The following is a 72089-nucleotide window of genomic DNA, read 5'->3' as shown; positions in this document are numbered from 1 at the left end:
AGTGAAGGTCCTGGCCTAGGCTTTCCCCTCACTGTGACTTCTGTTCCTGACCACACCTGGAGCTGCCCCTGCAGCCCTGTGTGATGCGGCATGTTCTTTCCTCTTAGGAAATGTAAGTGCAAATACTTCTCTCAATGGCATTGACCTCTCTGGGTCGTCGCTCAGTCACCTCCATACATTAAAATCCTATGGGTACAAATGAGACAAGTGATATGGAAGTAACGCATAGACAAACATGTTCTTCTTCTGGGCTCTTTGGTTTTTGCATGTTGTTGGGAGACAAGCCACACAGACATAATTAGAAAAGGACAACTATATGCACAGATTTCTAAAGAAAAAGTTAGAGCCAGTCCGCTTTGCTTAGCTTTGACTTTCAGAAAACATTTTATCAGCCATCAACTTTATTCCAAGGGCCCTCACTAACACTTGAATTGGCAAACTAGCTTTCAAAGTGAAAATCTACAGCTTCCCGGTGAAATTACGGTAACAGCCAGCTGTTCGGGATTATGCTCTGCTGAGTGGCTTTTGCACACTTTCTGACTAAAGTGTGGTACAGGTCTTGCTGCTGTCCTCAACCCATGATGTCCGAACAAGGCTTCAATGGAGACCTGAGCTTTAGATCATTCACATCCTTTGAGCTTTTGTGTAAGACATAGCAGGCCCTCTGCTGGTAGCAATCATTGATTGTACTTCACCAAACAGATACTGTCTACGGCAGTGGCTCTTAACCTTCACTGTACCCCAGAATCTTCTAGGGAGCTTTCTCGAAATACTGATGTGCATGCTCCCCTGCAAGATGTTTGCTTTCAGTTCATTGAGATTTGAACATTGAGATATTTAAAAACTCCCCGTGGATGATTTTAATGATCACATAGAGTTGAAAATAATCATCTGTATGGTATCATTTTCTGCTCCCATGGCCTGCATGGAAACTGTAAAATCTGGTGCCCTATCCCCATTTAGCTAGATGGATTTCACAAGAGCATGGACATCTAATAACAGAGATGTTTCCAAAAGAAAAATGGCCCAAGAAAAAGCAGTGTGGTTTAGCGAACACATTAGGAACGTTGATTCACAATTAGCATCTACCTGTCCAGAGGTCCTGGATAATTCACTGCAATTGTTTATCTGCATAAGACTCACGTGTTAGGGTCTATTTTGTGGAGCTTCCAAATGATCAAGCTGCAAAGAAAATGAGATTAAGAAATTTTCAAAAAAGTATAGATGGGATCGTATTAATTAAGGGAGAGTGAACAATCGTTAAGTTTACTGCTCTGTTAGAATAGCTTGCTCAAACTTAGAAAAAACAACCTGGACAAATCCATTAGGGTTTGTGGACAAGAGAAACAGACTTGTGATTGCATCCTCATTTATTTATAATTCTTCAAATCTTGTAGAGATAGACTCCTTGATCCCATGCATGGTAGTTAAATGAAGTGTTTTTGAGTGAACCATGGCAAGATATTCACAAAGAAAAATGTCCTCATCAATCTATCCTTTGTTTTAAATAAAATAGACTTGAAATGCTTTGGAATTCTTTTTGTTTTTCTTAAAAAGAAAAAAAAGGTGGGCCAGAAAGAATCAAGACAGTGAAGTAAGTGGAAGCTACACTTACCTCCTCCCATGACCACATCAAAATTACAACTAAATTAGAGAACAAGCAACCTGGATGGCCATCTGAAGCACACAAATCCTACAACTAAGGATCTACAGAAGAAGCTGCCATGTCAAGACCGGCAGGAGAGGCATAGATGCAAAACGGGCTGGCCCCACACCCACGTGTGGTGATTGAGAATCTGGAGGAATATCTAAGCTTCAGAGGTCCCCCCTGAGGAGTGAGTGGGTCTCAACTGCATGCTGGGCTCCCCAGCCCAGAGCGGCAGTGCTGGGAACAGCAGCCTATATAACATCTGGCAATCTGACAAGGAGGGGTGGGGGCGGGGGCAGGAGAGGGCGAGTTGCTAGGGGCACACAAGGAAAAGCTGAACTGTGTGGCTTTCGGGTGAGAGCCATCTTCCCCTCTGCCCAATGGTACCACTGTTCCTGGCAGAGCCCTCCCTCCACACAGCCAAATCTTAATCTGCTCTAACCTGATAAACTCTACCGGCTTCCCCTTCACAACTCCCTGAAACCTTCCCCCACTGCAAAAGTCCACAGGCCCCAGATGGGTTGCAACTGGCCTCGGTGAACCCTGAGACTTTTGCTGAGTGGCCTCAGACCCAGCACTGGCACTGCGTTTGAATCTGGACTAACCTGGTAAACACCACGCACCCTTACCTGGTGACTGCCTGAGACCCCTACCCTCTTGCAACTGCGAACTGCCTGAGGCCCTTCTGGTGGCTGAGCCTAACAAGCTGCTGGCAGGCTGTGGCAGGTCTCCAGGTGCCTTAGGCCTTTTGCTGACCTGCCTCAGGCCCGTTCCCGGTGGCAGCTGGCTCAGTGTGCAGCTTGGCCTCTCCCACGTGCCCCCATGTTCAGCACAGGCAGCTACCAACCGTGCATTGCTCTGAGGCTCCTAATAAGTACCCCAGAGCCAATCACAGGCAGCATCTGACATTGACTTGCACCAGTCACTCCCAAGAGGCCCCAGAGCCAACATACCAGATGGCTGGCTTCAGAACTCATCAGAGCAATTAGCGCCACAAGCAACACACCCAAAGGGAGGTCTTGGCAGGCGCCAGATCCTGCTGAGGCAAATCTGCTCTGTGAGGTCAGCACCCACATAGCAGCTTGTATATTCCTGTGGTGGCATTTGCTACTAGGCTATCAGGTGATTAATGGTATATTTTCTCTTCTTTTTTTTTTAAGCCAGATAAAAAGGTTTAAGTATAGAAATCTAAGAATCATGGGAATTATATAGTCTGATTCCACTGGTGACTCTTAAATACTTATAATTTTAAGATTAATTTCTAAATAGATATATATTTATTATAAATCATCAAATACAACAAACGAGGAAACAAGGAAGACAGTCATTTAACTAATTATTAAAATATAGCTAATCTCAATTGAGTACTATTCTTTATACTTAGACCTAAGTTAGAAACTAAAGAAAAATTATCTAATTTAATAAAAGATACATAGAGTAGCTTTTTTTATTTAATATCTCTTTTGGAGCATTTCATCTTGCTTTTTTTCTGCATTGACCTATTACCATATACAGCAGTTAGACTGAGTTGAAATTCAATTTTTTGTTTTAAATGTGTACTCATCCATGAGCTAGTGTATGGCCTAGAGCTACTATGTTTCTCTCAGATCTCTTGTATTAATTTGCATCAATCCAAACTCTTCCCTAGGGGAGCTGTTCCCTGCTCAGTTCCATTTCTACTTGATAGAGCAACTTCTTATCTTCATTACGTTCCCCTTTCTTTGGCCCTCCTTTGCCTTTTATCCCCAGGTAGATGTTGCAGTGATAAAGAATAGTCAACCTCTAGAAATGTAGGCAGAAACAGATTTAGGACTCTTTTGTTGAAGACCTATTCATTTTTGGGGAAATTTACTACTACCCACTCTGATTAGTTACTTCTTAGCTTACTTGTGAGAGCATATCTCTCTATATAAACGGCTAATATGCAAAGTGTCCCCTCAGGAGTTCGACCGGGAGACTGGGAGTTCGATTGCTCGCTATGATGTGCGCTGACCACCATGGGGAAGCACGGAACAAAGGAAGGCCTCGTCCAGCATCTGGCAGCCAGGGAAGGGAGGCCCTGGCCTGCAGCTGGAAGGCCTTGATTGGCCCTGATCTCTGGCCAGTCCTAGGGACCCTACCCATGCACGAATTTCATGCACCAGGCCTCTGGTAAATCTATATTTAACTTTCCATATAATGAAATACACAGACTAAATGTTAAGTAAAAAGTTTGAGCCATACACACAATTTTATTCTAAATATCACTGCTAAACAGTTGGTTTGAACTGGAAGAAAGTAATAATAAAGGAATGTGTCAGAAAGAGATAATTCTAGAATATTCTAAACATAGAAGCAATGAAAACTTAAATGTTCTGGTTTGGTGCAGTAATATGGTCTTAAGTAAGTAAACAACTCAAACCGGAATTTTGAGTTGCATTTCCTTCCCAGAATGTTTGAGAGGGAGAAAGATGAACGAGAATCTAGAAAAAGCTGATGAGCAAAGACACAACAGTTGAAATAAACATGGATGGAGTAATTTTTACAAAATTATTATTTTTTCTTTTCAGTGTTTTGGCATATGCCTGACATTCTTCTGATTTAATTTTACTGTTGAAATGGCACCTGCTCTAGCATGGACTTGCATGCTAATTAGGAAAACACAATGTACTCTGAGGCAAGTACTATCATTTGCTCTTTTTACCCAGCAATATAATTTTCAGAAAATGTCAACTTAGTTAAATAACATGGACTGTGTTCATTCAACTGAACAGAGTAAGGTTAATAGACATCATTTCATAAAACAAACAGAACAGAACTGTCAGTGAAGCACTTTATACTGCCTGAATCAGAATACCACAATAACAAAGCAATACGTGATGGCTGGAAAAAGGGCAAGTACCTCCTACCTTTTCATTCAAAGCGGGGGCCAAACACCCAGAGCATCAGCTCAGCATCACCTGAGGTCTTGCTGGGAATGGATTTGCATTTTAACAAGATGCCCAGGTGTGCCTTGGTGTGCTAGAGGTTGAGGAGCGCTGATTTAGAATACCTAGTCTACCTCAAGGCATGGAGGGGAAATAAAACACAAACCCTGTTTAACAACCTTCTTCTCCTTTTAAATTGGTAATCTCTTCAGAAAAGAAATACGTCTTATTTATCTTTGTACCACGTATGCCTAAGAGTATCAGTTTGTAATAAGCAAATATTTGCTGAATGAATAAATCCATTAATGTTCCTCTTAAACACCTCTCAGGTAAAGACAAGCGTAGAGAGATGCTGACAGGGACGTTATGTAAGCCACCTAGTCTGGTGTTACGTTACAGCAACCCTAACAAACTAATGCAGGTAGAGAATTCCACCTTCATTTTCCCTTAGCACTTCGCAGATCCCTCCCAAAGCCGTGCAGAAGTCGGCTCTGGCTTCTTTAATATTTTTCACTATTTGTACTATAGTTTAAACTATTTGTACTATAGTTTCACCATTTGGATATTTAAAATCTTGTTTAAGACTGCTTGTGCTTCTTGAATCTAAAAGTTACCTTCCAGTGATACTTGAAAATTATTTATTTGTCCTATCTTCAAATATATCTTTTCCCTCCATCATTTCCAGTCTCTTCTCCTGGACTCTGGTTATACCCAGATTAGACCTTCTTATTCTCTCCTCCGTGTCACCAACGTTCTGTCACATTTTCATCCGAATAAATACTGGGGCTATATCTTGGATAATTTCACCAACTGTATAGGCTAACCTATTAATCAGCCCTTTTAATTTTTAATTTTGTTAGCTACATGTTTTATTCCTAGTATGCAATTCTTTCAAGTTTTCTTTTTTAAAAACTTTTATTTTGTTCCAACCCTTCTGTTACTGTAAATTATTTATTGTTTTTAAAATCAACCTTTGAGTTTGTTTCAATAATAATCTGTTGAAGGGCTAACTTTGCTGACATTTTCATGGTGTTTCCTCAAGTGTTTTATCCTATTTTGTCTTACACTTTTCTTCAGAAGAGGTCTATCTATTACACTCTCATTTAGTCTGGACGACAGGAGCAGTTTTGCACTTTCTTCTGCCAGGTTCTCCAGGAGTGTCCGCAGTAAAAGGACATTTTTATGTTCATTTCTCAGCTTGATGTTTTCACTCCAACAATGAGTATACATGCCCATTGTTGGACCTTTTCCAGGCTAAGTTTGTCATCCTAACTCAGAAAAAAAACAAAACATTTTCAGTGTTGTGTCAGTGAACAAATTTTGTTTCCAACAACTGAAGCACAGCCCTCGGCAAAACCAGCTGAGGTCTCCTGTGTGCGCAGCAGTATTGGTGCCCAGCCATTGTCTAGTCCAGTGGTCGGCAAACCGCGGCTCACGAGCCACATGCGGCTCTTTGGCCCCTTGAGTGTGGCTCTTCCACAAAATACCACGTGCGGGCATGCATGTACAGTGTGAAGTTGACTTAAAACTTTAAGTAAAGTTAATTAAGTTAATTGTAGGGAACATTGTGGAGTGAAAGAAGATGTAGTGTCGAGGATTGAGAAAGGTATGTTGACATGGTTTGGACATACAGAGAGGATGAACGAAAGGAGATAGACGAAACAAGTATACAAGACGAGTGTGGATGGGAGAGTTGAAAGGGGTCGACCTCAGCGAACGTACCTCAATCAGATTGAGGATGTTTTTAGCAAAGGCCAGCTTAGGAGTACCCTAGTTAAGTTAATAACCTATACCTACCTATATAGTTTAAGTTTAAAAATTTGGCTCTCAAAAGAAATTTCAATCGTTGTACTGTTGACATTTGGCTCTGTTGACTAATGAGTTTGCCAACCACTGGTCTAGTCCAGTGATGGCAAACCTTTTGAGCTCGGCGTGTCAGCGTTTTGAAAAACCCTAACTTAACTCTGGTGCCGTGTCACATATAGAAATTTTTTGATATTTGCAGCCATCGTAAAACAAAGACTTATATTTTTGATATTTATTTTATATATTTAAATGCCATTTAACAAAGAACAATCAACCAAAAAAATGAGTTCGCATGTCACCTCTGACATGCATGTCATAGGTTCGCCATCACTGCTCTAAGTCTAAGAATCCTCCATGGTCTGCACGGCTGTAGGTTGTGTGCTAAGTGCGCAAGGTCTTGCTTCATCTTGCCAATTTCCTTAAGTATATTGATAATGATTTATCACAATCTATCAAATTTCTGCTTTGTGTAGTAGATGGATTTCAGTTTATTGTCTCTCTTTCATAGTGTTTATAATCATCCGGTGTTTACAGACTTAAGTTCTGAGGCATCCATCTGACAGGTCGTTTCTGGGGGAAGGGCAGGAGGCCAGACCTGGTGAGCCTAAGAGGAGAAGGGATGAATCCTCCCGGAGACCCATGCACCAGAGAAGCACTACTGGCATTTCCTATCTGTGACCGCTCCACAGACAATGCATCAGGAGGGGTTGTGAGGCGGTAGTGTCCTAGGTTTTAATCCATCCTCCCTGAGAGAGGGAGAGAGAGGTTGGAGGAGTAAATGCCTGATGTGCTGGCCACCCATTCCGGGGCTTTGCATTGCCCTGCTATTCCTCCCTGCACAACAGTAGTCTGCCCTTTTGTGCATAATCTCTGTCCTGAAGCAGGGAAGCAATAATTGCTCCAAGACAACCCAGGAAGAGACCAGCGTATTGCATAAAGCTTTCTTCCAAACTTGCTCTCATGGCTGCCTCGGGCAGTCTGCTCAGGGTGCAGCTGCCTGTCCACACACAAGTCCAGACTGACCTCACCTTTCCTTTCCTTTTTTCTTTTAAATTCCTCAGATCCTCTTTTCTTTCCTTTCTATTGTTTCTTCAGAGTTGACTTTGGAAATGAGAATCAACAGTCAATGTTTAGTTGATATCTTGATAGAAATCTATAATCTAGTTTTTTGTTCTTTATTTCTGGTACCTGGGTTACTCCTACTCTCTCCACTGTATATTAAAAATCATTATTACATTTTAGGGGCATGAAGGCACAAGGACTTGGGGATTGGCATAGTTGTGGAAATTACTGGAACCAAAAGTCACTTTAACCTTTCAAATCTGGGGTGAACATTTTGTATGTATTTGATCTGGCCACTCCTCTCCCACTCTTTGCCAAGTTGTACATGAGATGGTTCTAAAGTCAACTTAATATGGCTTGGGTAATAAAAGTTTCATGATTAAGCCTATGGTAATTGAAATAAGCAGGAATATGGCCAAAAAAAAATAAGAATCTGTGTCTCAACACGATGAGAGCATAAACAGGGTGTCTTTTATGAGGCCGCGATATAATTATGGTTAAGTGTGTGGGCTTTAAAGTCGAAATTGCAAGTTAGAACTTGTGTGCCGTCAGTCACACGTTAACTACATAAATTTGAGCCAGGTTCTTAATCTCTCTAGATTTTAGTTTCTGCATTAAAAGTGGTTAATAATTGTACCTACCACGTGCATTGATGTTAGAATTAAATTCTATATTAGGCACTTAGCACAGGGCTGATCATACAGGAAGTCTTTAATTAAAAGCTATCATTACTGTAAGGTTGCCCATGTCTCTCTGACTTGAAATTATTAGAAAAGATGAATCAAGGGGGGTGGGCAACTACTCCTTTTGGTTTTCCCTGTAAAGCTTCATTGACTTCCATGCCTGCATTTGTATTGATATTTGAAAAGTGACAAACCCCATGGACTAGTAGATACCCAAGTATTAAGTGCAAACTTTCAGTTTCCTCTTTCATTTTAACGGGTCTTCACTATTATTTGCAACTTCTACAATGTGTAGCAACTTCCATGAGCCAGTAGGACTGTAGAGCTATCTAAATATATTGCATTTGTTTAGTCTGATAATAAGTTGGAACTAAGACACCTATCTTTCAGGTTTAGTGATACCTTCTATATCTCACAGTCCAGCCTGGAAAGATATTATCTCTACTTTTCATAGAGGAATTTGATCTAGACTCAAACTGACCAATGAATAACTGAAAAAAATAGCCTATATTTTTCTAACCCTCACATGTGCCATACCCTTCAGCAGATCCCTACACTTTCCCCATTTGCCTCGAGACCAAATGGCAATGGAGAGTCACTCACAAGCAAGACAGGCTGACTCTCACCTCCAAAGCTGCATATTGAGTTATGTTAGAAAAAAATCTGTAAAATTAGTTTTGATTTGTATTAGAGAATGTTTCCCTTTCAGTATAAAGTCTCATGCCTGTATAGCTAGGTCATGAATAAGCTTTTCCTTCCTTGATACTTTAAATTTAACTCATTCACACACAGCATGGTATCAGTGAGAAAATGTAAGTCACACTGAATTATTTGTTTGACTATTTTAGCAAGCGTTTCTCTTGTGGTTACTGAGTTTTTGAAATGTAGTTAATGCAACTGTGGAAATGGATTTTGCATTTTATTTCATTTTAGTTCATTTAAATTTTTATTTAAAAACAAAAGCTGTGTAAAATAGTCTCCTCATACACACAATTTTACTGTTTTGGTAAAACTATCTTTTACAACCATTGTAACTTGTGAAACATCATCATCTTAGTGTAGAGTGCATATTGGGCATATTTGTCATTTCTAGTCATTGTCAAAGGATTATTTCACTTTGAATGATTTTTTTCAAACTGAAATCATTTCATAACATTGATGTAACATTGTAATGTGTGTATTTGAACCTTGTATATGTGGAGCATAAGTTACAATATATCTATGTAAATGAAAATTTGTAATTAAATAGACATATTTACTATTTTAATTATAACATAATTAAATTATTTTTCTAGTTTATCACTTAACCCACCTGAGTTCTTTGGGATGCAAAGGACTGTGCCTTTTTCTGTTCTGTATTTCTAGTGCCTAGTAGTACACACAGCACAGAATAGGTGATCATTTAGCGTATGTTGATTGAATAACTGAGGGCCCATCATGCACATTTTCCCTCTTATGCCTTTCTCTGGCTTGACATGCCATATTGCAGTACCACACGAATGTCTGGATGTGTTTTTATGCAATATATGGCATATCCAGTGTTGTTGTTTTTTAACGGCTTTAATAAGACAATGCTTGAAAGGAATTCTTCCTACTTTCTCAGTATGGGTCTCATAACAGAAAATTCAAATATTCAGAATACTACCTATAAAAAGATTAGAAAAGGGTTGGGTTAAATTTCAGGATTTATGCATTCTACACCTTTTCTCAAATCAGAGGCTCAAAACAATATACACGTTATTTGTCATGATTAGAGGCAGTTTGAGAGGTCAGACAGATGCAGGGTTCAAATCCTGTCTCCTCTTCCCGATAGTGTAATCTCAGGTGAACTACTTAGTCTCTCCGAGCCTCAGTTTACTCAACGGTAAAATGGCAAGGGTGTTATCCTGAGGTCATTGTGGGGATAAGGAAGCATTCAAAACAGCGTAATGCGGGTAAAGCCTCAATGTACCTTAGCAATTTTTATGATGAATATTATGGATAATGAGCAAACTGTATCAACTAGAATATTTGATTGTGAGCATTAAAAATAGATTCTGATTAAGACCGAAAGATGGGGGGAGGAGTGGAATAACTAAACAAAAGTGAAAAACGAAACTATAAAAAAAAATTAGAAAGCAGGGCAGTTCTGGAAACCTACATTTCATGAATTAAAAGCAATCTCTTCAAGGAGCCATTCTTAGAATAATTCAGCTCTTAATAATGGTTTTCCCACCCTGTGCTTTAGATTAGATATAGAAATTTTAAATTCCTAAAAGAGAGAGTCTGACTGACCTGGCATGGGTTTTGGGCCAGCCTGTTGGCATGAGGGATGGAGGTGTCTGGACTGCAGCACCTTGATTGACAGTTCCTCCAAGGACATTTTCAAAGGGGTGTGGCTTATTCTTCAAAATAAAATTGGAGTGCTGTTATCAAAAGAAGTAATGCTTTGCAAATAAAAACAGCAGATGTCCTCTAGTTTTATTATGTCATAAATTACACAGGCAACCAAAGGACCTGGATGCATGCCTATTAGCATAACCAATGGACACAGACACTGGGGCGGTGGGGGCTTGCCCGGGGTGGGAATGGCTGAGGTGGGGGGGGGGGGGGGGGAAGGGGGGAGAATCAATTGGGGAAAAAGGAGACTTATGTAAAACTTTAGACAAAAAAAAAATTGCACAGACTGCAGTATTGCATAAGGTATAGATAAGTTTCTGTTATCTAATTCTGGAACGGAAGTAAGATGGGTAGGAAAGCTGCCTGCCCAGGATGTGGCTCTGAGATAAGGATTCCTGGAGTGGTTGAGCTGGGAGGGATGGTTTAACTTGAATTACGGTGGAAGGGGAGCCAAGATCCTAGATGGGAAGATCTGGGCATTGAATTCTAAAGAATGTGAATGAAAAATAAAGAGGTTGTGTGGACAGTAACCTCACAAGGGTGATCTGATCATAAATTCCTAACTGGACAGGTCATGACCGGTAGTCACGCCCCAGGCATATAACTTCTTTAGGAGAAGGCGTATCTTTGCTTTAAATAAAGCCCTGTCCATTGTTTCCATGCATCTAGGTTAACACACCTTTGAAATGCCTCTTTTCAGACCTCTTCTTTAACTCTTCCGTAATTCAGCAATTTTCAACTGGTGTGCTACGGGCAGGCACACTGGTGTTTCCCAAGAATGTCTAAAACATGCAATACCGGACTATTTAGTCAGGGGCACTGACCTCTTTTCCCTTTGATTGTCAAATAAAAAAAAAAAAAATGACAACAGCCAACACAGCAATAGCTATCTGATGTGGATGAATCAAAATTATACCTATTTTTTTTCAGAACATCAAAAAATACATTTTTTGTGTGCCACAGAATTTTAATAGTTTATGAGTGCCATGAGATGAAAGAGGTTGAAAATCGCTGCTGTAATCTAATCTTCACCTTGCTTTCCTCCCTCCTTCATGTAATCTTCCTTATGTTCCCTCCTTTATTCCAAATGCATAAAAGAAACTCCAAACTTATTCTTCTAAGCATTTTTTTTTTCAGTCTTTTGAGATCTGGCTTCCAGGCATATTCTCTATTTCACTCAAATAAATCTTTATAAAAATTCTCTACAGGTTTGGACATTCTTATATTGACAAGAACAACATCAAATACTAGTAAGACAATGAGGGAAAATTAGAGACTTTGAAAATAGAGAACAAGATAAATTGCTTTTGAAAGAGAGCATCCAGTTCAGAATGAAATCCACTACTAGGAATAAGGGGATATATTTCTTGTTTTTCTGGTTCCCAGAGCATTTCTAATGGCCAGAGATAGATGCTTTAAGGCATCACAAAAGGAGTTCCTACAGGGCTAGACAGATATTAACTTCTCTGACTCCAAACAGAACTGTGCAAACACTTCACCAGGTGAAGCTGCTGTCCTTGTCTTTTCCAGATTCTTCACATCTTTCATAGTAAATTTCTCCATTAGCCTTGAACTAGTGTTTTCCAAATGCCACTCTGTAGACCAGTGCTGATCTGTGATAACATTTCACTGATTGACAGTTAAAAAAAGAGAGAGAGAGAGAGAGAAAGAAAAATTAAGATTACTGCTGTAAGGTTTTTATAAAACTTGATTTATCCAATTTAAAGGGCTTTCTTTTATTCTAAAATTATATTCTTATGTATTCTGGTGTTAAAATATTTTTTATTTTATAAAATAATGATGAAAATAGACGGCACAATAAATACTAGCAGCTCTATATTGTATTGCTTCTCTCTTCCTTTTTTTTTCCCCCCTTCAATAATGCTGATCTACAAAATACAAAATCCGGCAACTATATTTCTAAATGCTTCTGGGTCTCTGACCATTGGCTTCCCCCATGGTCATGCATGGGGAAATGTTGCTTCCAACAGTACCACCAGTGGTGAAGGGCGTGAGCAGACCTAAGTTCAAATCCTGGTTCTATATCTAGACAGGATTAGATCCATGGTATCTGGGCAAATAAGTATCAGTTTTTCACCATTAAGTATGACGTTAGCATCAGAATGAGCATCAAGGGACCTGCAACCTAGAAAAACAGAAAAGGCAGAAATAACCGGAGTGAAACAAGGGACTATGAGCCCAGAGAGATGGCTGAGGAAGCATACACAAGGCTCTAACAAGAAGGAGACCTTGACCACAAACCATGTGTAGCTCAAAAGTCTGCACAGGTTTCTCGTAAAGACAATAACCAAATCCCAAACACAATAAGCCTGGGGCTGGCCAGAAGAGATAATATAAACACTTGGCTGGGACAAAAGACAAGTTATAGTGGGCCGGACACTTGTTCATTCATTTTTTTCATTTAACAAGTAAAATAGAGCTGTAATGTGCCAGAAAATAGATTTTATGTGCTGAGGATACAATAGCAAACAAAATAGATAGTTGCCCTGCCCATGAGGAATTTGTTTTATTGAGAGTCAGATAATAAACAAATGACAAATAACGCAACACATAATTTTAAGTAGAGATAAGTGCTAAAAAGAAAACTGAATAAGAACCAGGGAATGAAGATAATGGAGAGGAAACAAGTCATTTCTAATACGCTTATCATATCTGAGGGATAGCCACTCTGGAGTAATTTGAGGTGCAGCCTGATTAAAGGGAAGATGCTGTGTGGCGGTCCCACGGAAGAGTGCTGCAGAGAGAACAGCCCGTGCAGAGGTCCTGTGGTGGAACTGAGTGTGACACACTCTAGAAATAGTAAGAAAGCGTGTGCTGAAAACAGACGGAGCAAGTGCTGAGTTTGGAGAGAGGCAGTGGGCAGGCCCTGGTTAGGAGTGGGGATTTCATCACTGAGCTGTTTTCCTCCTTCATTCTTTCTTAAAATTAAAGCCCACCATTTCTTTTTCTTTAACAGTTTTTTTTTTAATTTATTGGGGTGATATTTACTGTGACATTCACAAAACCATACAGGTTTCAAGTGTACAGCTCAACAAAACATCGTCTGCACACTGCATCATGCACTCATTGCCCAAAGCAAGTCTATTTCTGTTCCCGTTTTGTCCACTTCCACCTCCACCCCCCCCACCACCTCTTTCCCTCTGGCTATCATCACCCTGTTGTCTGTGTCTACACTAGAGGCCCGGTGCATGAAATTCAAGCAAGGGGCTCGGCCCTCACAGCTTCGGCATCTGTGTCAGCCCTTACAGCCCTGGCTTTGTCTGGAAGGTTGTCCAGAAGGACATCCAGTCTAATTAGCATATTACGCTTTTATTATTGTAGATATATGGTTTTTCACTTAATCCCTTCACCTTCTTTCATCCAGCTGTCAGTCTGTTCCATGTGTCCATTGCTCTGTTTCTATTTTGTCTGCCAGTTTATTTTGTTCATTAGATTCCACATATAAGTGAAATCATGTGGTATTTGTCTTCCTCTGACTGGCACCATTTCTTCGTCACCACAGAATTTCACTCTCAGCCTAACGACTCTTCATTGTTGTCACATGCAGCATAGCTACACCAGCAAATGATCAAAATCAGCATCAGTCACCCAGTGGGGCTCTGAGCAACAAGTCCATTTAGCTCCCTCTGCACCCCACAGGGGTCCCCAAATGGCAGTGCTGATGCCCAGCATGACATAGCTAATGCTATGTTCAGGATGCAATTACAAAACCCCAAACCAGTTTGGCTAAACCAGTGGGCCAGAGGGGAGCATTTCAGAAACACACAATTCCCGCGGCCCATTTTATATTCTCAAGCGCATTCCCGTGAATTTAAAAAGGAAAATAAAAAAAGAAGCGGGATTAGAAGTCCCAGAATCTTTCTGTTTAAACTTATGGGGAAAAAATTGATTTATATGCTCTCCTGGATATAAGATATATCTAGAAAAGTAAAGCAAAAACAAAATAACTTCTAGGCCAGGATAGGGACTCAGAATTTACATATCAAATGAAGAAAGTTGGGCCACAGTTAATTAACAAATGGCGTTAGATTTGAGTAAGTGATTATGTTCTGCCTTCGTTTTGGAATGTTTAGCTGTGGAGACCTCTGGATCTGACAAAATTTAGCCACCCGTTTTTATATGTGTAGGTGTCAGAGCTCCTACTGGGCATACAAGTATTTCAAGTTCTGGTACTTTTCTTCTTTTGCTTTCTTATCCGAATAATAACAATTTACCAAGTGGTAGTAGGTGCTAAAGTGATAGGCTGTTGTTTAGAAAATATAGGGTAGACATATAGACAAGTGAGAAGACAAGACGTGTGGAATCAGATTAACTTGAATCCATCACTTTCTAGTTTTGTGGTCTTCATTGTATTATTGTGTCTTTCAAATCCTTACTTTCCTCATCTGTAAAACTCAGACAAAAATACCCACCTTATCATGTTGTGAAGATTAGGGAGGCAACAGGAAAAGCACTTGGAGACTAACATGCAGCAAGGATTTCATCAATGGAGGTTGTTTTGTAACAATTATAGATTCACAGGAAGTCACCCAGTTTTCCTTAATGGCTTTATCTTGGGTAGTTTGATAGAAAATTAACATCACTACAATGTATGGATATAGTCCTGTGTCATTTTATCATATCATATTATCATATCATATCATCACCACCACAATCAAAATACAGAAAAGTACATCACTACAGAGATCTCCCTTATGCAATCCAGAAGTCGAACCCACCCTCTTTGCCCCCACATGTTTACTCTTTGACAACTACTACTAATCTGTTTTTTATCTCTATAATTTTGTCATGTTTTATATAAATGGAATAATACAGTATTTCACCTTCTGTGATTGGCTTTTTTCACTCAACACAATGCCTTTAAAATCTATCCGAGTCATCGTATGTATCAATAGTTTGTTTCTTTTCATTCCCAAGCAGTGTTCTATGGTATGGATGGAACAGTTTGTTTAACCACTCATCACTTGAGGGCCATTTTGGTTGTTTCCACTTTGTGGCTGTGACAAATAAAGCTGTACGTATAAACAATCCTGTGCAGGTTTTTGTCTGGATATAAATTTTTATTCCTCTGAAACAAATATTCAGAAGTGTGATTTCTGGTTTTGTGAACTATTTTATCAATTTCTCCTTATTGTTATAACTAGGAGCCACAGATTTGTAACTGTTACAATATACAAGCGGTTGTCAAAAAACTCCATTAAAAAAACAAGTAGTGGAAGTTGAGTAAAATCCTTGAGTAGAACTTCAAAGTTATTTTAGTCAGGATAAGGAAGGCTGCTCTAACAGACAGCCTCAAAATTTCTTGTTTAATAAAATAAAATATCAGTTTATTTCTTGTTCATTCGATATCCAGTATGGGTCAGGCAGTGCTTCTAAGGGGTTCTTTTTCTATTCTGGGACTCCCTCTATGGTAGAGTTCCAGCATCTCTGCTTTCTTTGCTTGTAGTTGGACGTATAGGAGAGGGGAGGAGTGGATATAAAAGATAACTCTAAATGTTTGAGGATTCAGACCTACATATGGCTTATCTTGGTTTTGGCTGCATTCCATTGGCCAAAACCAGTCACATAGTCTCTACCTAACTGTGGAGGAGGTTAAGACATGTGACCTTCCAAGAAGAAGTGATGCAGCATCTATCTGGCTGGGCTTTGCATCTGTAGTGAACCTGTCTGAACAGATGGAAAGATAGAACATTCCGGGTTTGCTATCAACACATTGAAGGTTGAAGCACAAAACCTTGCTTGAGGACAACTCAGAAGTAATCCCCAAATCACTTCCTATGAAGATAATGCAGAGTTAAAGAAGAGGTAACAACTCTGTAATGTGCATCCTTATTTGGTAATTAGAGGCCCGGTGCACAGATTTGTGCACTGGTGGGGTCCCTCAACCTGACCTGCGCCCTCTCGCAATCTGGGACCCTTCCGGGGATGTAAGACTGCTGGTTTCGACCAATCCCTGCAGGCCGACATCCCTCAGGGACGTAGTAGTGTGCAAAACTGCAGGCTGCTCCCGCTCATCCCAGCCCCACTGAACCTCCCTCTGCTGCTGGGTAGCACGCTGCCATGGAGGTGGGAAAGGCTCGGGCCGCCACTGCACTCACCAGCCATGAGCCTGGTGTCTGGTGCCCACTGTGGAAGCACACTGACCACCGGGGGGCAGCTCCTGCATTAAGCATCTTCCCCCTGGTGGTCAGTGCACATCATAGCAACTGGTCAAATGGTGCTTTGGTCATTTGGTTGTTCGGTTGCTTAGGCTTTTATATATATAGATTATATTGTTAAAAGAGTTCATCATGCTGCATATATTAAACTCTCTTGACCGGAAGCTAATAATCTGTGGGAAGTACAGAAGTCGTGAGGGGATACAGAAAGAAGAGGTGAGAATGTGTCAAGATCAGTCTCACAGACCTCACCTGCTGGCTCTCAATGGCTACGTTCATTGTACATGCTAAGGCCAGGCTTCTGTTAGGTTAAGCCAGGATCAACAAACCACAGTCTGCAGGTCACAGCCAGCCCTCTGCCTATTTTTGTATGGCCTGTGTGTACGTTTTATATATTTAAATGTTAGAAAAATCCAAGGAAAGAATTATATTTTGTGACACTGGAAATTATGTGAAAATCAATTTCATCATCCATAGATAAAGTTGTGTCTGAACACAATCACACTCTTTTGCTTAAACACTGTCTATGATTGCTTTCACACCACAATAACAGAGCTGAATAGTCACAACAAAGACTGTATGTAGGCCTACAAAGCCTAACATGTTTATTATCTGGTCCTAGTTTGCTAGTCTCAAGCATAAAACCATCTGGGCCTCACAGTTTTTCAATGGTTTTGAAAATATTAAGTTTATAGAAAGCTGTGCCCCTTTTAAAGCTAACATTGTTTAATGACTTTTTCACATTGGAAAAGTAGCCTTGTTATTTTTTTTAAATCCACTTTAAACAGAACTTCATCATTTATTTGTCACAAGAGCGGTTTTCTGAGAACTAACAGTCTTATTGCTGAGCCTGAAGGGATAATGGTCTTATCCCTGAAATCCATCAGCATTGAGTCTTCAGTCTAGAAAAAGAACTGCCACACGTCCAACTTTGAAGAATCCTAAAGTATTACATAACCGTAGCGTAGTTATATCATGTGACTAAACCCTTAACATGAAACGATTTTCCCCAGGCATAAAATGTTCAGGTTTTGACCTGCAGTTAGAAATCTCTAGCTTTTTAAACTTGCTTGTTTTCCCATTGAGCTCAAAAGAGTGTCAGCAAAAAACCAAAGTTTTCCCCCAAAAGGAAAAAAGAGTTCCCATTCCATTAGTACTGTGAAATTCTTCATTTTAAAAACTAACCTACAGAGTCTCAGCTTTAACATCACAATTTGCAGAAATGAACAAAAAGCAGCTGGGTTATTTTTATATCCTAGGAAAAGCACGTGAATCTTTTCCTCTAGCACCTTAGAAAAATCACCACATTTCCTGCCTCCCTAGCAACTTGCTGGATTTAGTTTTCTCTCCACATCTGATTTTGCATTTACATGTGTAGTTAATAAGAGCACTGGCTTGGAACTCAGACTGCCGACATCCAAATGCCCCTCTGGTACTTACACTGTGTGGCTTTGGGTAACAACATGATGTTCTATAATATAGTTTCCTTATCTGAAAAAATGGGGTCATATAATGCCAACTTCATAGGCTTGTTCTAAGAATTAAACGGGGTATGACATGGAAAGTGCTTAACAGACTGGTTGGCATGCAGAAAATGGTTAATAATATTGTCTAGAATTAAGAATTGCTATTGTCTCACTGGAGAATGGATAGACCAAAAAGAGTATTTTGTTTTGATGCTGTAGCAAACGCCATGCCTCATGGCTGTAAATGTAGAAGTAGTGTCAGAGACAAACAGCAGTCTTTGTCAACAAATCCATCTGTCAGTGGATTAAGCAAATTCAAACAGAAAGAGCCTCTCTGTTTATCAAGGCACCAGGCAAAATATATTAATTACATGGACAGCAACATTACAGGTATTAAGTCAACATAAATAGTCGTTTTGCATTAAGCTCTCTTAAACTGCCAGGAAATCTTAGAATTTACCCAGTTCAACCACCTGCCTGATGAAGCCATTCTGCCCCACACTCCTTCCCATGGTGAGGGAAACACTGTTCCTTGAAGCAATTCATTTCCTTTTGAGGCTCTTCCTTAGATTCTTCTTTCAATATTTACTACCCAGTTTTGGGGACCTTTATCACCCTGGCCACATATCCTATTGTGTTTTAAGTACAACAAAACTCCTTTAAAAAACAAAACAAAAAAAACAGCTCACCTTCCCTGGAATCTTCTCTCTGGTAAATACACAACCACATACATTCTCGAGGCTGTGTAGCTAGAGAAAGTATTCTAAATATGTCCGCAGACCCCTCCTTATGTTTAAGAGCAAAATTCAAAGAAAAATGATTGGATCTCTTCACTGGGTTCTGTTTTGCAGGTCCTAATAATAATAACATAATAACAATATTGAAAGGCAGCATGAGAAAGTGGAACTCTAGTCTGCAGAGCCTAGAGGATTTAAAATTGAATGTCTTGTTTATTTAGCTTTTCACACCTCTAAATGGAGTTGGAACAATATAGAACTGAGCGATTAAATAAATGTGCTCGCCTTTCCAACATCAGGTCAAGAATGGTGAAGGGTCTCGGGTTTTATTCTACTTGCATGCTAAAAAGTGAGCCTGCCACAGTGTCACGGCTGCTACCAGGAGACACTAGACTCCTGGGTCAGAGACAAAGAAGCTTATTACCCAACAATAAGAATGACAAGTAGCCTGAGCTACACGTTCCTGTTGTGTCCATCTGCCCCCATGTCCACAGGGACAAGGTGGGATGACACACGTGGATGCTGAGGACTCAGTGGTTTGCATCACAGTTGAGAAACCCTGAGCTTAAATATCCCGCAATCTTTTATAAAGGGCTGCATACAAACTTACCCATTTTTCACCCTGTAGGGTGACATCTTCACTATACTGAGCAGCAAACAAACCTGCCCTCTGCTCCAGTGGAGTCACTATCTCTATTTTCCAGGCTGTTCTATATCAACCTCCTTGAAAAGGGGAATCTAAGACAAAAGCTGTTAGTGCCTCTGCTCTTCAGATGTATAAAGTACAAGAGACCCATGGAGAGCGGTCTCCTAGTAGACTGCAGGGTTTCATTAGGGGGAATACGTATTTCTCTAAAACATTAAACTAATCAGTAAGTATTTATTGAATGAACAGTGTGTGTTCAGCATTTCTGTAGGTATATTGTGGAGGATGAAAAGTGCATGGTCTCCAGGTTCAAGAAATTTAGAAGTTATCAGGGACTACTTTACCCAAAGCAATAAGGAGCAATACAAGATAAGCGAAAGTTAAATTAGAAATAATTTATTCATTTACATACATAAATATTAAATTCTTAGTATAAACACTAAAATTTACTTAGCATGGACTGTATGACAGGCACTAATCAAGCCCTTTACACCTATATATTTTTTTAAATATATTTTATTGAATTTTTACAGAGAGGAAGGGAGAGGGACAGAGAGTTAGAAACATCGATGAGAGAGAAACATCGATCAACTGCCTCCTGCACACTCCCTACTGGGGATGTGCCCGCAACCAAGGTACATGCCCTTGACCGGAATCGAACCTGGGACCCTTGAGTGTGCAGGCCAACGCTCTATCCACTGAGCCAAACCGGTATCCACTGAGCCAAACCGGTTAGGGCTACACCTATATTTTTACTAACCACAAAACTTTATTGACGTGATATATATATATATATATATATATATATATATATATTCTTCTGAGAAATGTTTTGAGCCATCCACTTGATAGTTACAAACACTTAAGGATCTGTTTCATTGGTATATATTGGTTTGTTTCGCAAGGGAAAATCATGAATCAAATCTAAAGTGATTCAATTAAGTTGAGAGAGAAAGAGAGAGAGAGAGAGAGAGAGAATGTGTCACACCACAGAACAGACACTTGGCAGGTGCTGAAAGCCCAGGCCAGTGCTCTTGCTGCCTTCCTAAGGAGGGTTATGTTGCCCGTATCTAAGCATGAGGTGAGAATTATACAGAACAGGAAGTGAGAGTCCAGGGTTCCTGGGGAACTCAGTGGACTCACCCATAAATCAAGAGATGGAGCTGAATTATCTCTCTAGTGCTTTAACCTCTAGAAATTTCTGATTTGATGGTCACCTAGCAGATGTTTGTAGCTTTGTCATTCAGTATAAGGATGTTAAGATGTTACTTGAAGAACTCTAATAGATGGGGCAATGGAAAACAACATCAGACTATTCTTCAAGCAGCTATGGCTTTTACCATGTGTATGGAATTCAAATGAAAGTAACCCTGCTACCCTGGCTGAAATGACTAGACCAGAGCCAAAGACACCCACATAATGTATGTGAGAATGACAGCATGACACAACTAACTTGGGGTGAAGCACTGCCAATACAAGTGACCCAACCAGAGCTCCTCGTGGCGGTGTGAACATGAGGCATGGAAGAAAAAGTGGGTCACGGGAGCTGCTTTGTACTCTCCGTGACCATGAGTCATTCTCAAAGTGCATTATGATCTGCTGGACATTACAATTTCAGAAGCACTGAGGCACAGAATGACTCTAAGATATGGAGTATGTTTCTGGGGTTTCTCATTCCTGCAGCTATTCTTAGATAAACCCTTTTCACCTAGAGAAATCTGTATGTCTTTTGTCTTTTCTAACTATGAAAACCTCAAGGACAGGCAGGAGGCTCTTGGACTGAATGATGCTCACGGGTAGACAGATGAGTAAGAGACTTCGCTCTGCTAAGAGAATCGTGCTTCTGAAAGGCCTTGTTGCATAATACAGAATTAGTAAGTTGATACTGCAAAACATATATTTTCTATTTGCTTTGCAACTAAGATGAAGAAATAAATTGGAAAAGTTGACTTTATGACTTAACTGATGATATGGGAATTGATGATATGGGGTCTGAGATTTCACCCTACTTGCAGCTAACACGGATGCTGGCAAAAGACACCAGGCTCTCTGGCTCAGAGACAAAGCAGTGTGGCATTCAGAAGTCAGCTTTTGCACTTGATTCTCAAGCCCCACTTCCCACAGGCTGACACTAAAAATGTGGAGATTCCTGCACACACAATGGGTTGCATTACAGAAGAGAACCTTGAGCAAAGGGACCTGGAAGCTTTTATAACTGGCAGTAAGCCTGATGGACATAAAGGAAACAAATGTGTCCCTTGCTCTGGAGAGAGATACCATCTTTGTTGCTCAAGGATGTTTGTATAGCAAACATCCTTGAAAAGGGAGTCAGTGCCTCTATTGGAAAGACAAGCAGAAACGACTCACAGAGAACTCTCTCTCAAATGACCCATTAATAGAATAATGAAATCAATTTAGTGGGTTTAAAACATAAAAGAATATTTCGTGTAATAAGGGTAAGCATTGTGTAGTGAAACTTTTCTTATAGTTACATATAAAATCTTTAAAAAATTTTTTATTGGCAAACATTTGAGACACATTGGCTAAGATATTACTAAATATATTGAGTTCTTACATTCTGGGTGACATGACTTGCCTTACATAATACCCAAATCTGTGCAATAGCAATGTGTGTTATGTTGGGGTTCTTTCATAACATATAGTTAACCCTTGAACAATGTGGGAGTTATGGGCGCTGACCCCCCAAGCAGTCAAAAATCCACTTTGACTCTCCAAAAACTTTACTAATAGCCTACTGTTGACTGGAACACTCACTGATAACATAAAACAATCTATTAACCCTTATTTTGTATGTTATATGTATATAATAGAGTATTCTTATAAAAGAGTAAGCTAGAGAAAAGAAAATGTTATTAAGAATATCATAAGGTCTGGCTGCCAGTTTTTTAAAAAAATTGTCACAACCCCCCACCCCCCCCTCAATTTCCAATATATGTGCTGAAAAAAATATATGTATAAATGGACCTGCACAGTTCAAACCTGTGTTGTTCAAGGGTCAACTATAAATTATGAACATAATTCCATAGACTATAATCTACTCATGATGGATAAACCCATTCAAATGCTATTCTTTGCAGATGAGAAAATTTTAGATACTGCACTGTATTTTTTAACTAAATGGAGTTTTAAGAATATGATTTTTACCTTAGGTTTCAGGTAGACAGTGTGCAAAATATGTAATATGAATTCACATGACTGAGAGAATAAAATGTGGAAAATTTTACATTACTAAGTGAATTGATGTTTTGTCAAGTATTGAATTTAATGAAAAGCACACACAGAAATGAACAAATATTTGACATCTTCACAGCTCCAAAGCAAATATTTATTTCTGATGACTTACATGTTTGTGAAACAAATGTTCTGAAGAGACAAAATGAATGTTTGGTCTTTAATGTACCTTTAAATTTAATATTTTAAAAAATCCTTTACACAATAGACAAAATTTTATTAGAACTAGTTTTAAAAGTCCAGTTTAATAAATATTTACTGAGTTTGTACATAAAAAGGATCTGAGTTATGTCAGAGGATCGAAAGACATGTAAAATACCTACCTGACTTCATATAGTTTGTGTAGTTTAGAGTGATTATAATTTCAAAGGGTAAATTATTGCATGTGCCTACAACATTGCCTCTATTTAATAAGAATCGCTATTATTGTTGCAAAGATCAGGGCCATAGAAGAAGGTTCTAATGCTAACATAATTATTTTATATTAATTGAAAAAGTTATCCACTTAGTTGAGTATTTCTAAATCCTGGTGGAAAACAATTTTAGGAATGGATGTTTATGCCTGGTTTCCTCTAAAGCTGAGATCCCAGGTCTAGAAGCTCCTCTCTGAAGAGTGTGGGGCTGCTATTATTCAGGTGACATCTTATGAGCTGCACATCAGTGATGCTTATTTTTCTATGCCTGTTAATTACAATGAAGACATGGGAGCACCTCTTCCTGCTGCATTCTTCTAAGACCAAGCTCAGGTGAAGCGGCAACAAACAAAGCAATTCCCAAGATATCTAAGAAAACCTGGGGTAAAATCTGCCTTCCAGTGATTAAGAGGCCTGAGATAGATAACTGGGGAGCTGGCCTTCTGCTCTGGAGTCTGCTCTGGAGTTGGAGAACAAGTTAACTGAGCTCCTGTTAGACCTGACCACCGTGGCTTCTGCCAATGATGAAACTGGTCTCTTTCGCTTCATGGGAAAGTACCTGGACAAACACCTGGGGAACACAGGCTATCTGGAACACCAGCTTAGATATCATAAAGGATTAGAAAAGCTGGCCCAGCAAGAAGACCCATTTAAAAGGCCTGCTGAAGGCAACAAAGCAAGTCTTTCCATTGTAGTAGATCCCAAAATCAGCTCCTCAATCTTCTCCATTTGACAGAAAACTGCTTTTCTTCATTATTGTGTGTATAAATAAATCTGGTTGTGCATTATAAAAAATAAGAACGGATGTAGATCATGCATTAGAAATAGACCATCCACAATCTTAATATATGAAAGCCACTGTCCCAAGAACTGCTTGTGCTGTCAAAAGATACAACTTTAATGACAGAACCAAACACAGTATCACTGGTTTATAAAAAAAAAAAAAAAAAAAAAAAAAAGAATTATCATTTTTATAGTATTGAACATTTAAGGGAAGACTACAAATAATACTCTTCTTGGAAGCTTAGTATTTAAACATGAAAAAATGTCATCAGTTTATTGTTTTGTTTTGCTTTCTCAGAATGGTAGCAAACACATTTTTACCTAGGGTCCAACTATCCTGAACCTTTAATTAATTATATTGTCCCCCTAAAAAGCACTTAAAAAAAAAAAAGAAAAATACAAGGAAACTAACTGGCAGATTTCTCTTTCTCTCACCACACACACATACACACACACTGTTTCTCCAAGGTAAATTTTGAGGTCAGGAGTCATTTAGACAAACCAAAATATCCTCATCATTTACGATGTTAATAATGTTTCACTAATAAGTATTATTTACTTCACATATAATGGAGGGCTTGAGGACAGATGGCATTTATAGAAAGCTTGCAAAATCCAGGCATCTAGGAGAGGTCCTTTGTTGGATGTAATCAGGACTGGAGTGGGTCAGTTAATTGAGAAAGCACAACTAATGTGGGAAATTATAAAAAAAAAAAAACCTAGACATCTTAAATACTTAAAAGATGTCCATATATTATCACTTGCTTATCTTTTAATATAAGACAGACTTTTCTTTGTATATATTCACTACTTGCAGTTCTTTTTCTCCCCTCATAAACACTATTGTCTATTTCCAGAACATTTCATCAGCTGGCAAAGAAGCTCTGGGCCCATTAGCAATCACCCCCCATTCCCTCCGTCCACCAGCCTCTTGTAGGCACTAATCTACTTTCTGTATCTGTGGATTTACCTATTCTGGATGTTTAATATAAATGGAACTAGAGGCCCGGTGCATGAAATTTGTGCACTGGTGGGGGCTGGGGGTCCCTCAGCCTGGCCTGGGCCCTCTTGCAGTCTTGGAGCCCTCGGGGGATGTCTGACTGACAGCTTAGGCAGTGGGCCTAAGCTGTCAGCCAAACATCCTTAGCTCACTGGGGAGGTGGGCGAGGCTCCCGCCACATCCTCTGCCCTCACCAGCTGTGAGCCCAGCTCAGGGCTTCTGGCTGAGCGGCACTGCCCCTGTGGGAGCATACTGACCACCAGGGGGCAGATCCTGCATTGCGCGTCTGCCCCCTGGTGGTCAGTGCGCATCATAGGGAACCGTTGTTCCGCTGTTTGGTCGATTTGCATATTAGCCTTTTATTATATAGGATTATATAACCTGTGACTTAAAAAATGTTTATTCCCATTCACCACCACCCTTGACAAACATCAGCTTGTTCTCTATATCAGCGGATCTGTATCTGTTTTGTTTTACTCATTTATTTTGTTTTTCTAGTTTCCACTTATACTAGTAAGTGAGATCATATGGTATTTGTCCTTCTCTGTCTCACTTATTTAACTTAGCATAATGACCTCAAGGTCCATACATGTTGTCACAAATAGCAAGATTTCAATCTTTTTATGGCTGAGTAATATCCTGTTGTGTGTATACCACATCTTATCTTTTATCCATTCACTTATTTCAACCTGATGAGTAATGCATCATCTAGGATGATCACCTTAGGTTCTTATAAATTAAGCAATCTACTTTCAGCATCTGTTTAAACTTTTGATTCTTTTCTTCACAATCAACTACAGTTTTTGCTCCAAATCTAATTTAATGGCAATTTTTGTTTTTAAGCAACTCACCTATATCAAGTCATCCAAAGCTTTCAGCTTCATATTTACATTAACATTTGCTTGTTTTACATAATATTTAATTTATATGTATTTATAATAATAGCCACAATGTCAAAATGGGATTGAAAAACTAACTCAAGAGTATATAAAGTTCTACTAGTGGGAGTGAAAGGGGGCAGGTGCCCCAAGAGCACTTAACCTTACTAGGTGTGACCACACAGGTGGTGGGGAGCAGTATTTAGCAAGCCGGTAAATTGGAAGGCGATTAAAGAAGTTCCTACTATAGCCCTGGCCAGTGTTTCTCAGTTGTTGGAGCATCAACCCTTGCACCAAAGGGTAGCAGGTGCAGGAGGCAACTCATAGTCTCTCTCTCTCTCTCTCTCTCTCTCTCTCTCTCTCCTTACCTTCCTCACTTCACTCTCTCTAAAAAAAAATCAATGGGAAAAAACATCATCAGGTGAGATAAACAACAACAAGTTTCTACTGTATGTCAATTTTTGTTGCTATTAGTATTTACACAGAAGAAATATTAGGTAGTCCACATCTTCCTCAACAACTAGAGAAAAGGTTGTTTTTGGAAGACCAGTTTAACTCAATGCACAATCCACAAATTAGCAAATTATTCTACATTAACTTTCATATAATTTTCATTCGTATAAACACATTTTTAAAGGTTCTAACAACTTGTTACTGGAAATGCAAGTTTCCTTTAAATGCCTATGAAGGTTTTAAGACAGCATTACTGTCCCCCATGTAATTAATTAATATTTTCCTTGTTGGCATGAAGTTGCTAATGATTACATGTTATCTTTCATCAGTTGTCACCTCTTGAAACTCTGACCTTTAAACTCGCTCTCATTCTTTTCACATGCCTTGGCATCTTCTCTCTCAATTATTAAATCCCTTTCTCATAGCGAAAATGCTTCAGAGCTTTAGTATCTCTCTAGTTGTCTCACTGATGCTTCGCATAGTGTCACGGTGACCACGGTTTGATTCTCCTTTCCAATATCCTTGGAAAACAATGTTCAGTTTATTTTTACAAACCTCAACCAGGTTTCCAACAATGCTTTAAATATTTTCATAACTACTTACCCAACTCATACGTTTTGTCGAGCTCATAGTGCAGTTTCAGGGGGTTCTGTTGAGTTGACACCTTACATATTTTATGTCTTAATCTTTATATTTATCCTTGGATTTGGTGACCTTCACTTTCAGATTTCTACTGAGAGGAGCTTTGTCTAATTTTGGAGATGCTCCCAAAAGCTAACAAGGACAGTGCCAGTTCCTTTGTCTGGTGCTGCCAACACTCCAGGAACTGTTCTTTCATCGATTTGTATTTGTACTTGATTTTGTGCTGTGATTATTTTTAAGCTTGTTACAGATTGCTGGCAGGGAAACCAAGCGATCAATAATCTTTGTTTATTGTATCTGTATATCCGTATGCAAATTATACAGATGCCCTTAACTCCAAGTGGTAAAGGTCAGGCTGTCTCTAATGACTTGCCTAGCAATGGATGTTTGGAATCCCAACTTGCAGTTTCTAATTTCCTTAATATTAAAGCCCACTTAAAACCAATGACTTTTGGCTTTCAACAGTAAAATAGGCTGCATTTTCAGTTCATTTTATGTAAATATTCTAACATTTAAGAATGATACTGCACATCTTAATATTCACTTTTGAGATGGATGGTAAGCTTATCCACACTAATTATAACACCAATTAAAATTTAAATATCAGCAACATAGTAGAAGGCAGTTATTTCTATTAAATGCTCCTGTAAGTACATTTGGAGGGCTTATGTTGACTCAAAGATTGTATGTTCTATCTTGACTGACCATCCTGGGACGAACTTTATATCAAGTGGACTTGCTCAGGCAATTTCTCTGCCTCCTCAACCTCTGGGAGGAAAGTATAAATACATGTCCTTGAAAGTGAGAGAAGGATGAAGTATTTTTTCATTATGAAAGCCCGGGAACAAGGTATGCTTTCTAGCTACATATAGCAGCCATTTTCAACCAGTGTGCTGCAGGAGGCACACTGGGGTGCCACAAAAATTTCTAAAACATTTCTAAACTATTTAGCCAGGGGCACTAACCTCTTTTCCTTTAGATTGTCAAATAAAAAAAATAATGACAACAGCTAACACAACGCTGTCCAGTGTGAATGAATCTAAATTATATCTTTTTTTTTTCAGATCTGCAAAAAAAATATATCTTTTGGTGTGCCGCAGAATTTTAGTGATTCGTTTATGTGTGCCATGAGATGAAAAAGGTTGAAAATCACTGATACAGAGGATGGTTTATACTATCAGGTAGAGGTAAGGCATGATGTCTATATATACCGATAAAAACGCACAAGCATTTAGATTACAAGAGATGCTAACAGAATAAAGAGGCAAGTAAAATTCCTCCTGGCACAGCTCACCTATTGCTATGCCTGCAAGAGTGCAGGGAGCAGATTAAAAAACACAAGCGCTGATGAAAAAACCCTGCAGATCTCTCTTAAAATGACTTTTATTTTCCTGTGTTCCTTTAGTTCAGCCATACATTGGCGTTCAAGGGGAGATTAAATGTTCACAGGGCAGTCAGTAGCCTTCCTTGCGTGGAAGTGGAAGGCAGCTTCCCATACCCAGCAGCGATTTGCAAGCCCACACCCTGCGCCCTCCCAAAGAAAGGAGGCAGCCGGTCCAACACCTCTCGGAGCAGAAGCACGCAGCCAGCCGGCCCGCCCCGCCCCCAGATCGCCCCGCCCCTTACTCTCGCCCCGCCCCTTGGCGTAACCCGGATACACACCCACGCTACCCTTTCACCTCCCGGCAGTTGGCGAACGTGGATGTGAGACCCGGCTGCACAGTCCTGGCGAGTGGGGCACGCGGGACGGCCAAGGTGCGCCCCGCGGCGCGGCTCAGCCTTTCCCGGGAAGGAGCGATGGGGCGCGCGGGCGCCGGGGAGCGGGCGCCGGTGTAGAGCGCGCGGTGCCCGGCCCGGGAGGGAGCGCGGCGGCTGCGCGGGGAGGCCCGTGAAGGCCGCCGCCCGGAGCGCCCGGCCTCCGGCGCCATGGCCCCCATGGGCATCCGCCTGTCCCCCCTGGGGGTGGCCGTGTTCTGCTTGCTGGGGCTCGGCGTGCTCTACCACCTCTACTCGGGCTTCCTGGCCGGCCGCTTCAGCCTCTTCGGCCTGGGCGGCGAGCCCGCGGGCGGCCCGGCGGGGCCCGTGGCCGCGGCCGACGGCGGCACCGTGGACCTGCGCGAGATGCTGGCCGTGTCGGTGCTGGCCGCCGTCCGCGGGGGCGACGAGGTGCGGCGCGTTCGCGAAAGCAACGCCCTGCACGAGAAGTCCAAGGGGAAGACGCGCGAGGGGGCCGACGACAAGATGACCAGCGGGGACGTGCTGTCCAACCGCAAGATGTTCTACCTGCTCAAGACCGCCTTCCCCAACGTGCAGGTGGGTGGGTGCCGCGAGCGCCGGGCGCGGGGGGCGCGGGGGGTGCGGCGGGCCGGGAGCGTGGGAGCCCGGGAGACCGGGAACGGGCCCCAGCACGTAGGCTCCTGCCCAACAGCCCCAGGTCGGGGGGCTCTCGCTCCCATTGCACAGATGGGGATGGAGATTGAGACCCTGGACTGGAGGTGCTCAAGGTCACAGTTCCTGGAAGAGCCGGGGGGATGGCAGGCCGTCGAAGGGCCCAGGCCCCCTGGCCCCTTCCCGAGTGCGTGTGCGTGTGCGCGGCCGGCATCGTGCCTGGGATCCGGAGCTTTCACATCAAAGGGCTGAGCTCCCTTCACGGCCTGCCTCGGGCTCCTCTGTGAAATGAGGGCTTGCACTAGAAGCCCCAAGGTCCTCCAGCCACCCCTGATTTCATTGCTGGAAAGATGGTGACTGGATTAAGACACGTTTTCTGGCCGACCTACCAGGAACCAACGGAAGGTCAGCAACCGTGGAGGAGGTGCCATGGCGCGCGGCCCCGGTGGGAGGTGGGATGGCTACTTGGTTGTAGTGTCATCAGGACCCTCTGAATGGCACATATTCTGAGGGCCCTTCAGGGAACTTTTGGGCAGTATACTTCTCAGCAACTTCATTTCAACTGCCTATTCCCTTATTTACTTACGCCAGAAAATAAGAATTGAAGAGCATTTGCTTTTTTTTTGGGGGGGGTGGGGGGCGTAGATTCCTAGTACGGAATCTTTCTGGGAAGGCATTGCTGTATTAGGGAAATTCAGACGTTTTTGGCTACTGGGAAGAAAAATTGTTTCCGGTGGAATGTAGTTAATTAGATCAACAATGAAATCTAACCCGGCGCTTCTTTGGGAGAGTTAGGAGAGTGTTGTCATTGTAGAATTACATAGCATGTGTGACCCTCGTTCTAGTCTGTCTTATTATTTCTGTGGTTTTCTTTTTTCCTCTTTCTGTCTTTTTTTCTTTTCTTAATTTTTTTTGCAGCAAGTAACATTGGCTTTCATCATGAGCTGCTGAATACCAGATGTAATTAACACAGGAATTCTCAAACACAACGCACAACATTTTCAATTTTTCTTTGGCCCTACCCTGCTTTATCACAGTTTATACTTGCCTGTGTTTGCATCACTCTGGTTCCCTAGAGTTGGTAGAAGAAACAGGAGTTTCAGAGAAGTTGACATAGTTGTAACTGTAGCAATAGTAACAATTTATTGAGTATATTCTAGGTGCCCAGATACTGGCCACACAGGACTTCATTTGATCCTCACAGCGACTTCAGAAGTAAATTTTATTTATGCCCACTTTACAGATGGGAAATCTGAAGCTCATGGCACTTTACTGCACAGTTTATATCATCAATCTAACTTCATTTTAGCTAGATCTTTAGGAGGTTACTTAAAACAACTTATAGTGTGGTTTCCTCGGGAAACAAAATTGTACAAGCTTAAAAGCAGTAATAGTGGAATATGGTAAGCAGAGTTGATTTTTTTTAAGGTAAAGATAAAAATATTCTTAAATATTGAAAACATAAATCAGTTTGTGCATGTGTGTTCACATGCCAACTCCACCCCACTCCACTTCTGCCAAAGCTTTTGTCTTGGGTAACTTCCACAGGATTCTGAGTTTGCTTTCTCACTTATTAGCAAACACTAACAGCTGCCAAGGGTAGAGAGCTGCCTTTTATTAAACACTGAAGCTAAACTTTCGGAATTGTAGATGTTGAAGTCTCCTTGTCTTCTTGGGATTGTTTGAATGTTTGCATATAGTCTTTACTGTTCATTTTGGGTGGTGATTGGTGGAATAGAGGAGGTTATGTTCATTTCCAGTGGTTCTCAACCTTCTGGCCCTTTAAATACAGTTCCTCATGTTGTGACCCAATTATAAAATTATTTTCATTGCTACTTCATAACTGTAATGTTGCTTCTGTTATGAATCGTAATGTAAACATCTGATATGACCCCTGTGAACGGGTTGTTCGACCGCCAAAGGGGTCGTGACCCACAGGTTGAGAACCGCTGATTATACAATGCCAAAATAGGATAGTGTCATGTTGAGCTATCTCCTTTTGTCACAATGTTGTTAGACTAGAGACCAAATGTAGCCATCTAAGTAGGGACTCAGCCATAGCTTCTTTTCTTTCTTCACTCCCTTCCCCCAACACACAGAAGTACAGTCTTAAATGTCTGGTTGTTTTTAAAGCCTCACCTGCAATATTTTGGTAAGGAACTTAAATCAAATCCCACTCAGTTTATTTTCTTATGGAAAATCAGCATCAAGAAGCCACAGATACTCTTTTCTTTTATACTGGTGCCCGTGCAAATGGAAAGAGGTCTCCTCTTTTCTCCCACGACTTTCCTAGAGTAAGATGCTTGAGCTTTCCAATACATTTTAAACATCTATGCTTTGTTCTCATACCTTTTCTAAAATTATTTTTATTGATTTCGGAAAGGGAGAGAGAGATAGAAACATCAATGATGAGAGAGAATCACTGATTGGCCGCCTTCTGCACACCCCCCCACTGGGGATTGAGCCCACAACCTTGGCATGTGCCCTGGACCAAAATCAAATCTAGGACCCTTCAGTCCACCGGCCAGTGGCTCTAGTCACTGAGCCAAACTGGCTCGGGTGAGCTTTCCTAATAAAGTTCACCCTTCAGAAAAACCAATATAGCATGTCACCCTGGAGCAAGCATGTCAAACTCACAGCTCGTGGGCCGCATGCCTTGTTTATTTGTCCCATGTTAGCCTTTTGAGTTAGACATGCTTGCTCTAGAGCAGGGGTCCTCAAACTTTTTAAACAGGTGGCCGGTTCACTGTCCCTCAGACCGTTGGAGGGCTGGACTATAGTTTAAAAAAAAACTATGAACAAATTCCTATGCACACTGCACATATCTTATTTTGAAGTAAAAAAACAAAACGGGAACAAATACAATACTTGTATTTGTATGTGGCCTGTGGGCCGTAGTTTGAGGACCCCTACTCTAGAGCAACGATTTTCAACCTTTTTCATCTCATGACGCACGTAAACTAATTACTAAAATTATGCAGCACACCAAAATGTGTATTTTTTTGCAGATCTAACAAAAAAATAGGTAAAATTTTGATTCATTCACACTGGACAACTATCGTTGTGCTGGCTGTTGTCTTTTTTTATTTGACAGCCTAAGGTAGTGGTCGGCAAACTGTGGCTCGCGAGTCACATGCGGCTCTTTGGCCCCTTGAGTGTGGCCACGAAGTTTCAATCATATTGTACGTGTGCGCCCGCACGTGGTATTTTGTGGAAGAGCCACACTCAAGGGGCTGCAGTTTGCCAATCACTGGCCTAAGAGAAAGGGAAAAGAAGTCAGTGCCCCTGACTAAAGAGGTATTTCATGTTTTAAAAATTCTTGTGGCACACCAGCTGAAAATCGTTGCTCTGGAGCACTAACTAAACGGGACAATTTTGCCTCTGGGGGACATTTGGCAGTGCCTGGAGATTTTTGGTTCTCACAACTGGGGGTAGAATGCTATTGACATCCTGTAGGTAAAGGGTAAACAACCCACACTGCATAGAAAAGACCCCCATAACAAGGAATTACCTGGCCTAATTTTTCAGCTTGTGCCCACATTGAGAAGCCCTACTCAAGTTTGTCCTAAGAAAACTAAAGTTTGGCCTAGGATACCTGGATTTCCTTTTATACTTAAATTTTTCATGTTAGTGATCTTTGTTGAGCTCTCAGGGCAGCAGTTCTTTTCTTTTTTTTTTACTTTTCTTTTTTATTTATTTATTGCTTAAAGTATTACAAAGGGTATTACATATGTGTCCATTTTATCCCCCCGCCCTAGACAGTCCCCCAGCCTCCCCTATCCCCCAGTGTCTTATGTCCATTGGTTATGCTTATATGCATGCATACAAGTCCTTTAGTTGATCTCTTACCCCCCTACCTCCTGCCCCCCAACCCTCCCCGGCCTTCCCGCTGCAGTTTGACAATCTGTTTGAGGCAGCTCTGCCTCTGTATCTATTATTGTTCAAAAGTTTATAATGGTCTCTATTATCCATGAATGAGTGAGATCATGTGGTATTTTTCCTTCATTGACTGGCTTATTTCACTTAGCATAATGCTCTCCAGTTCCATCCATGATGTTGCAAATGGTAAGAGTTCCTTCCTTTTTAGAGCAGCATAGTATTCCATCGTGTAGATGTACCACAGTTTTCTAATCCATTCATCTACTGATGGGCACTTAGGCTGTTTCCAGATCTTAGCTATGGTGAATTGTGCTGCTATGAACATAGGGGTGCATATATCCTTTCTGATTGGTGTTTCTGGTTTCTTGGGATATATTCCTAGAAGTGGGATCACAGGGTCAAATGGGAGTTCCATTTTCAGTTTTTTAAGGAAACTCGATACTGTCTTCCATAGTGGCTGCACCAGTCTGCATTCCCACCAGCAGTGCACAAGTGTTCCTTTTTCTCCACATCCTCTCCAGCACTTGTCATTTGTTGATTTGTTGATGATAGCCAGTCTGACAGGTGTGAGATGGTACCTCATTGTTGTTTTGATTTGCATCTCTCGGATGATTAGTGACTTTGAGCATGTTTTCATATGTCTCTTGGCTTTCTGAATGTCCTCTTTTGAAAGGTGTCTATTTAGGTCCTTTGCCCATTTTTTGATTGGATTGTTTATCTTCCTTTTGTTAAGTTGTATGAGTTCCCTATAAATTTTGGAGATTAGGCCTCAGGGCAGCAGTTCTTAAACACATTGGCAGTGCTTGGTTTCACTGTGTGAAAATAATAAATGCAGCATTGGTATGACACAGCGTCTTGTATATAATGATGAAAATGAAGGCTGAAGATTGCTGGAGTGGATTTGCAGAGAAACAGAACAGACAAATTTAGATTTATCTTTATGATTTAAAGTAAAGGGAATTCTTTTAAAAAATATATATTTTGTATTGATTTCATAAAGGAAGGGAGATGGAGAGAGAGAGATAAATAGAAACATCAGTGATGGGAGAGAATCATTGATTGGCTGCCTTTCTCATGCCCCACACTGGGGATCGAGCTCTCAACCTGGGTATGTGCCCTGTCTGGGAATTGTACCGTGACCTTCTGGTTCCTTGGTCGACACTCAACCACTGAGCCACTCTGGCTGAGCTAAAGGAAATTCTTTATTTGAGGGGCTACTGTCCTCATCTCGACTTGTTCAGAGTTTTGACAATGATTTAAGATAAAGCAGGATATTCCAAGCTGGTAGGAGCAGCTTGTGTCCATGTCTTCCTGACCTCTAGAATAGTAGTTTAATTCTTTCAACAGGAGTACCCACTAGAAAAGTTGAGAAGTTCTAGTATAGTGCAAAGAACACTTGTCTTTGACATCTTGTCCAGTCTCCAGCCTAGGCTAATTATTAAACTTGTGTTACAGTTTCTTCGCTTTTTTGAGGTAACTAGTAATCTATACTAATAAAAGGGTAATATGCTAATTAGGGCGGACATCTTCCAGACATCCATCTGGACAAAGCCACAGTGGCTGCGAGGCCCAGGGCTCACAGAAGCCATGGGCTCACGACAGCCGTGGGCTCAGGCAGCCGTGAGCTCCAGTGGCTACAAGGCCCCGGGCTCAGGCAGCCATGAGCCCTGGCAGCTGTGAGGCCCGGGACTCAGTCCTCACAGCCGGCAGTGGCAGCAGCAGCAGGGTGATGGGGGCGGCGCCTTCCCCTGATCAGCCCAGTTGCCTCCCACAGAGGGAGGCCAGACTGTGGTTAGGCCCACTCCCTGTGCTATCAGTAGGACATCCCCTGAGGGCTCCCGAACTGTGAGAGGGGGCAGGCCAGGCTAAGGGACACCCCCCATACCCCCCAGTACACAAATCACAAATTTTCGTGTACCGGGCCTCTAGTGTGATAATCAGTGCAGCAATAAACATTGCAGACAGAGAAAAAAAAATTCATTGGGATAGACCCAATAGAGGATTTTACTGTAGTAAAATCAAGTAGCCTGATGAGCTTGAATCAGAAGCACATGGAAGAAAGGTAGGCAGGAGCTGTATCATATACCAAACTCAATGAAGTTTGGACCAGATCTTTAGTTCAATCCTAGAGTATAAAAGATTTACCTGACTCTTCTTGAAGTTTACAATGTGCCATACTTTGTTTTGGCTTTTGGCACTTGGAGTGGGTGATACCAGTCAAGGAGACTTTTAAAATAGGCTGTGTGGGAGATGAGGACCAGAACCTGGGCAATGGGAAAGTTATACTTAGCTTGTTTTACTAGATGACATTTATTTAGTCCTTAGTAACTGGCAAGCACTGAATTGAGTTTCTTATTGCCTCTATTTATTTACTTGACAAAAAACAGGAGGTGAGTACTATTACCTCCATTTTGCACATAAATTGAGACTTGGAGAGGCTAAATAATTTGCCAAAGGATATACAGCTAGAAAATAATCTTAGGTTCACAGAGATTCACTTCATGAACTGAGAATCATCTCAGGTCTGTCTGATTCTATAGATAAGGTACTCTAAGAGGTATAACTAAAGTGTACTCTTAAACTACAGTTTTGAATGGTTGGAAGGGCTCAGGGTAGACGCTTGAAGAATAGTAGAGGTGGTAGACCACTTAGGAGGCTTTTTCAAGTGAGAGATGATACATTTTGACTTGGAGTTATGATTGTAGAGAAGTTAGATGTGGAAGGATATGAGGAAATTTTTAGCGATGTGTCAAAAATGACTCATTTCTGGTTTTGCTCATGGTGAAAGGGAGTCAGGGATGTTAAGTACTAGAGGGCAGATTAAGTGTTATCTTAGACTTAAATTAGAGGTGCCTTGTATGTTCAGGAGAACATGTTAAGGAGATAGTTAAATACATATGGGTCTGAAGCTCTAGATATTTCTGAATTAGAAATACAAATTTGTGAGTCATAAATGTGATATTGATTGAAACCAGCTGTGGACAGGATTGCTTAATGAAAGAATATTGCGTGAAAGGGAAAGATGAGTACCTACAACCAAGGATAACAAAGACTGAAAATAATCCTACATAATAAAAGCCTAATATGCTAAGTGTACGGTCATCTAGTTGTCCGTTCAACCAATTAAAGCTTAATATGCTAATGATATGCTAAGCTCACTATGACATGCACTGACCACCAGGGGGCAGACAGTCAACCGGTCGACCAGTTGCTATGAGGTACACTGATCACCAGGGGCAAACACTCCGACCAGTAGGTTAGCTTGCTGCTGGGGTCTGGCCAATCAGAACTGAGCGAGATAGGCTGGACATACCCTGGAGCCTTCCTGCGGTCCCTCCCTGGCTGACCAACCTCCTGCGTCGCTCCCCAGCCCTGATCGTGCCAGTGGGATCTCTCAGCCTGGTCTGCACCCTCTCGCAATCCGGAACCCCTCAGGGGATGTGGGAGAGCCGGGTTTGGCCTGATCCCGCTCAACACAGGAGCTGCCCCCTGGTGGTCTGTGCGCTCCCACAGGGGGAGCACTTCTCAGCCATAAGCCTGGCTCATGGCTGTCTAGCCGAGCGGCAATGGTGGGAGCCTCTCCCGCCTCCACGGCAGTCAGACATCCCCTGAGGGCTCCCGGACCATGAGAGGGTGCAGGCCAGACTGAGGGACCTCCCCCACCCGAGTGCATGAATTTCATGCACTGGGCCTCTAGTTACTTAATAGTAGCAGCCAACTTTTATTAAATGCTTACTCTGTGTTAAGCACTGTACTATTTGTTTTACCTTTTCTATTTCATTAAGTCATACAAAGAACACTGCAGGGAGATATATTTGTCATCCATTTTTAGCACTTGGTAACTGCAGCTCAGAAAGATGAGTTGACTAGTCTAGGTAAGTCACATTCCCAATAAATAGAGGAGCTGGAATTCTGATGATAGAACACATCCTATCCTATATAATAAAAGCCTAATATGCAAATCGACCGGACAGCGGAACGACCAGTGGAATGACCGGTAGCTATGATGCACACTGACCACCAGGGGGCAGAAACTCAAAGCAGGAGCTGTCCCCAGCCCCCAGGCCTCAGGCCAGTCAAGGTGGGTGCCAGCGGGGGCCCCAATCACCCTGCCAGTCGCCCCACAGCGGGAGGTGACCGGTGGCGGTGGTGGCAGAGGAGTGGGGCCAGCCTGTGAGTGGGCTGGCATGCTCCCTCTCTCCTCCCCTCCCTCCCCATCACCCTGCTGGTCGCCCCAGAGAAGGAGGTGACTGGTGGCAGGGCCGGTGAGCAGGCCAGTTGCTCCACAGATCAGCCAGGTCTAGGGACCCTACCCATGCATGAATTTCGTGCATCGGGCCTCTAGTACTCTTAATAATGGTTCTGAATGTAGGTCAGTGGTGAACTTTGTGAGAGTTTGCTTGGTGGCTCCATGGGAAAGGAAGCAAATTGAAGAAGATGGGAGATAGCGAGTAAAGACAAGTCTTTAAAGAAATTGTGCTTCTAAGGAACTTGGCCAGGGTGTTATGTGGGACTGAGAGGAGGCGCTGTGAAGTTTTGTTTTGGTTTGTTTGTTTTTAAGATGTGTCACTAGAGCCTGTTTAATGATTTATAGGGGTATAGTTGAGAACTAGTCGTTTATAGAAAAAGGCTTCTGAAAAGGGAGGAGAATAAGAGCAGTGTTTATCCATTTAGAAAATAGTTATTGAATTCCTACTGTGTCATAGGTACAGCTTGAGACAATATATTCAAAAATTCATTAAGATTTAATGATTTATGTAAATTTTACCTTTTTAAGGTATTAACCAAAAGCCTCTTTAACCCCAAAGTAACTGAATTGTCATGTAAATAGCATTAATTGTGTTTTGGATTCTTGATTTCTTATTCAATTCCCTGTTAAGGACTGGGATGAGATAGGCAGTAGAGATGAGGGAGGGAGAGTAGATTGAGTAGAATGGCTGTGAAGAAATGAAACTTCATTAAGTGAAGGACAGTGTTGTCAATCAAGAACTATATAGCACCTGTTATTAAGGCACTGGTTTATAAGGCAGTGGAGATGGGGCTACAGTAATGAAGGAACTGTGTCTTTGAACACATGAATCTTATGATCTAGTACAGGGGTCCTCAAACTTTTTAAACAGGGAGCCAGTTCACTGTCCCTCAGACCGTTGGAGGGCCAGACTATAGTTTAAAAAAAACTATGAACAAATTCCTATGCACACTGCACATATCTTATTTTGAAGTAAAAAAACAAAACGGGAACAAATACAATATTTGTATTTACATGTGGCCCGCGGGCCGTAGTTTGAGGACCCCTGTTCTAGTAGGTCAAGATAGATAGTTAACATGGTAACAAGTAAGTGACTTATACTGGTAAGGGCTTTGAAGAAATAAAAGTAAGAACATGTGGGAAGAGTGATTGGGGGATCATGCTTTGGCCAGGGGTAGTTGGGGAAGGCCACTCTGAGGCAGTGTCATTTGAGCTGAGAGCTGAATGATAAGAAGCAGACCATCATGCAGAGATTTGGTAAAAGAGAATATGAGCAAAAGAGTGCAAGTACAAAGGCCTTGAGGCCAAGGGACAAGTAAGTCTGGGATGTAGTAAATAAGAGTCCAAACAGGGAAAGGTTACAGATCATCCAGGCCTTGCCTTGTAGATGATAAGTCGTCTGGATTTTGTCTCCCGTGTAATGAGAAATTATTGGAAGGTTTTAAGTAGGGGGTAATAAAATTAAGTCTCATTTAGGAAGATGGCAGATTGCTGGGTTGAGGACAGCTCCATAAAAGCAGTGATTTTTGTCCCTTTTGTTCATTATTACAGTGGGGCCTTGACTTACGAGTGTCCCAACTAACGAGTTTTTTGAGATACGAGCTGTCTCTAGGCCGATTTTTTGCTTTGAGTTGCGAGCTAAAATTCGGGTTACGAGCCATCTTCAGACACCCCACCGCTAGTTGGTGCAGCGAACGTCACAGTGAACGCCACAACATCAGCCCAGCATCACGTGTCTCACTCGTTCACTTTATGATTTGACATACGAGTAATTTGAGTTACGAGCTCCGTCATGGAACGAATTAAACTCGTAAGTCAAGGCCCCACTCTATATCCCAGTACCCAAAACAGTTTAGCTTGTGTAGTCATTAAATAGTGGATGAATGAATGAATGAATCCGAGAATACACTGTAGGAGGCAAGAGCAATCAAAGGCTATTCTAGGAGTCCAAATATGGGATAGATGGGGGTTTAAACCAGAATTTTTTTAGTATACTGTACATGGTTTATTCTGTGGTTTTTGTATGGTGATACAAAATACTGTAGAGTGATGTTTGTGAGATGGCAGGAATTCTCTACTGACATTCCCTCACAGAACAGATTTTGGCGGTTACTCATGAACAAGAATACCTTTCTGGGAGTCTGAGAGTCTAGCAGAAAACTTAACAGCACACCACTGAGGCAAAAAAAAGAAAAGAAAACCCACAGCAAGAATAGATGCATTAATGTTTTTGCTAATCTTCGGTACATTTATTTCTAGGTAATTTATTTCTGTTGTTAGTGTAAATGGTTTTCTTTATGTTAAATATTTTTAATATTTCTTGCTAGTATATAACAATACAGTTGCTTGATAATGATTCACCTTGTATCTAGCAACTTAAATTTGTTCTATAATATTGCCACAGATTTTTTTGAATTTTTTCAGTAGTCAGATATCAATTACATATTTTGCTGCTTCTTTTCTAATCCTTGTCCTCTCCCATGCCCTCACCCTTCGTTAGCTTTCTATAATGGCTAGGACTCTCTGCACATTACTAATAGTGGTTGTGATGGAGGACAACTGACTGTGTCCTTCCTGCAGGGTCCTTCAGCATCTGGCTTCCATTACTGTCTGACCTCAGACCTCATCTTTAGCTCCTTTCTTAGCTCACTTGCTCTAGCCGTGCTTGCCTCCTTGCCGTACTCTGAATGTACCAGGCACATGTTCACCTCAGGCTGTTGCATTTTTTATTCCATGCGCTGGAGTGTGTGCCCTTTACATACTTGCTAGGCTCACTTCCTTTACATTTTCACTCTAATACCACCTTTTCAGTGTTGCCTTTCTTAGCTACTTTGTCTTTTAAAAACAAACTAACAACATCATTGCAGCATATTTTACGTATCATATAATTTGCTCATTTCAGATGTCCAATTCAGTAGTTTTTGGTGAATAGGCCAAATTGTGCAGCCATTGTCATTAATCAGTTTTAGAAAAATTTCATCACTCTAAAAATATCCCTGTGCCCATTTACTGCTACCTGTTCTACCCTCTGCCCCAGGCAACCACTAATCTATCTCCATAGATCTGCCTGTTCTAGACATTTCACATAAATGGAATCATCCAGTATTTAGTCTCTTCTTATTTTTCATTTAGTATAATGTTTTAGGGTTTGTCCATGCTATGGTATGAATCAGTACCTCATTTCTTTTTATGGCTGAATAATGTTCTATGGTATGGATGTACCATATTTTGCTCATCCATTCATCTGTTGATGGACACTTGGTAGTTTCCATTTTGGGGCCATAATGAATAATCCTAGCCACCCTATCTTAAGGAACAATCCTTTTCTACTCTTCTACACTCACTTCCTGTTTTTCCCTATTTTATTTTCTCTAGCATACCACATGCCTTATTTATTTATTTTGTATATTGTTTATCTCCTTCAATAGAATGTAAGCTCCACAACGACAGACTTTTGCCTCATATGGATCAACATGATGCATGTCTGGTATATAGTAAGAATCAGTAAACATTTGCTAAACTGACAAAGGAAAAAGTGAGTGGATGAATTGGATGTTTACTGTACACTGTATTAAAAATATTTTATGATTTATGTGGCTTGGAGTTTCAGGAATATTACTATTTTTAACCTCTTCGATGGCAATTTAGGATACATCAGGGTACTTTCCAGAGATTGCTGATAGCTGTGGGTTTTCACCCTGTGACTTTGCTCATATACTGTTAGTGTTATAAACACTCTGTAGTAATGGTGTCTAGGCATGGCATCACATTCAGCATAAACACATTGATCTACTCTGGAAAGGGCGCTTGTCAGAAAGCACAGTATCCGCTTGTTTCTTTGAGACTTTGTATTTCTCTATATTTGGAGTCTTTGCCTTTCTTTGACAACAAGGTAAGTTTGAATATTGGATTGGAAAGTACTTGAAGACAAAATATTGTTGTAATTTCTCTTACAATATAGTTTCATTTTGTAATGAAATGTCTTGAAATAAAAAAAAATATTGATTTACCTACTTTAAATTTATGTGATTTTTATCTGAAAGGTTTTTCTCTTGTGCTTTCCTAGTTTGTGATTTTTTTCTTACTCTAAAAAATGTTTACCTTACCTCTTTTTGATGCAGATAAATACAGAAGAACATGTGGATGCAACCGATCAGGAGGTTATCTTATGGGATCGTAAAATTCCTGAGGACATCCTGAAGGAAATAGCCACCCCCAAGGAGGTACCAGCAGAAAGTGTTACTGTCTGGATCGACCCACTTGATGCTACACAGGAGTATACGGGTAATTTTAAAATTAAAATTGATCTCAAACTTTAGATTGTTGTTATATATCAGAAAATCAGAATGTGAGCAGGTGTTATGTGCATGGTAGTAGATATTTTTCCAATTTCAGACAGCTTTTCCATTAGATTTTAAGACAGAGAGCTGGATTAATGCAGTGTCATATAACCCATTTGCACTGGATCTGTTATTCTCAATGCCTCCCCCCCAACCAATTTATGTCATACTCTTTTTTTATATAAATGTATATATTATTATTTTTTAAAAATTAATTTCAGAGAGCAAGAGAGAGGGAGAGAGATAGAAACATCAGTGATGAGAGGGAATCACTGATTGGCTGCCTCCTGCACACCCCCTATTGGAGATTGATTCTGCAACCCAGACATGTGCCCTGACTGGGAATTGAACTGTGACCTCCTAAATCAAAGGTTGATGCTGAACCATGGAGCTACACTGGCTTATTGGTGAAGTGGCTCATTGTGTCACTGATTCTTCAGTGAAGGGGAGTTTTATCAGTTACAACAAATGGTTCCTATTTGGCACTTACTTATTGAGGTGCTTGCTTATATATTGAGTTATGTGTTATTTAGATATTTATTTATGTAGTCAGAATACAATATTTACCTGTGATAGTGGGAATTTTGATTTTATTGCATATACCTCTACTGTTAAAATTCAAAATAGTAAACCCTAGTCATCCAGAGAGCAAATAATTAGCAAAATAGAATTACCACCCTACCCCTGTTTTCATTCTTTTTACCTAGTGTTAGTTCAGATTTCATTTCTATGGATCCTTTCCTATGCCTTGCTTCTTACAGAGGTATCTAATGCTTGCCTTTTCTCTGTTCTCTTGGTACATATGTTAAAGTTGGTTGCTTATACATTTTTCTTCCTTCTAGGTGGTAAGTTCTCTGAATGTGGGGGCTTCTGCTTTGTCACCTTGATATTCTAGAGCTTAAGCACTGAACTTGACCCTTAATAGACACTCAATAAGTAACTATTTCGAGAACAGGGAGAATACACTCTATTGTATATCTAATAATAACTGAAATTATAAAACAATATTGTGCATAAAATGTTTTTCTGAAACTGAGATTGGCCTGATCATATAATAGTGATAATATGTTGTGAGCTCATCCCTTATGCAGAGATGGTTATTTTTTAAATTTAATACTAAAATTATTTTTAATTTTAGTATTTAAAGATGAGTACTTAATTAATGTCTGTACTTTACAGATGAGGAAACTGAATTTAAATAATATGCTCAAAGAAATACAGCTAATAAAATGGTAATCTGGGGGAATAACCCAGGTAATTTGCTTATAAAACGAAAACTCAACTATTTCCTTAAACTGGCTCTTACTTCTAGATTCTTTGAGGGGATTGTTGACTGTGAAAGACATTTTATAAAATGTACATACATTTTTAATGAAGTAAATTATAACATTCTATCCTGAATTTATATGTTACTTTAACAATTGTGTTTGTTTGTTTGTTTATTTCTTACAGAGGATCTTCGAAAGTATGTCACTACTATGGTTTGTGTGGCTGTATATGGTAAACCTGTCCTAGGAGTAATACATAAGCCTTTTTCTGAATATACAGGTAAGAAATATGTTAGAGCAAGAGTTAATGTTATTATATCATTTGTCTATAGCAATGGTTCTCAACCTTCCTAATGCTGCGACCCTTTAATACAGTTCCTCATGTTGTGGTGACCCCCAACCATAAATTATTTTCGTTGCTACTTCATAACTGTAATTTTGCTCCTGTTATGAATCGTAATGTAAATATCTGATATGCAGAATGTATTTTCATTGTTACAAATTGAACATAATTAAAGCATAGTGATTAATCACTAAAATAATATGTAATTACATATGTGTTTTCCGATGGTCATAGGCGACCCCTGTGAAAGGGTCGTTCGACCCCCGAACGGTTCGAGACTTACAGGTTGAGAACCACTGGTCTATAGTATTTACCATCCTGTCAGAATCTCAACTGTAGCTCAGTAATTATTAGAGTCAACCCCCTCCCCTACCGCACCCCTTCACTGGCTACAGTAAGGATTTTATTGTTGGTCCTCAGAATACATGACAAAGCAGGGCTGTCTAAACTTTCTTTAGCGTATAGACGATGTGTAATGAAGATGAGAGATTCTTAGTGCATTGAGGAAGACAGCTATATGGATGCCCCAGTAGCTGAGGTCCAGGGCTCTTACACGTTGGATTCTGAGATCCACCCTGAAGTGGTCTTAACAAAATCTGTTGTCATATCAGGAAATGAGCTTGATCCTGTGGTGGTTAAGGGCATATTATGGTGCTTAAGGGCATTGCCAACCTCAACACATAAAAAGTGGATGGTGTCACTGTGAAAATCTCAATAGCAGTACTAATACACTTAATATAGTATGTGAGTGAGGGATACAATTACTATTAGTATTCCCACTTAGAGATGAGAAAAATGAGACTGAGAAAATTGATATATTCCTCAAGCTCATCCAGCTAAATTAGAGGAGGAATTAACCCAGGAATTTTGTGCAAATCAGTATAGCACATCACTTTTATAATTATAATTCCATGAATACTAACATTTGTATAGTATTTAGTAATTTGTAATATACTTAAAGCTATCTCAGTTCAACTTTTTGATAACTATGTGATAAGGAAAAACGTTATTGTCATTTATAGATGGAAAAGGGGCTTACCAACTCTTACAATGAAAACCATACATTTATAAATGTTACTATAAGAGCTAACTACTCTTTTTGAATATCTCACATTTGTTTAGTATTTTCAGTTTATAAAATGTATTGACATAAAATCACTTCAGCCTTAAAATAACTCTGGAAAGAGTGTAAAATAGAAATTATAGTGACAGCGATGTTTTTAATAAAAAAGAAAATAGGTATATTAAAGTTCAGGACAGGGCTTAAGTCTTTGAAGCCCTCATTCTTTTGACAATGTCCCTTATTGCCTCTTCTATAGCAGGATTTCCTTTAGGTGCATATAAAGTAAATCTGATTACAGTGGTTAAGCAAATACAAGCTTTATTTTCTCACCTAATAAGACAGCCAAAGAGTAGGGATTGTTTAGTGGCTTTATAATGCTGTTAAGCTGACCTTTCTGTTTTTGCTTTTTTCTTAGAAGATGGCTTTTTATTTTATACTCGAAGTTTGGTGCTTCCAGTTTCCATGGGTCTATGCTAGGCAGGAAAAAAGAGGAAAGAAGATACACAAAAGATCTATTCTAGCCATTCTTTGTATTAACTTGGCCCTCTCCTTCATCTCATTGGCCCAATGTCACATGGCACCCTTAGCTACAAGCTGAGCCTGCTACTTCAAAGAGAATTAGAACTGTAATAAAGGGACTGCAGAGGAAATTGATGTCAGATAAGCAAATAGATTCACATTCTTTGGGCCCTAGATTCCACATCTGTTCATTTTAGGGGGAAAAACTGGGATAGGAAACTGCCCTTTGAAAAAAAAATCTTAATTTTATAAAAATATGTATTTCTCCCCATAGGCTTATCTAACGCCTTAGAATAAAAAAGCCAAAAATCTCTAACTTAAAGGAATAAGTTGTATTCCAAAAAACTCTTTGTAAATTAGTAATGAAATGCCCTGTTCTTCTGTGATACAGCTTTCTTGCCCAGCATACTGGAACATAAGGTGCTTGCTAGTCAGCAGATACCCAGAATAATCCATAGTCCTTAATTAGGTGTAGGTTGATCTACTATTCCTGGATCAAAGGTTTGTTTGGTGTGCCTTATTCTTGGACGGTTATTTTCAGATCTAGACTGTGTATTGATGTTTGCAGAATACCAACTGTCAAATAGTGTGTTTACCAGAATTTAGCAACATGACTATAATAAATGGGAGGTAGATATTATTGGCGGCAGTTTTTTCAAAGCTGACGAAAATTCTTACCAGATTTAATTAGAATTAATTCATTGAATTTGAAATTCTTAGAAGCAAGAGATACTTGAGTAGTATTTTAATAAAGTAATGTATAAATGTATAAGTGTAGTATATCCATGTGGTGAAAATTGTAGCTATTAAAAATAAGTTGTAGCCCCGGCCAGTGTGGCTCAGTTCAATTCCTGATCAGAGCACATGTTATTTTTGTTGGACTTTTTAAAAGCATATCTTACAGAGAGAATAAACACATTCTGTAAGCTGTTATTTTACCTTTTCACCATTACCTCATCATCATCAGTCATTAGTATTTAAGTACCTACTGTGTTTTTTAAGGTGATTGAAATAATTTTGTTCATAGAAATGTTATGACAATGTATGGAATTTATGTAACATGAAATATATTTTTAAAAATACTAAATTAGTAATTTTTATCTAAAATTATTCTGGTATGCCCTAGCTTGTTTGCTTAGCAGATAAGAGTGTTGGCCTGTGAACCGAAAGGTCCCAGGTCCGATTCCAGTCAAGGGCACATACCTCGGTTGCAGGCTCCTCCCCGGCGGGGGCCTTGGTCAGGGCATGTGCAGGAGGCAACCAATCGATGTGTTTCTCCCACATCAGTATTTCTGTCTGTCTTTCCCTCTCTCTTCCACTCTCTCTAAAATAAGTGGAAAAATATCCCCAGGTGAGGATTAAAGAATAAATAAATAAAATAATTCTGGTACTATCTACTGAGATAATGCTATCTTAATTCTCTTACACAATACTGACCTCTAGAGATACAGCATTGTAAATTCACTTCTTAGTAAAATCATATTTTTGGATCATTTAAAAAAAATTAGAGGCTTTTTATTTTTTTCTTCTCTGTCTTTTTAAATTTTTTCTTTTTTAAAAATTTTATTAAGAATAATTTCAAATATAAAATTGTAACAAATTTTTATATACAGTAGTCTCCTCTTACTGCAGTTTTATTTTCTGTAGTTCAGTTACCTGAGATCAACCACGGTCTAAAAATATTAAATGGAGAGTTCCAGAAATAAACAATTCATAAATTTTAAATTGCTCTCCCTTCTGGGTAGTGTGATGAACTCTCATGTTGTCCTGCTCTGTGCCACCCAGGATGTGAGTCATATTAAACTTTTCACATAATAATTTTATGATCTATTAAAAATGAAAATGGGATTTTCTAACTTTTTTTCTACATATAATAGCTAGAATTTTTCTATAAGGGAAATTTCTCCACCAACTGAAGTTATTAATTTGTCTTGAAATACTGTTCTTACAAGATAAGCGTATAACTCTTTTCCTAAACCCGTTCAATTAAGGAGTTAGGGTGAAAACTACCTGCAGTGAGAACAAATATTATTTTCAGGTGGGGGAAAGAGCAGGCTTTCTCCTTTTTTTATATATATACTTACGATCTCATGGATTTTTATATATTCAGTGTGGTTCAGACTAGAATTACTGTTTCTTAGGTTAAATTTGTTTGTTTACACCTTAATATTATACGGTTCCTTTCTTTAGGAATTATCTGTTGGTTCTCTCCTGTGAGCAACAATTAAGTCAGCTTATTTTAGCCTTCTTCTTGTCCACCCACCATTCATATCTTTTTTTTATGTTTATCTTTCTACACTATTATTTAACTCTTCAGATTGAAATGGTATCTTTTGAGCCTCCCGAAGCAACTCTCAGATAACATTTACATATCTTTATTCTTCCATCTTTTTCTTATCTTTGGTTTCCTCTTAAATTCATTAAATTTATTGATTGCACCCTTTTTTCTCGGATAATGTAGACATTGTTGAACTGCTGTGGTATTTGTGTGGGCACATGTTGATTCTTGTTGGCAAAAAGGCTGATAATTGATTTTCTTTCCCTTGGAAGGGACTTGGTCTTTTTTGCCTGGAATGCCCAAGAGCTTTATCTTGGAAGTCTAACAATAGAGCAGTGCTCTCTCTCTGATTCAGATTTGGCATTCTGGTCAGATGTCTACATAGTATGTCTCTCAATGTGGACAATTAGGTCTTTTATTTCAGGAATATTTTCTTGAATCATAATTTTAAAGATTAGTTCTCTTTCATTATTTTGTTTTTCTTTCTCAGGGACTCCTAATGTATATTTGTTTTCTTTCACTGACTTCTGTATCTGTCACTTTCTCGTTCCTTTTATTTGTTTAATTTTTTTGCTTGTCTCATTGCTTGCTATGCTTTTGGACAAGTCAATTGTCCTTTGTGTATTCTGATTTAGTGTGGAGTCTTCAGTGATTTTGTCTTTTATTTTTCTTGTGTTATGAGTTCCCATTTTATGTCTTTCTATTGTTTGTTCATCTTTTCTTGAGTTTTTGTTTGTTCCATAGCAAACAAAAACATTTTAAAAATGTTTTTATTGATTTTTTTAGAGAGAAAAGAAGGGAGAAGAATAGAGAGATAGAAACATTGTTGAGAGAGAAACATCAATTGGCTGCCTCCTGCATGCTCCCTACTGGGGATCCAGCCCCCAACCCAGGCATGTGCCCTGACTGGGGATCAAACCAGTGACCTCTTGGTTCATGGGTTGATGCTCAACCATTGAGCCACCCCGGCCAGGCTCTTTTTTAATGTTGTTGCTTATTTATTTTTAATAATGTTGGAATGCTGTATTATAGTTTTTCTCTGCTTTGTATAAATTTTCAAGTAGCCTGAAATGTTTTAATCTTTATTCTCTGTTTTCTAATATTTTTCAATGGACATTGTGGTTTTACATTTTTTTCATATTTGGCCAGCTACTGTGGAATCATTTGGAGGCTGGCAATTCTCAGTTCAGGAGCTCTTTTCTGTTAGCATGAGGAAGGCATTATCTTTATTGTCAGGCATCTTTTGTTTTCTTCTTTCTTGTTCGATCCCATCTTGTTTCAACCCCTTCCTTCTCTTTAGTTTTATTTGCTGTCTTCCAAATTATCTCTCTTTTCAAGAGAGATCCTAAAATATGTTGTACAGCATCACTTTTGGCTTCATATCTTCTCTAAGCCTCTTCTCACTGCTCTATTACCAAGTTTCAGGACTTTTTCCTTCTGGGAATAAATCCTGGCTGACTTTCTGTCACCACTGAGGTCCTCTGACCTCTTGGTACTTTGTGAAACTCCTGCCATGTTCCCCACACGGGTCGGTTGCAGCTCTGATTCAGCTACCTCCAGTATTTATTCCCCTTATTATGAATTTGGGTTGATAGCTATCCTCTCTCTGCTACCTATAGGCATTGATTAAGGGAGTTTGTATTTACTCTCCTTGTTGCTATGTGGGGTTTTTAGAAAGAAGTGTGAGAAGAGTCCAGGAGACTGTCATCATCCTTGGGGAACTCAGAAACCCAGACTCTCTTAATTTTTTTGATTTTTCTTTTTCTGCAGCCAGGAATATGTAGTAATGCAGCTGCTTTCATTGCTAGCCATGGTCGAACTATATTTTATATCATAGTGAGTGACCAATAGAACAACAATCTAATTGGGATAATTCTGAGTAAGTTTTGTTTTCTTGTATAGTTTGGTAGACAGTGAAGAACACTTCTAAACCAAGAAAAACATTTCAAGCCATCTCTGGAGTCTCCCCTTTTTCTTAAAAACTTCTGTTCTTTTTTGAAATCTAGTACCTTTTTTATACTGTTTGATAAAGCAGATACGTAAACCTAACTCACCTCTTTAATAATTTTAAAATTTAAATTATCCAGGGTAATTAGTTGTGCTTATGTCATAGGTTGTCAGGGGTTGGGTTCTCCAGGAATGAGACTTTGAGAGAGAGGTTGGCATGCAGAATGTTCACTGGGGGCGGCTTGGGCTTACATTTGCGAAGGGAGGAAGGGAGCTGCCTTAGATGCAAGGAGCAGTTGAGTTGCAGTGCAATCCAGTGAAGAAGTCTCAGCTGCCACCCCACAGGGAGCGCTGGAGCTTAGGAATTCTTAAACCAAGTGTGTGTTGTTACCTCTGGCTGGGCAGGATTATATGACCTTTTTTAGCTTTGTCTTAATACATGCCTATTTTTTTTTTTTTTTTTTTATTTATTTTTATTTTTTTATTATTAAGGAATTACAAATGTGTCCTCATCCCCCCCCCCTTTAACCCCCAACCTCCCCCCCACACACAAACTCGTGCTCCCATCCCCCCGTTGTCCATGTCCATTGGTTTGGCTTATATACATGTATACAAGTCCTTCTGTTGATCTCTTCCCCTTACCCCCGCCCTCCCCTACTTTCCTTCTAGGGATTGATAGCCTGATCGCTGTTTCTCAGTCTTTGGGTCTGTCCTTTTTCATCAGTCTATGTTGTTCTCTATAATCCACAAATGAGTGAGATCATGTGGTATTTATCTTTCTCTGACTGGCTTATTTCACTTAGCATAATGCTCTCCAGTTCCATCCATGCTGTTGCAAAAGGCAAGAGTTCCTTTTTTTTTACCGCAGCATAGTATTCCATTGTGTATATGTACCACAGTTTTCTAATCCACTCATCTGCTGATGGGCACTTAGGCTGTTTCCAAATCTTAGCTATGGTGAATTGTGCTGCTATGAACATAGGGGTGCATATATCCTTTCTAATTGGCGTTTCTGGTTTCTTGGGATATATTCCTAGGAGTGGGATCACAGGGTCAAATGGGAGTTCCATTTTTAGTCTTCTGAGGTAGCTCCATACTGTTCTCCACAGTGGCTGCACCAGTCTGCATTCCCACCAGCAGTGCAGAAGGGTTCCTTTTTCTCCACATCCTCTCCAACACTTGTTGTTTGTTGATTTGTTGATGATAGCCATTCTGACAGGTGTGAGATGATAACGCATTGTCGTTTTGATTTGCATCTCTCGTATAATTAGTGACTTTGAACAGGTTTTCATATGTCTTTCTGCCTTCTGTATGTCCTCTTTCGAAAAGTGTCTATCTAGGTCCGTTGCCCATTTTTTTATTGGATTGTTTATCTTCCTTTTGTTAAGTTTCATGAGATCCCTGTATATGTTGGAAATTAAACCCTTATCGGTGATATCATTGGTAAATATGTTCTCCCATGTAGTGGGTCTTCTTGTTGTTTTTTTGATGGTTTCCTTTGCTGTGCAAAAGCTTTTTATTTTGATGTAGTCCCATTTGTTTATTTTCTCTTTAGTTTCCATTGCCCTAGGAGCATTATCAGAGAAGAAATTTCTTCGGCATATGTTTGCGATTTCGCTGCCTGTGGATTCCTCTAGTATTTTTATGGTTTCCCGTCTTACGTTTAAATCTTTTATCCATTTTGAGTTTATTTTTGTGTATGGTGTGAGTTGGTGATCTAATTTCATCCTTTTGCATGTATCTGTCCAATTTTCCCAACACCATTTATTGAAAAGACTGTCTTGACTCCATTGTATGCTCTTGCCTCCTTTGTCGAATATTAATTGGGCATAGTGGATTGGGTCAATTTCTGGGGTCTCTATTCTATTCCATTGATCTATATGTCTGTTCTTGTGCCAGTACCAAGCTGTTTTAAGAACAGTGGCTTTGTAATACAGTTTGATATCTGGTATTGAGATCCCACCTACTTTGTGTTTTCTCAGGATTGCTGCAGCTATTCGGGGTCTTTTTTTATTCCAGATGAATTTTTGGAACGTTTGTTCTAGATTTGTGAAATATGCCATTGGTAATTTAATGGGGATTGCATTGAATCTATAAATTGCTTTGGGTAGTATGGACATTTTGATGATGTTTATTCTACCAATCCATGAACACGGTATATTCTTCCATCTGTTTATGTCTTCCTCTATCTCTTTTTTCAGTGTCCTGTAGTTTTCAGCATATAAGTCTTTTACCTCCTTAGTTAAGTTTATTCCTAGGTATTTTAATTTTTTTGGTGCAATGGTAAATGGGATTGCTTCTGTAGTTTCACTTTCTGTAAGTTCACTATTGGTGTAAAGAAATGCCATGGATTTCTTAGCATTAATTTTGTATCCTGCTACATTGCCGAATTCATTTATTAAGTCTAATAATTTTTTGATGGAGTCTTTAGGGTTCTGTAGGTACAGTATCATGTCATCTGCAAATAAGGACAGTTTTACTTCTTCTTTTCCAATCTGGATGCCTTTTATTTCTTCTTCGTGTCTGATCGCAATGGCTAGTACTTCCAGTACTATGTTGAACAGGAGTGGTGAGAGGGGGCATCCCTGTCTTGTTCCTGTTTTTAGGGGGAATGGTTTTAGTTTTTGCCCATTGATTATGATGTTGGCTGTGGGTTTGTCATATATGGCTTTTATTATGTTGAGGTATGATCCCTCAATTCCTATCTTGCTGAGAGTTTTTATCAAGAAAGGGTGTTGGATTTTGTCAAATGCTTTTTCCGCATCAATTGATATGACTATGTGGTTTTTTTCTCTCAATTTGTTTATGTGATGTATCACGTTTATTGATTTGCGGATATTGTACCATCCTTGCATCCCTGGGATAAATCCTACTTGGTCATGGTGTATGATCTTTTTGATGTACTGCTGGATCCGATTTGCTAGGATTTTGTTGAGGATTTTGGCATCTATGTTCATGAGGGATATTGGCCTATAATTCTCTTTCATTGTATTGTCTTTATCTGGTTTTGGGATTAGGGTGATGTTGGCTTCATAGAATGAGCTGGGAAGTGTTCCTTCCTCTTGGATCTTTCGACATAGTCTGAGGAGGATAGGTTTTAGGTCTTCCTTGAATGTTTGGTAAAACTCCCCTGTGAAGCCATCTGGCCCCGGGCTTTTGTTTGCTGGAAGCTTTTTGATTACTGCTTCGATTTCCTCCATAGTTATTGGCCTATTGAGATTTTTAGATTCTTCCTGGTTAAGTTTTGGAAGGTTGTATTTATCTAGGAATATGTCCATTTCCTCCAGGTTGTCTAGTGTGTTGGAGTAGAGTTGTTCATAGTATTTTCTAACAATCCTTTGTATTTCTATGGGGTCTGTTGTTATTTCTCCTCTTTCATTTCTGATTTTGTTTATTTGGGTCCTCTCTCTTTGTTTCCTGGTGAGCCTGGCTAGAGGTGTATCAATCTTGTTTATCCTTTCAAAGAACCAGCTCTTGGTTTTGTTGATCTTTTGTATTGTTTTTTTGGTCTCTATGTCGTTTATCTCCGCTCTGATCTTTGTTATTTCCTTCCTTCTGCTTACAGTGGGCTTTTTTTGTTGCTCTCTTTCTAATTCTTCGAGTTGTAGAGTTAGGTCATTTATTCTCATTGTTTCTTGTTTCTTGCAGTAGGCTTGTAGAGCTATGAACTTCCCTCTCAAGACTGCTTTTGCTGTGTCCCATAGGTTTTGGATTGTTGTGTTTTCATTGTCATTCGTTGCCATGATGTTTTTTATTTCTTCTTTGATCTCACTGGTGACCCAGTCGTTGTTTAATAGCATGCTATTTAGTCTCCATGTGTTTGATTTTTTTGGATTGTTTTTGTTGTAGTTGATTTCCAGTTTTATGCCTTTGTGGTCTGAGAAGATACTTGATATGATTTCAATTTTCTTGAATTTGAAGAGACTTTGTCTGTGACCCAATATATGGTCTATCTTTGAAGATGACAAATGTGCACCTGAGGAGAATGTATATTCTGTGGCTTTGGGGTGAAATGTTCTGAAGATGTCGATTAATTCCATCTGATCTAGTGAGTCATTTAGGATTGATGTTTCTTTGCTGAGTTTCTGTTTAGAGGATTTGTCCAGTGGCGATAATGGGGTGTTAAGGTCCCCTACTATGATTGTATTGCTGTCAATCTCTCCCTTGATCTTCTCCAGAAGATTTCTTACGTATTTGGGTGCTCCTATATTGGGTGCATATATATTTACCAGAGTTATTTCTTCTTGTTGGACTGCTCCCTTTAGTATTATGAAGTGGCCTTCTTGATCTCTTTTTATGTCCTTCACTTTGAGATCTAATTTGTCAGATATAAGTATTGCTACCCCGGCTTTTTTTTCACTTCCATTGGCCTGAAAAACCTTTTTCCATCCCTTCACCATCAGTCTGTGTGCGTCTTTTTTTCTGAGGTGGGTTTCCTGTAGACAGCAGATATATGGGTCATGTTTTCTTATCCACTCATTTACCCTATGCCTTTTGACTGGGGAATTTAATCCATTTACATTTAAAGTTATTATTGATAGAAACTTGTTAGTCGCCATTTTTGTTCTTTACCGCTGCGTTCCTTCTTTGTTTCCTGTTTTTTCTATTTACAGCAGACCCTTTAGCATTTCTTGCATTGCTGGTTTGGTTGTAATAAACTCCCGTAGACCATTTTTGTCTGTGAAGCTCCTGATTTGACCCTCAATTTTGATTGATAGCCTCGCTGGGTATAGTATTCTTGGATTCAGACCCTTCCTTTGCATGACTTTGTATATTTCATTCCATTCCCTTCTTGCCTGATGTGTTTCTGTTGAGAAATCGGTCGCTAGTCTGATGGGGGATCCTTTGTAGGTAACTTTCTGTCTCTCTCTGGCTGCTTTTAAGATTCTTGCTTTGTCGTTGGTGTTTGCCAATTTAATTATTATGTGCCTTGGTGTCGGTCTTTTCGGGTTCATTTTGTTTGGGACTCTGTGAGCTTCTTGGATTTGTGTGAGTTTTTTCCTCCCTATATCAGGGAAATTTTCTGTTACTATTTTTTCAAACAGGTTTTCTATTCCTTGCTCCGTTTCCTCTCCTTCTGGCACCCCAATTATTCGGATGTTGTTTCGTTTAGCATTGTCCCAGAGTTCTCTTAGGCTCTCTTCCTGCTTTTTAATTTTTTTTTCTAGAAGCTGTTCTGTTTGGGTATTTTTTTCTACCTTGTCTTCTAGCTCGCTGATACGGTCCTCTGCTTCTTCTAGTCTACTGTTGATGCTTTCTATTGAGTTCTTTATGGCAGTGATGTCGTTTTTCATTTCTTCTTGGTTTCTCTTCATTTCCTCTTGGTTCTTCTTCATTTCCTCTTGGTTCCTACACATATTGTTGAATTGGTCTTCCATTCTTTTCATCCACCTTATGAGCATTACTCTGAATTCTTTCTCTGACAGGTTGCTTGCCTCCATTGCCTCTATTTCGTTTACTTCCTTTTCTGATGATGTCTGTTTTTCTTTCATATTTGGGTTGGTTCTTTGTTTCACCATGATTTCTCTTCTCAAGGTGTTTGGTTATGTAGATCTCTCTCTGTTGCGCTGATTCAAAGGCACAAAATACAACACAACAAGGCACAACGTACAAGGCACCGAACTAAATGCATTCACGGTCTTAATAACCCCAAATAAAGGTGACCCCCCCCCGAGCAAAGAGAATTAGGGGATAACGAAGAAAAAAGAGAAAAATATTAGAGAGAAAAATAAAAAACAAAAAGGAGTGCCGAAATGAGATTGGGAAAAGGGAGAGAAAAAAAAAAAAAAAACACAAAAAGACCAAAAAAAACAAACAACAACAACAAAAACAAAAACAAAAATTAAGAGAATGAAATAGAGGTGGGGAAGAGGCTATTTGTATGGGGAGAGCGAGGGATTGGAAATTAGATATATAAGTAGGGTGAAATTTAGACAGTGGGTAGAAAGAAGGAATAGGTAAAATCCAAAGCAGGAATAGGGTAAGAGAAACAGGACAACAAAAGGGGAAAAGTGAGGAAGAGAGTTTTGGCTTAAGGGTAAATGTGAGATAGAGAGAAATGATGCTAAAGGAACGATGAAAATAGAGTGTAGAACACTAATCCCAAAATAAAATAAAGAAAAATAAAAAAAAATAATAAAAAATAAAATGACCTTTGAAAAAATGGTAAAAGGATAGCAATAATACTGGTTAAAAAATGTAGTAATTAAAAAGGTAAAATCAGGTGATGAAAAAAATAAAAAATAAAAAAAATAAATAAAATAGGTTCTTAATGAAATGGTGAAAAAAGAATTAAAAATATATATATATATAAATATTCGGAAGTGAAGGTGCTTCAGATCTTCCACTCTTCTTTTTGGCACGCCTCAGTCCTGCCAGGCATTCAGGGGAGTGTTGAACTTCCCTGCGATACACTGTCCCTCCGTGCAGTAAACCACAGACCTGAATTTAAGGCAGGTTGTATTTTTTTACCAGACTGCCTTTATTTGTGATCACAAAAGAGACAGTTCGTGGCTCTGCCTCTGGGTGGCAGTGTGTCTGGATTTACCTCCGAAGCTCTAAGTCCTCTCTATCAGTAGGGTTTTGTCCTCTATGGTATTTGAAACTGATTCGGGAAAGACCACTGCCCAGAGCTGGTTCCTTGCCACTGTCCGCTGTTTCCCAGGCTCCCCAAAAAGAGCTTTCCCCTACAGGCTCTGCGAATGACCCCAACTGGGGAATCCCATGCGCTGGGTTTAATAATCAAATGCATGGATCTAAGGGGAACTGTAACAAGAGCCTGATAGTTGTGCGAATTCGCAAGCCTCCACCTTCCAGGTCTGCGCGCAGTCTCCGCGCGCAGTCTCCGCGCACTCACTCGCCCCTGGCACCAAGCAGCCAGCAGATTGGCAAAGTCCAAGGCTGCTCCTTTACATCCAGTCCAGCTATGGGCTCATTTTTCGCGTTCCCTTCTGCCAGCAGCCCTGTGGGGCCCCTTCCCCACTCGCGGGTCACGCTGGTCCCAGCGGCTGCGGACTCTGTGGGGCGCAGATTCCGCCCCGCGCGCGCGAGCTCGGTCCTCCCTCCAACCCGAACTGCAAACCGCACCTTTAGGGGATGTCCAACCTTTCTGTGAGAAGAAGCAGTGCTCGTCTGAGTTCACGCAGTCACGCTGCTGGAGATCCCTTGTTTCCAGGTTAGTAGCTGGTCTCTGGATGCCGGCAACAATCACCCAAGATGGCGCAGTCTCCGCTGCTTAGCTGGCGCACCAGGAGAGGCTTCAGCCGCAGTCTCCAACCGTCCTTTTTTTTCCCTGGGGGGTTCTCAGTCTTTCCTAGCTGCAGACAATCTCTCAGCTGAAAATCCTCTACCTATTCGGGCTGAATGTTACCCGTTTCAGCTGCTCACCCTTATCTGCTCCAGGACAAGGCACAGGACACGTCCGCTTATACCTCCGCCATTTTTCCTCCAATACATGCCTATTTTAATGTAAAAAATAATAATAAACATAGTACTCTGTCCTCAGGAAAAAAAATAAAGCTTCTGTTTTAGAAAAAAATATAAGTAACTCTGTGGAAGAGAATTTTTTTCAGTCTCTCTTGGTACTTTAAATTGAGGAGTTTAAAACTCCAGTGCTATTAATTGATATTATATTTGCTTTTCAGCTTGGGCAATGGTAGATGGTGGGTCGAATGTGAAAGCCCGCTCTTCCTACAATGAGAAGACCCCAAGGATTGTTGTATCTCGCTCCCATTCAGGAATGGTCAAACAGGTTGCTCTTCAGACTTTTGGAAACCAGACTACAATTATCCCGGCTGGTGGTGCTGGTATGTTTCTGTTCCCCTTTGCTGCCTGTAAAGGGTTCCCAGCATGGTCCAGGCTATGTCCAGAGGAAGATTTGGTTGCCACATGCTTGGGAAGAAAATGCGAGTAGACGGTGTACTTTCAAGACAGTCCTAGTCTCCTGCTTGGTTATTTCTAGGGTGGGATTTCAGTCGCACATGCTTCAGTGATAGAGACATATCTCCCAATAGGAACACAATTTCACAATAGTGATTTCTGTTCCTCAAGTAACAAGCATCTTCCTGTCAGTGATGTACTGTAATGGTTGTTTTATGTATGATCTGATTTCAAAATAGTTCTCCTATTAGTTTAACTCAGGGAGAGGAGAAGAAAAGATCCAAGTACATTATGATGCTTCATGTGGTAGAAGGATGCCAGAAATGATCATAAGTGTTGTTACAATGGCTAATCTCTGGATCATTTTTAACAACACTGAACTCTTTATCTTGCATGTCTGGGATGAGCCAGAGTCTGGGGCCCACCCAGCTAGCTTAATACATATTCTTCACTATTGCCCGTACTATAGGTGAGGGGTCAACAGGCTTTTTCTGGAAGGTAGTACATATTTTAGGCCCTGTGAGCTGCATATGGTCTATATTGCATGCTGGTTTTTGTTTTGTTTTTTTTTAACTACCCTTTCAAAATATAAAAATCACTTATAGCTTGAGGTATATATAAAAATAGGCCATTGCCTGGATTTGGCTCATAGGCCATTTGCCCACCCTTGTTTTAAATACTGTTTAGTATAATGAAAGTCTTTTAATTCAAATAAATAGCAAATAATTGTCAGAAACATTTGTGTTTGAAAACCTTTTCAACACAGTACTAAAGGGGAAATAATGCTTATTAACTTCTAAGCTTGTAGTTTTAGTTTGTTAGTTATATATTTCTGCTTTTCTTGATACGACTTTATTCTTTTTTTATAGGCTTTCTCTCAGGTTGGTTAAGAAAGGTAACAGCCAAATACTCAGTAGGAATGGGATAAACCAGGTTCTAGACCCAGTTTCTTCTACAGTTGTCTTACTATTTTATTTTTAAACTGCCTCATTACAAAGAGGGCATAAGATAGTAGTGTTATTTTGTATTCTCCTCTTTCAAATTTAGCCTTTCTAGGTATTTAGGTGAAACCTATGGGTGTTTAGTTTGAGCATAATATTCCATAGAAAATGATATGTACTGAATGTATTATTTCATAGAAATCAACCACAAAGTAGGTGTACATTTAAAAATTTTAGACATATATTTGATTATACTTGAGAATAACTTAGGTTACTTTGCAGTATATTTTTTATTCATTTGGGTTTAATGTCTATACTGTTACTTTCTTAAAAAAACAAAAAAAACAAAAACAAAACCCAAACACCTATTTTGAAATAATTTTAGACTTGGCAGTTGCAAAGGTAGTACAGAGAGCTCCTGTACACCCTGTGCTGTTGTTTTTCACAGTGTGCTCAAAAAAGTAAGCTACTTTTCTTAAATCTTTCCAACAGTAACCTAAATTCTGTTTATCTTTTAGGTTATAAAGTTTTAGCGCTCTTGGATGTGCCTGATAAGAATCAAGAAAAAGCTGATGTATACATTCATGTGACATACATCAAAAAGTGGGATATATGTGCTGGCAATGCTATCTTAAAAGCCCTCGGGGGACATATGACTACCCTGAGTGGTGAAGAAATCAGTTACACTGGTTCTGACGGCATTGACGGTGGGCTCCTGGCTAGCATCCGAATGAACCACCAAGCTCTGGTCAAAAAACTCCCGGATCTAGAGAAGACGGGACATAAATAAACAAAGTTGATTATAGATGACAGCTCTTCCATTTGGAGGCTTCAAATGATCAGTGGAGACTATGCATGGTGAAGGCCATCCCGAACTTTTTAAAGTATTTATGAAGCATCAGAGACTTATTTTCCCTGTAATAGGATACAAGATCAGGGGAGATGGGTTGCTTCATGTCTCAAGTATTGTCTTTATTTTTGAGACTATTTTCGTACAGTTGTCATACACAAGGCGTGCAGGTTGTGTGTGTGTGTGTGTGTGTGTGTGTGTATGTGTGTCTGTGTCTGTGTCTGTGTGCGCGCGTGTGAATTAAAATCTGTAGCTGAGTCTTCATTGTTATGAGTCACCATTTTCACACGACATCATGAATCTTCACTGTTAGTACTTTCATGTAAAATTGGGCTGAAGAAAGGATTGATTTCCTATAGATGTTTAATATTACCTTTTCCTTATATCTCATTAAAAAAAAAAGTATGTTGGGATTTTTACCCTTAATTCAGATGGAAAGCACAAGAAGCCACGTGTTCATTAATATGCAACAAATGTTCTATTTATCTGTTCTGGAATATTTCTTATGGGTTAAATAGAATAAGCTTAAATTGTTGTTTTTTTCTTTGAAATTTTAACAACAGGTTCACCAGCAGGTAGAGAATATAGATACGTGGTGGTTGCTTTTAACTTTGTGTGTGTGCTTTGTTTCTACAAAGAAAAATGTGTTTGTACCCAGGGGTTCAGCTTTCCTGGCGTCTTGCTGTTGATTCTCATTTGCCCTGTAGACAGTGCATGATTTCATTCATTCCCTCTTGACTACCATTTTAGTCTTTTATGTGTAAGGTTTGGATTAAGATTTCAGGGATAGCATTAGCATTTTAGTATATTTTTTCATTAGGGACAAAATATGCTATAAGGCACTACAAAAATGTAAACAATTCTATTAATTGAAAGTTATTTGACACTATATGAATTGAGCTAGCTTTCATTATTTTCAAAAGCTTTGTTTAAGTACTTTTAAAAAAATTTGACAGGTTTGTATATAGAGATTCTTACATTGAGAATGATTTATGGTTGCTCTTACCATTAATAAATGGATCTAAACTTACCAAACTCTCAAAGTAGTAAATTTTGAGATATTTTGTGGTTTTCCTTCAGATTAAAATAATGAAGGTTGATGTTAATATTTGAAGCATTATTTTTCTATTCAGCATGTGAAATCTGGTTGGAAGAGAGGTTGTGGCATATTCACTGTATCACTAATTGGAACCTTGCTTTGTGAAATATCATTGGGATGTCTGATTTCTCTCATTGTGATGTCTGAAAACTTCATATATGCAAACAATACCATTATTTCACGTGACTTTGCTGTCCTTGTGTTCCATAACACACTGATCAAGAGAGGGATTTCTCATGATTTCTTCCCTCCCTCCCTCCTCCTTCCCTCCCTTTTTCTTTCTTTCTTCCTCTTTTATAACCTTAAAGCAACCTTCCATTTATTTCCTATCTTGGAAATAAAATTGACCAGAGTGGACATCCTCACTTGTGGAATGTGCATACAATTTCAGGTTTGGTTATTACATTGTCCAAAGTGCTAATTCCTCATTAGGAAATTGAATTTAGTATGTTGCACATGTTTCAACCCAATCTCTAGCAACTGGTCACGAATCTGGGCCTCAGTAGATAGGTTTTTGTTCAGTGTAAATTTATTCAAGAATTTTTGTAGTTGGAATACTTGATATTTAAACAGGACTTAGGAATGCTGAACAAAATATTGAAGATCTCATATTTTTACTTAGTAGCTGTGAGATGAATCCTTTTTTCTCAGGAGAGATGGCAAAGGCATATGCTTTTTCCAGAGTATCATGGTATAAAAGCATATGTGTCATTGTAATTTGTCATACTTAGGGAAATAAGACTAGCATAGTAGAAATGGAATTGGAGTTTGTTTTTCCGCAATATTATGTGGAAACTTTCTGATTTAATGGAAATGGAAATAATTAATATTAGCAAGCATGATTGCTTGGTTTTATTTTTAATTACATTAATCTGCGTGTAGATAATGACTATGAAGGACTTGTGTGCAAAAATTAAGATATTGACTCAAATGTATTATTTTTATAATTTGTTGGGTACAGTCTAGTTACTAATGGTTTTTAAGTGCTTTTATTGAAAGTTTGTTTAATTTTGTTGTGTCTAAAAGTCAGTATACATTACAGAACTAATATTGATAAAGAACAGTATTGATATTTATGTGAGACAATAGTATGCCAGAACATACCAAACACCTTCATGAGTGAGTCATGTAATATCTTCCAGGATTATATAAATTATTTCTAAAATGTAGCAAAAACTAGAGTTTACTTTTAGTGATATTCACTTCCCCATCTCCTGGTCTTCCCTGTCCCTCATTGCTCTTATTTAGAAGATAATTTTCCCTTAAAATTGAGTTTCACACATCACAGTCAGAAGCAGTGGCATTAATAACCTCAGTAGCCATCAGCTGTCCTTCCTCTGCCTCTTCATTCCTACCTCATCCCCTATCTCCCTAGCCCCTTAATGTTCTCCTTTTGTTTCTGCTCTTCTTTCTTAACCAATATACTCTTCCCAAACCTTATCAAGGAATTCTTTCATAGACCTATTTCTCTCAAGATCAACTGCTGAAATCTTACAGTAGAACTGAGACTCCAGTAAAGATTCCAGTGAGAGATCAATCCTGGTGAAATCCTAGCTGACCATTACTTTTCAGACTCCTGATAAAGCAAAGGAAAATCACCTTAAAATCACAGAGCTTTATGCTGTCAAATCTAATCCATGCTTCAGTTTTCACAAAGCAAACCTTCCAACCCATCCTTCAAAGAATGAATATGCAGGAAATAAAAGTTTGGGTATATACTAGTAAGCCTGTTTGAGAGAACTTGCTTTTTCTATTAGTTTTCATACTTGAATCCTTATTTCAGTTGAGATTACAAGGGCCTACAAGATAGGTCATCTATGTCCTTGGCATTCAATTGTCCCTTTCCCCCAAATTTTAGTTTTTATTAATATTAAAATGAATTGCTTAAAGCTGTATAATGAAATGAAATAAGCATTTTGATTTAGTGTTTAAGTAACAATTGTGCAAACTTCCAGTTTGCTGGGTGCTCCCTTTCAAGATTGTGTAAACTGGGGCAGAGGAAGTGGGGGAGGGGCAGTGGTAGGAAACTGTTGGTGAGAGGAAGGATACTCAGGGAAGGGTAGCAGGGGGAGGATGTAAAGCAAACATCTGCTCTGACCCCTGTGATCAGGAACTCTGCCCTTGCGTCAGGCCCTTGTCTCAGATGTTGAGTTCAAATATTGGGTTTCACTCAGGCTTTCCAGGTGACACCATCCCTGGTGGCCCAAGCATAAAAGAAAGCAGGAGTGCCAACCTGATCCTCAGAAAAGAAAATACCCATCTTGCCTCTCCTTGATAACACCTTGAAATGGCCTTATGGATAACATTCTAGCAAGTTAAACACAGGAAACTGGATTATCCTAATTTAAGCTCCTTACCTTGGTTATGTGCTGTTTGCCCCTGGATTGAAACAATGATTTTTCATTTTAGATCTTGGTTGAATTTCAGACATATTTAATTATTTTTAGTGTGTGCCTATAAAAAGTCTGTCTTGTAACTGTTTCATAAAATAAACCTAATCTATGGTTTCATTTTATCCTAAAAAAAGTTGTGCCTTAACAATAGGGCATTGTATGTTAATAAGGGAAAACAATCTTTTTAACAGATGGGGAAAATAGGGACCTTTTGCCATTAAAATTTAAGTTATTTTCATGTTTTTAATATTAGAGTTGGGGAAAACTCATTAAAATTACTTTTGCTTAATCTAGCATTTACAACTAAAGTACATTTTTATAACTGGCGTCTATCTTGATGTATAATAGATTTGAAATGATACTTTATCCTTTGGTTTTTAGTTTCAGTTAATGTAAGGCCAGGATAGATTACATTCTTTTAAATTTTTACTGTTAACTCATTTTAGTGTGCTATTGTATCTGTTCTAGTCCTGAGTCACTTTGGTTAAAAAAAATATTCTTTGTGCCACATCAGTAATTTATTACTATTAAAAAATATGTTGTGTTACATACCAGAACAGTTCCTAGGTAGAGGGGTGTTCTGGTTACCAGTTACTATGAGGGCAAGAAGAATTAAACTTTCTACTTCAAAAGGAGGTTTTGGTTTTATGAGATGCTGGTTTTGTAAGTTGTTGATTATTTCCTTAAAGCCTCGCAGCTGTTTGCGTTACAATTTTCCATTGGTAAATGCTGACAGGAAAGCTTTTTCTTTTGTTTAATAATTTTTAAAGTTTGATGGTGATTTAGTTCTGTGAGAAAATGAGACAGTTTTCCTTTGAGATAATATAAGCCAAACTTTCAGAAGTTAAGGATGATGAATAGTTAAAACATCTTGTTATATATTGTGTTTGTAAGGGTTCCCAAAGTGTTATAAGGTAATTTGTGTAATTGCAGATGCTGATGTTTGATTATTATAATGTTCCGTTAAAATTCTCTTTGAGGTATATGTTACATGCATAGTAAATTATTATTCAAGAAAGATCCTGTATTTTTTTAAATAGGAAATATAGCATACCAAGTCATCATTAGATCAGGTAGCCTACAAAGACTTCATCTTTCCCTGAAATGAAGCCCTCTTCTTCATTTATGTTGAGTTAAGGAGGGAATGTTTATGGAATTTAATTTATGTGCAAAATATGGACTTCAATTTCCATCTACCCTGATGTCCACCGTTGGCAGTAGTCAAAGCTAGCTTTACAGTCTAATGGGAGAAACCATAATGAACCGGTGCTGCCGTTGTTTTTTTCCCATTTGATGGTGTTACTAAAGCTACTAAATACATACACATACATATACAAGGGGTTGAGTTTACACTAAAACTATGAAATGGCAGTCTATGTCCCTGCCTCTTCAAACTTTTTTTTTTTATCCTCACTTTCTGTCAATCTCTTGTTGATGAGAGTGGTTAAAAAATATATACTTTTGAATACCCTTCCCCTCACACATTTAAAGCTGCAGAGGAACTAGACCACTTCCTGTTGCCAAGACATGCTTAGGCACCAGTTTTCTGTACTTGGCATGCTCTACCCTGCCTCACCCACACCACCAAATTTAAGGGCAGGGGTCCCAATTTCAGACGTTAATCTCTACAAAGAAGTAAAACTATCCCCCTCCCTGTTTTTAGAGCAGTTTTTTTGTTTGTTTTATTTTTGTTGTTATTCCTCATAATACTAATTTGTACATGTGCTGTTGTAAACTTTTAAAAAAAGGGATTATATATTTTGGTGAATTTTCTGTTTCCACTTCAACCCCGACAGCTGGCCCAATGTCTTGAACAAATTAGGTGCTTACTGTATGCTGAACTAAATTGAATAAAGGGTTACGACTAGCATTAGCATTTCTTATGCCTCAGTTGTGTACTAGTAAGCTGGTTGCTTGTTTTGTTTCCTCTGCAAATATTTATGATTATAACCCCACACACTAAGTTATTTTTTAAAGTTGTGCTTCAGTTACTACCCCTTGGCCAATTAGCTCTAGAAAATGTGATTGCCTCCAATGAAATGATTATTCCAAACTCTGCCCCTGGATATACATTGCCAAACAAATTTTAATTTTCCAAATAAATTGGTCATGTCTGATACAGTGTGTCTCATCTTTTTTTAAAACTATGCTAAAATTTATACAACAAATTTACCTTTTTAACCATTTTTAAGTGTACAATTCAAGGGGCATCAAATACATTCACAATGTTGTATAACTGTCGCCACTATCCATTTGAAGAAGCTGTTTATCTTTCCAAACTGGAGCCATTAATCAGTCACTCTCCATCCTCCCAGCCCCTAGTAACTCCTGCTTTCTGTCTCTGAATGCATCTACTTTTGAACTCAGTTATGTGGGATTCTCTGTTCTCTCTCACCATGTTCACAGAAGTCATCTGTTTGAGAATGGGTGTATGTGACAAGCATAGCTATAACAAGGTTATAACTTGGATCATTTTTAAAGTATAGGGAGGATAGAAAAAGAAAGACAAGGACACATTTGTAGGATGGTGGTAATAGAACAAGTACAATGAGGAAGCTAGCTAAGACTTTTGTTTCAGTCTTGTAGAAACTAAGAAGAGGTCATCTAGCTCCTTTCAGATGTTTTAGTTTTTAATTTGGTTTCTTCTGAGGATAAATAAAGCAAACCAGAAGAGTGAAGACCTTTCATTCTGTCACTGGCATAGTCCAAGTTTCTCTTTACCTCTAGTGATGGCTGCTTTTCGTTACATTATTTCAAGCTCATTAGCTACACTTTTTAAATATAAATTAACATTCAAATTCTACATAATTTTTCTGAAATGTTGCTTGTTACATTTTCTGAGTACTTGGTGAAAAATTATTTGTCAGCTTTGCAGATTAGCATTTCCCACTTAACAAAGTTGATTATAAAAATGACAGGGTGACATTCCATATTACATTAGTTTTAAGTGTACAATATAATGTTTTTACATTCTTAATAAATCAACAATATATGTTTATTGTGGAAAATTATTGGTCAGCCAAATAGTAGAATCCCACACACATAATCAAACACAGTGAACACACGTAAGTCTGGGAGGTTCCAAGGCCACTCTCAGATTCAGTAATTCCCTAGGAGGACTCAGAACGCAGTAAAGCTGTTGTCCTCATGGTTATTGTTCATTACAACAACATGACACAGATAAGATGAACAATAGGAAAAGGCACAAAGGGCAGGGCCAGAAGGGTGCCAGTGGAGTCCTGTAGACTGTGCTTAGTTCTCTCATCAGCCATGTGAACAACACGCACAGAGGATTGCCAGCAGGGAAGCTCATCCAAGCTTTGGTGTCCAGGATTCTTTCTGGGGCTGGTCATGTAAGGACCACTTCATGGCCTTCGTCTCCAATGCCTGTGGAGGTCTGGTGATACCCTTGACCCAAAGGCCTCAGCATAAATCACATTGTTAACAAAGACCATCCAGTATGGCCCACGGCCCCCTAGTTCTTTACGTGTCTACCACCTGTTGATTTCAAGAAATAAGCCTCTGGAGCAATGGTTCTTAAGAACTCTCAGAAAATTATGAGGAAGTAAAGCATGGTCTAAAAATATGGTAGTCTCTTTATTCTTTTTTTCTTTGAGACATTGAATGATTAGGACATTTATAAATAATCAAATTTTATGATCACTGTTTTGAGAATTAATTTTACTTTTGAGATTAAATACATATAGCCTAATCAAAATGTCAGGATTACTATGATGCACATATTTTAAACTATGTAGCCATTGGAATGTAAAATATTTTATACTCTAGACTTTTGTTTCCTGAAGATGAACCTCCTCTATTTTTATAATTTGCATGAATTTGAGTAGTATAAGTAGTTTCCAGCCAGAAAAAAATAAATACATTTTTGCCCAGAAAGAATACCATTTTTCATCTTCACTCAGAGACAAAGTTTAATGACTCCAGCAGTTTAAATATTGAAGTCTTAGAAAAAAGAACATCTCTGAATAGTCATGAAGGCCCCAAGGCTACTTCTGAGAAAAGACTTCCTGGCTTACATGGACAGAGAGATTAATAACGCCTGAATGCACTGGACACAAGAAAAGATGTTGAAGACAGCAAATGCTAAAGCAAAAGTCAACAAAAATGTCAAGACAGTGACTTCTGGGCAGCAGGACAAAGAACAGCACATGCCAACCACTGGTGACAGCAGCCAAGTGTGCGTGGCCTTTGCCTTCCACTCACTGTCCCTCCCACTCTGAGACCTGGCTCTGCTCCACGATGTTCACAGGGAAGAGCACCATCTAGATATTTATCTGCAACAAAACCTAGTTTGGGACTTTATGAAAACAATAGCTTTCCAAGGACTGCTTCCCTACCCTATAAATCAAGAACTTCACAAGTTTTAGGTAAGGTATGTTAATCATGTCAGCGACCACAAAGGCTATTCGGGGGGATTCTAATTGTAACTTATTATTCCATCTCTCAAATAACTATTCAAACAAATACAAACCTTTGTGGCAGATAAAGCGGCCCAGAGAGATTTTCCTTCTTTGGGGAGGCAGTGTGGTGCAGTGGTGAATACAGGTCTTAGACTCAGATGGGGTGAACTCAGATCTGGTCGAGTGACCTTGGAGAAACAAGTTATTCTGTATGTGCTGGCCTGAAGAGCAGTGACACCAAGGAGGCAGTGTGGTGTGAAATAAAGACAATGAAATATCCTGCTTGTACCATCAGCCCTGGCAAAGCTCAGAACCGCAGCGCCAGGTGACCTGTGAGCAGTGAGCTAAGGTGCCCATGCGCAGCAGTGGCTGGAGGGTCTTTACTGAAGGTTCCACAGTATATTTGGGGTATTGCTCCTGGCTGTGTATCCTTCAACTCTGATTCTCTGCCTGTGCTGAGATTCTGGGAGCTTCCCATTATTCTTTTCTTTTTTTAAAAAAAATATATATATTTTTATTGATTTCAGAGAGGGAAAGAGAGAGAGAAACATCAGTGATATGACAGAATCACTGATGGGCTGCCTCCTGCATGCCCCACACTGGGGATCAAGCCTGCAACCCGGGCATGTGCTCTTGACCGGAATCGAACCCTGGACCCTTCAGTCCGCAGGCCGATGCTCTATTTACTGAGCCAAACCAGCTAGGACACTATATTCTTTAACGATTTTTTTTTTTTGGGGGGGGGGGTTTGAAACATGCTAAAGTGTGTTTATTTGTGGCTAAGAATCCTATCAAACACGTCCTCGACCATTGCTAACCTGTTTTTCAGGGACTCTGTGGCCCCAACAAAGAGGCCAGCTCAGACATTAATTGCTAAAGGGCTTCCTGTCTTTCAGGTTACACCCTGGCACCTTGGGCAAAGCACTTAAGTTCAAAGAGAAACAGCTACATTACAGTAAGAGGTAACCTACACACAAGTCTCTTGACATGGGGCAAGAGAAAACAAGTTACAGTCACACTGAACTAGAGAACACGTATACTTTCTTCAGATGATCAGAAATAGCCACTGGTGATGTTTGCAGGCACATAAGGTTGGGGGTGGGGGTACAGCGATGCTAGGTGAGTGTTAAACAACAGGATGGCAGCTCTCTGATCTGGAGAACCAGAAGCTACTATATTGAAAACTGCTATGAGCCAGGCACTCTTCTAAGCACCGGGCATTCTCCGTCTCATTTAAGTTTCTCCACAGTCCTCAGAAGCAGTACCATACACTCATTGTATAGATAAGAAAATTAAGGCGTAGAGAAATTAAGCTCAAAGTCATATAGAAGGTAGGTTTGGAACCCTCACACAGAAAGGCAGGAAAGATGAGGGAGAGAGATAAAGTTCCTGCTGTTCTTTTAAGCCCAAGCTAAGAATAGGAATGAATATGTTTATTAAATAAAGGTTCAAATGAGCCTGCAAGGCAGACATGCCTTCACCCCTTACCTGAAAGAAAAGGGGTGTGTGAGAGAAGTGGGGCTTCCCTCATGAGTCTGTGAGGAGAACATGTTCCCTGCAGTTTAGTTTGTTCTTCCAGTTACAGGGACTACGGATTCCACAGCGTTGTCCGCAGCTGTTCATAAACAACTGCCAAAGCCCAACTCCTCCTAGTGAGCAGCCATGTTCCAGTGTGAGGCTAGCGGAGCCTTATTTCCTCCTACAATACTGTTTGATTTGGCAGGCCTCTGACACCCTGCACGTTCTTGTATCCTCTCAGGCATCAACCTGTGCACATCGCAGGCCGTGTAGAAACAGGTGGGAGGTACTGCTTCATTTGTGGCAAGTGCTTTTCTTGCTTCAGAAGTTGGCTGTGTTTGAGCGGTGGTTTGCAAAGGATAGCATCAGGGGCACCTGGGAACTTAGATATGCAAACTCTCAGGCCCTGCCCCAGAACTACTGACTCACAAGCCATAGGATGAGGACCACCATCTGTGTTCAAACACATTTTCCAGCTGATGCTGATTGTTTGCTCATGTTTGAGAACATTGGAGTCAAGGTTAAATATAAATCCCTAAATTTTAGTTTTCAATTTTTAATATCAGTTTCATTGAGATAAAATCCATAAGCCATACCAAATCACCCATTATAAAGTATATCCTACAGGGTGTTTTAGTATGTCTACAGAATTATGCAACCATCAACACAATCACGTTTAAAGCGCTATCATCACCCCCAAAGAAACCTGTGCCCATTAGCAGCCCCTCCCCACTTTTCCTTCAGCTCCCAGGCCTCTGAGTCTAGGCAATCACTAACCAATTTGGTGTCTGCAGAAGTGCCTAATCTGAATATTGCATATTAATTAGATCATTCAATATGCAGTCTTTTGTGACTAGCTTTTTTTTCACTTAGCATAATGTTGCAAGAGTCATCCTTGTTGTAGATGTATCAGTAATTCTTCCTTTTTATGGCTGAATAATATCCCATTTTATGGATATACCACATTTTATTTAACCATTCCTTAGTTGATGCACATTTAGATTCTAATTTGGTTTTATTAAATCCGTGGTGCAAGCTTCCTTCCAACTTGTGTTAAACATCTACATGTGAAAATTTTGTATTTATACACATTAGTAATTCTGAATTGTTAATTAGTGCCAAGTGTATCATGAACACTTATGAAGGTTCTAATTAGGCTTCCCCTGCCCCTAATAGATTTGGGGTTTGTAAGACTATTCTTAAAGCTATTATTACTGCCACCAAATCAGAAATAAATGGAGCATGTGGGATTTCATAGGATGGCTGTTTATGAGTTCCTCACTGCATCTGTTAGCAGGGGCAGCCTCATGGGTGCTGGGGGCTGAGCTCTGAGTCCTGGTTCCAGTGCTTAGGTGAACAGTGCACATGAGCCTTGTCTGGGTATCATGACTCCTGCCCCTTCCTGATGAATCAGAAGTTCCTTAGAGATCGTGGCACCAAATGTTTAACTCAAATAAAGAAATAACATTGTCCCTAACCCTTTTCTGTGGCATGTCAACGGGATTTAAAGCTTATGGGGTTGAGACATATATGTGCCTTACAGGTGGAAAGGCAATTCTGACCTAAGACATATACATTGGAGAGGGATGCCAGGTGCCAGGGACAAAGGACACAGAGGACGTGCATCTCAACAATGATGGCCACTGTGGGAAACCTATATAAAGCCACGTGACTGGTCTGTCTCCACAGGCTGAGACTATCCAACGAAGGCGGCCATGAAAATCTCTCTCCAACAGAAAAAATATTCATTTCTAAGCAACAGATAATCAGAGGCACCTCCAAGAACTTATTGGTTATGGATGTGAAACTCAACTCAATGTAGTTCTGCATCTTGGAGATTTATGATCTTAGAAATCACTGATGTAGAAGCTGAGGATATTAAATAATCAAAATCATCATTGAAATTTTAAAAATGCTTTCATTATTCTTATAAGTAACCAATAAATTTTATACCCTAATAAAAGATGAGGAGCTAGACAATTCATTTAAAAATTGCTTTTGAAATTTGAGTATTTTGCCCTAGCTGGTTTGGCTCAGTGGATAGAACATCAGCCTGCGGACTGAAGGGTCCCAGGTTCGATTCCGGTCAAGGGCACATGCCTGGGTTGCAGGCTCGATCCCCAGTGGGAGTGTGCAGGAGGCAGCTGATCAATGACTCCCATCATTGATGTTTCAATCTCTCTCTCTCTTTCCCTTCCTTTCTCTGAAATCAATAAAAATATATTAAAAAATAATAATAAAATTTGAGTATTTTGAAATCACAGAAAGAATTTTAAACACTTCAGCTCTTTACTAACTTCTAGGACTATTCTCTTCCCTCCCCTTTAACTCTTTTGGTTGGATCTTATCAGGAATACTATTGCATAATTTCCCCTCCAAACAAATTCAACATGAATTCAAGTTTTCCTAAGGGAGGAATGACCCTGTGAGTGCCAGCTACCCCCTGATATTTCAAAGATCGCATTTGATGTTTTTGCCCCTTCCCAAAGGCTTCATGTCTTGTTGAACAGTTGGTTTGAAGCTTGGAGCAAATGCAGAGCAACCATGACTCAGCGAATTCAGTGCCGGAGGCCAGCACTGCATGGTCTCCGTTACCCCCTAGAGCAGTGGTTCTCAACCTTCTGGCCCTTTAAATACAGTTCCTCATGGGGTGACCCAACCCTAAAATTATTTTCGTTGCCACTTCATAACTGAATGTTGCTACTGTTATGAATCGTCATGTAAATATCTGATATGCAGGGTGGTCTTAGGCGACCCCTGTGAAAGGGTCGTTCGACCGCCAAAGGGGTCGCGACCCACAGGTTGAGAACCGCTACTCTAGACAGTCTAGAACTCTTGTCCCTTCTCCCAGCCAGCCTGTTTGCCAGCCAGTCCTGCCTCGGGATTACGATGAGAACATCAGGCAAGAAGGACTCCCTCTTGCTGGACAGAGAGCAGAGTGGTGTCTTTCCTAAGCCAGATTTCTGATGGCGGAGCAAGATTTCCACGGCTCTGGTGGGAATGCTTCCCAGACCTGTCCTGGGTCAGATCTTCTTTCACAGTAGGAATGCAAACGGCACACTCGCGGAAGTTTGTCTTTCTGTGTCCGGTGAGTGTAGTTCTCTAGCTGGATTAAGGTCTTTGGTTACATCAAATCTCCGCCTGGCCGCGGCCCAGGCCTAATTTTTCAAAGAGAACATTGTCGTGAGAAATATTTTTAAAGTGGCTGTAATTTTGCCTAAAGCAGCTGTCGGCAGGGAAGCAGTGGGGTGGCGAGGGGCCGCAGTGAAATGGTCTTTCTCAAAAACACTTTACTCTCTGGAGAAGTGATAAAACATTCTTCAGTGTGTCAAACAGTTGTTTTGGACTGCACGCCAAATGCGTCTTGGAAACCTCAGCAGCTTAAGTATCCCAACAAAAGGAAACATGTAAAATTGTAAGGTCTGTCAGGCAACAAAATGATACAACTGCGAACAGTAAGAGCCGAACTGCCAGGGTGATCGGTCACCCGCAGCCCTGGACCCCTGGTGAGTGACGGGGTGGATCCGCTAACCCGGTGGCTGTGTTTAGTTGAATGGTTCAGGAATAGACCCTCATTATAGAGCCCTGTCAGGGGCAGGAGTTAGGGCCCTCCAGAGACAAGGGTATTTCCTATGGAAGTTCACCACCAAGGCTCTGGGGCAGCGGTGTCTGTATTTCAGTACCCCTCTGTCTCTCATTAGCTGCATGGTCTTGGGCAAGGCAATCAGTGAGAACGACATAAACACAGCACCAAATAGTGCTATTTTAAATAAGGAAAATCA

At 39.8% G+C, this 72089-nt stretch overlaps 1 protein-coding gene across 1 annotated transcript; it reads left to right on the top strand.

Moving 5' to 3' along the window:
* The first annotated feature begins 28614 nt into the window (after positions 1-28614).
* On the top strand, positions 28615-60331 carry BPNT2 (3'(2'), 5'-bisphosphate nucleotidase 2). Its single transcript, XM_081111589.1, has 5 exons — positions 28615-29246; positions 41571-41733; positions 43242-43337; positions 56851-57012; positions 58545-60331. Exons 1-5 carry the CDS (start codon positions 28860-28862, stop codon positions 58814-58816), a joined length of 1080 nt encoding a protein of 359 aa, XP_080967715.1. The 5' UTR covers positions 28615-28859; the 3' UTR covers positions 58817-60331.
* Positions 60332-72089: the final 11758 nt, after the last annotated feature.

The sequence above is a fragment of the Myotis nattereri genome, assembly GCF_964212035.1.
Source record: "Myotis nattereri genome assembly, chromosome: 17".
Classification (NCBI taxonomy): Eukaryota; Metazoa; Chordata; class Mammalia; order Chiroptera; family Vespertilionidae; genus Myotis; species Myotis nattereri.
The sequence above is the reverse complement of the archived record's forward strand: the minus strand, read 5'-3'. Positions and strand labels throughout refer to the sequence as shown.

What these genes read in the sequence shown, in the direction of transcription:
- BPNT2 (XM_081111589.1), top strand. Translation starts at nt 28,860, where the DNA reads ATGGCCCCCATGGGCATCCGCCTGTCCCCCCTGGGGGTGGCCGTGTTC. An exon ending in CCGCCTTCCCCAACGTGCAG is followed by an intron (nt 29,247 to 41,570) that starts GTGGGTGGGTGC and finishes TTTTTGATGCAG; the next exon opens with ATAAATACAGAAGAACATGT. An exon ending in TGCTACACAGGAGTATACGG is followed by an intron (nt 41,734 to 43,241) that starts GTAATTTTAAAA and finishes TATTTCTTACAG; the next exon opens with AGGATCTTCGAAAGTATGTC.